This window comes from Photinus pyralis, unplaced genomic scaffold (genome assembly GCF_008802855.1).
Source record: "Photinus pyralis isolate 1611_PpyrPB1 unplaced genomic scaffold, Ppyr1.3 Ppyr1.4_LG5, whole genome shotgun sequence".
NCBI classification, from domain to species: Eukaryota; Metazoa; Arthropoda; class Insecta; order Coleoptera; family Lampyridae; genus Photinus; species Photinus pyralis.
The window spans coordinates 1,843,409-1,915,430 of NW_022170596.1; the positions used below are offsets into that span (position 1 = coordinate 1,843,409).

The 72,022-nt window shown below is 36.3% G+C and overlaps 5 protein-coding genes across 9 annotated transcripts; 4 read left to right on the forward strand and 1 right to left on the reverse strand.

The window, feature by feature from the left end:
- Positions 1-6,584: 6,584 nt before the first annotated feature.
- Positions 6,585-7,483, forward strand: LOC116171910 (mitochondrial coenzyme A transporter SLC25A42-like; the record flags this gene model as incomplete). Its single annotated transcript, XM_031488945.1, is given in 4 exon segments — positions 6,585-6,717; positions 6,763-6,895; positions 6,946-7,120; positions 7,170-7,483. Coding segments are annotated over 4 exon segments (598 nt in total), but the record flags the coding sequence as incomplete, so codon positions are not given.
- Positions 7,484-10,275: 2,792 nt separating this feature from the next.
- Positions 10,276-23,803, forward strand: LOC116170388 (signal transducer and activator of transcription 5B). Of its 4 annotated transcripts, XM_031486752.1 has the most exons (13): positions 10,277-10,476; positions 10,654-10,791; positions 10,837-11,010; positions 11,062-11,227; positions 14,950-15,031; positions 15,090-15,196; positions 15,313-15,491; positions 15,540-16,218; positions 20,081-20,334; positions 20,383-20,507; positions 20,556-20,711; positions 20,763-20,922; positions 22,115-23,803. In XM_031486752.1, the coding sequence occupies exons 2-13, from the start codon at positions 10,664-10,666 to the stop codon at positions 22,248-22,250; spliced, it is 2,346 nt and encodes a 781-aa protein (XP_031342612.1). In that variant the 5' UTR covers positions 10,277-10,476; positions 10,654-10,663; the 3' UTR covers positions 22,251-23,803. The 4 variants fall into 4 exon arrangements, with proteins under 4 accessions (XP_031342611.1, XP_031342614.1, XP_031342613.1 ...); XM_031486751.1 differs by having other exon boundaries at positions 10,276-10,476; positions 10,654-11,010; XM_031486754.1 differs by having other exon boundaries at positions 10,276-10,476; positions 10,654-11,010; positions 22,087-22,219.
- Positions 23,804-26,853: 3,050 nt separating this feature from the next.
- On the reverse strand, positions 26,854-28,636 carry LOC116172043 (solute carrier family 25 member 44). 2 transcript variants are annotated; one of them, XM_031489138.1, is made up of 6 exons: positions 28,437-28,636; positions 28,140-28,369; positions 28,000-28,092; positions 27,770-27,948; positions 27,543-27,723; positions 26,854-27,493 (listed from the first exon to the last, which is right to left on the reverse strand). In XM_031489138.1, exons 1-6 carry the CDS (start codon positions 28,448-28,450, stop codon positions 27,174-27,176), a joined length of 1,017 nt encoding a protein of 338 aa, XP_031344998.1. In that variant the 5' UTR covers positions 28,451-28,636; the 3' UTR covers positions 26,854-27,173. The 2 variants fall into 2 exon arrangements, with proteins under 2 accessions (XP_031344998.1, XP_031344999.1); XM_031489139.1 differs by having other exon boundaries at positions 28,140-28,636.
- A 5,204-nt stretch (positions 28,637-33,840) lies between these two features.
- LOC116171655 lies at positions 33,841-34,321 on the forward strand. The gene is made up of 2 exons (XM_031488619.1): positions 33,841-34,015; positions 34,070-34,321. Exons 1-2 carry the CDS (start codon positions 33,888-33,890, stop codon positions 34,296-34,298), a joined length of 357 nt encoding a protein of 118 aa, XP_031344479.1. The 5' UTR covers positions 33,841-33,887; the 3' UTR covers positions 34,299-34,321.
- Positions 34,322-34,371: 50 nt separating this feature from the next.
- Positions 34,372-39,694, forward strand: LOC116172618 (cilia- and flagella-associated protein 20-like). The gene is made up of 4 exons (XM_031489856.1): positions 34,372-34,467; positions 38,592-38,790; positions 38,836-38,985; positions 39,027-39,694. Exons 1-4 carry the CDS (start codon positions 34,384-34,386, stop codon positions 39,692-39,694), a joined length of 1,101 nt encoding a protein of 366 aa, XP_031345716.1. The 5' UTR covers positions 34,372-34,383.
- Positions 39,695-72,022: the final 32,328 nt, after the last annotated feature.

Consider the following 72,022-nt stretch of genomic DNA (forward strand, 5'->3'; position numbering starts at 1 on the left):
AAAAGAGAGAATCAACAAGCCTGTCAGTAAATGGAACGAGGCAGGCAGACAGCAAAAAGTAAAAACTATCCTGAATTTCGATCCTAAACACTAAGGAAGAAGTCAAGAAGTTTTCTGGGTCTTGTACGTATATTGGGAAATTTTTCCTAGATCATTGGGTATATCCCATTCTTGGATTCATTGATTGAGACAAAAGTCATAAATCAAGACTCAAATCATAATTGGACACGACGCAATCAAAAAGCATATCGAACAAGTTAAAACGAATGCTGCTAAGACCACAACGCTGAACTAGAAGACGATCATAAACCCCTAGAAGTAATTTCAAACCGTCTTCAAAAGCCGCCCGCAGGATTGAAAGTGGGATGCTACGCTTCAAGCGTCAAGAATCAAAATCATGTTAATCTACTCGAAACAAAACATTGCAGACGTTGTCCAGCTGTGGCCCATCCTATTCCAAAGAAACCTTTCGAGGGTTGGGTAGCCGAAATACATAATACTATATACCGTCATAATAGCGGCAACAACCAAAAGCGTGATTACAGATATTTAACGAAAGCAAAGTAACGATTGAACTTTGGCGAGGAAATCGATATATACTAACACCTTAACACACAGATTTGAAATTGGCTCACGAGGCCACCCGGGAGAAACAGCTATGAAACACGATTAAGCCAAAAAGTGGGTGCACACAATTTATCGAGAAGCTGAGAAATGTGAAAACCTTGTTTGGATTGTCCCTCCAATGTCCACAATGACGAGACATAAGATTCCCGAAACGGGCCCGTGCAACATATTGCCTACCTGATTGATGAAAGGGCTGGTCCCTATAATCTGAAAAGAAGATACGGTCGTGATCGATATTTTTCGCACTACCAGAAGAGATTCAAATTTCTCAAGTCTCCGTACGGCAAGCCACCATTATCTGCTCAATCTACAGGAAAATGTTTTCTCGACTTGGAATAGCCGAATTCGATATCGAGCTGACAACGGGCCCCCAAGTTCGCAAGAAAGGAGTTTCACTTAGTTTTGGTGAGGATAGCAATATTGAGTTTATATCCACACAATACACCCTTTTGGCCGCAGGCCAATGGGAAGATGGAAAATCTAAACCGATCAATCTTAAAACTATTGAAAATAAGCCATTACTGGCAAGGAAAGACTACAAACGAACTGCAGGAAATTTACTCTGAATATGCATAATAATACGGGCATCGCATAGTACTACGACAGTAAAATAAATCCCCAGTCGGAGCTATTCTTCTACGGCATGAAATATTAGTAGACAAAATCCAACTATCTACGATTTATACAAGTGACTGACGGATGAAGAAAGACCTATGATCGAAACCCATGCTAAATAAACAAAAATGAAAGGACCTGGAAAGACCGACAAAGGGCGCCGCGAGAAATTGACATAAAAATGTTGAGATCCAGTCTTTAGTCAAGAAGTTTGTCGTTCCCATCAACTGATTCCGACTTTAGTAAAGGGACACTTAAAAAGTTCAACAACGGTTCCGGAAATGAGTTGGTTCTGAGGGAGCAGGGCGACGTTATTCGACGACACATCAGCCAAGGGGGGGGGGGCACGCTTAAGATAAAATTCTTAGATATACTTTTCACAGCCTGCCGCGGGCCCGGAGACATCCAACAATTCGAAAACGTTTACAGGATTTGGAGACGGTTTCGAATTAACAACAGAAGGTAAGTCAACGTCCCTACGAGCCCATCTGAAAATCCCGAAGGTAGTGAATACACTAGATTGGAAAGAAAGGGAGGAATGTGGGACCGCAGTGGATTCGGATTCGGAAACGAGAAAGAAAGAGTAGGCGTTTGTCATAGATAGAGAGACGTCATGGAACTGTCTAATGAGTTAAGATGTGTTGTTGAGTTGAAATAAAAAAGCGTAAATTTTTCAAATAGTGGTGTTTTACTGGGTATAGTTACACTGCTATAGTGTAAGATGGTGCAGGCACAGTCTAATTTGAGTTTAGATTAAACTTGTAAGATCGATAATTGAAAAAATTAAATTTAGATATGGGTTTCGGATGTGCCTTATAATTTACCGTAAGATAGCGCGACAGTATAAAACTTAATTATTGTACTTTGTATTTTGTATTAAACAAAATGAAGACGTATACCGTCAATTAAATATTAAATAAAATAAATTTATTTAACGACAGCAAAATTAACTCGTGAGATCGAAATTTTAAACTTCGCTAAATAAAATACTGACTCTGCCATTAACAAAAAAAATTGCGCTTAAAATCATAGCATATGCTGAATTACAAACTTGTTTAAATCGAAACATAGGGAAAATTACATTGCATGCCAAACTCCTATGTTCGCCATTAAAAAAAAAATTCACTGTATGTGGTAAATTTTTCACGTGTTTTTCATGCATATAAGTCCGGTCCGTAATAATAACAGAACTTTTGTGAGTAGTGTTTGGAATCTCACATGTGATTTCAACAGATACGAGAAACAGGGGTAAGGAACGCGATATCGGTACCGTTATTAATTACGCCAAAGACCGGAGTATTTTACAGTTCCTCCCCCCCCCCCCCCAACCTTCCTCTACCTCCCCCTCGCGTAGGTATACACGCGTTGCGGTTTGTGAAAGGGAATCCATTTTATATTGTTGTAGTAGTTGGTAGAAGTTCGCGTGGCAACGTTGCATCATCAAAATTCTCCCTTTTATTCAGATTGAGTATCAACATGTTAAATTTTTGCAATGATGCTTAGCCTCATAAGTCGGATTGTAACGATAAGGAGTAAGTACGTTTTTTATAACATGAGATTTGAAGTACCTAGTAGTTAACGATAACCTGATTTTTTACCACCCGCACGTTAGTAAGGGAGGTATTGGATTGGGGTAAAAAATGACCACCCACTTTTTTGATGGAAGTACACGACCAGGAATCCGAATCAAACAAAATCTCGATGTGGTCGATTGTTTTGCTGATCTATTTGTTTGTACTTCATTTCAGGCTAAACGGTTGAACTGATTGGAACAAAATTTGTTACACAGATTCTCAGGTGCGCGGGTGGTATCTGTAATTTTTTTAATAGATTGATAGTTTATAGAACATTAAGGAAGAGTCAAATGTCCAAATATCCCCTCTAAATTGGGCGCCTACCTTATATACATTTACCAAAATACGGAGAGGGGAAATCGCGCCCCACCGGCGTATTCGGTTAGTACTGTCCAAAAATTAAAACTTCATTAATTAATAATGCGGTCGGCTGTCGTCCTAAAAATCTGCAATTGGTCTTAAAATTCGAATTAATTAACAGCGCTTCTTTTGACACCCCTCACGACTTAATCGTGTGTTGTTTACTGCCACATATTTATTTAGCTACTGTTAATTGCATCTACTTAATTGGCCGGATTGAAATTTCTAAAGTAGGTAGTCCAATTTACGTCTACTGTTAATTCGAACGTTGGGATCGCGAATTTTCAGGGTACGAACATTCTGAGCATTCCAAGGGACAATGAGAACTTTCTTCTGGGAGTATCTTTGTAGGCGAATTTACTGTACCTAACCCAAGCCCTTAATAGAAGGGCACGTAAGTTTATGGCTCCCAGGGGCAATGGGAATATTTGGGCAAAATTATTATGGCGGCTTTCCACAGCGACCATTCCTACTACCTATACTGAAATGAAACCGCTCCGCCCATTAAAAATTAGTTTGATCCTTCATAGCTTTCTATCGAAAGGGTATAACCACAGCTTACTATCCAGCTCCGCAATTCTCGAGCGGCGCCCCTTTGATCTGGCGGTCCACAACCAAGCGAGATAGAATGGTGCGCACTTTCTCGCGTTTGGGGTAAAAGTCGGGGCCGGATTAAACGAATTTTCATCGCATGGTCGCTTCACAGTACCGTAGTAGGTGATTTTTGTGCTGTATTGTAATGTGAACGTTTAGAATTTGCTGTACAATATTACGTAATATTGCAATGAAAGTAGGGTTAGGTGTTTAATAAATTTTATTGCCTAATTGAAACCGAAAAAAGCGCCTGTTATGTCTACTTTTAGCAATTGTGAGTGCGAGTAAATCTGATTTTTTAACGTCAACATAAAAAGTGAGCGGTTGGAGGTGGCATAATAAGTAAAAAGCAATAAGCAATGTTAAAATCTCACCGCTACAATGAGACATAAAAGCTAGACATATTGTTCGGGAAAATGCACAACGTGGCAATACTGGGCTTGATTGCACGCCAAAACAGGCAATGCAGTCTTTTACCCCAAGAGGCGGGGCATAAGCGCTGCGCGCTTAGATCGGCGCAAAGCGCTCCCGCCAAGAGAGTTCTGCAGCTGGATAGTAAGTAAGCTGTGGTATAACGTTATTTTCAAACATATGGAAACACGAAAGTAAACAAAATCAAAAGCTTATGTACGTACATGCGAAGAACCAAAATCCTTACTTATTTAATTATGCTGACATGTTTACAATAGATCTTTTTAAAAAAGCACATAACTGCACATTCTGAAAGTACGCCGATATATGTGTATAGAACCAACTTATATTTGTGGTGTTAAATGTGCATAACAAATTTTGTTGTCCATTCAAGTTCTACTGTAGCTTCATTGATGATCAAACTTGCCAGGATATCCTTTACAGATATTCAATGCCAACTGTCAAAACTAATAAAAATAAGATACTATTCAAATAAAGTCAGGGCCTATTGGACCATTTTAAAAATTATACTTTGATTTAGCTAACTAACTAAAGTTTTTAAAGAAACCAGAAAATTAAATTCTTGTTTCACAATCAACCAGTGGCGCAACGAAAAAAAGTTCGGGTAGAAAATGGAACATATGACCACTGAAAAACAACACCCTGTAGATCTCACTACCATTGACCTCGAATTTGGCTGCCAACGTACTGATACCTGCGTCACGTCGACATCGTGTTAACATACATTTTAATAATAAACTGACGGTACCGCATCATCGAACAGATATGTTTCAAAGAAGCTTTAGTTATAATTCTGTGAAACTTTATAACTCTCTTCCCTCATACATCACGGAATATCGCGGAAATAATTTAAAAAAACATTTAAAGGCATATCTTCTCAATCATAATCATAATTTGGGAGAGTTCTTGCAGATATGTATAATGTTTATTTTGTTTTTTTTTTTAATTCTATGATCATTGTTATCTTGTGTTGTGCATATTTAATTTGTGTACTTATTTCCATGCTTTCTGGTTAAATAGAATAGCCTTGAGCTAGATTTCGCCAGAGAACATGTTCAATAAAGACGATTTATTATCATTATTATTATTATGGTCGGTGTATCTTGTGAGAACTCAGGTCTAGCCTGGTTAACTAATCGCACGGATTAAAATCAAGTAACGATTGTGTCTGTGTCTGGTGAAGTTATGTAGGGTCCTAAAAAAATGAAATAAATAAATAAATAAAATAAAAATTATTATTATTATTATTATTGACTTAACCAATGATGTAAGCTCATCAGCGTAACTTATATTTCAAATTTGAGCGAAATATTTCAAAAAATGCAGGAGGTATAAAGATTTAAAAACTCGTAAAAATTTAAAAAATTTTTAACACCCTGTAGACTGGTAATGAAGCGAATCCATGTTTATCTAAACTTTTAGTCATAAAATAAGCCAAAGAATCACCCCTTCTGTATTTACATCTTATTTAGGAACATTCTATATGGCAGCTGATGTGGTACCAAGAAAAAAATTAAAGAAGAGAGAGGGAAGTGCTACAATATATTTTCATGCACAGTAAAGAAATAGCGAAGGGAAGATAATGAAACGATTACAACTTTTTGGTGTTGAGTTAGGAAAATAGTCTCTGTATCTCAAAACAGGGTGGACATGTTAAAATACCTTCTGGTGCAATCAAGAACAATTTTAACATTGTTAAAATCGAAAGCAACAGCATAAGGAAATAAAATTTTTATTTATGTAGATTTGTTTACTTTGATTATCTAGCTAGGTAATAAAATCCGACTTAAAATACATAACCCTACACTGTGCACCTGTTTTAATATCTTTATTTATCAGTGGTATACAGTAATGGTGTATACAATAAAAATAAATAAACACTGAAATTTTATTTTATGAAAATTAGAGCTGGGGTTACACAAATTGTGTCATAAATATATGTAGTTTCAAACACACTACTATGCTTAATAACAAGGCAAAGGTAGTAATTTTTATTGATTATTCATGCAAGAAATAGTAATTGAAGGTTAATGAAGAGATATCTGGAATATATTTGCCGTTTGCATGATAATTTTTTGATTTTGTTCACAACTGTCTGCATGGGTGTGGGTTCTTGTTTTTTCGGGACTAACTCAATTTGCGCGTGTTGCCATCTGCAGGTGATACTTCTAAATTATACAGCGCGATGGCCGTGACTAGAAAATAGTGTCCTCTTTTTTTTATGCTTTATTGGAGTTTTTTTTAATGAGTTCGACAACATTGTTACGAACCGTACACCATCCTTATTCCAAGCTATGTTACACTATTATCTCTCAGCACCAAATGTGAAAAGTAGGATGCGTTACCCATTTGCAATAACCAACATTTAAATTTTTGTTCCAGCAAAACCAAAGGTAAACAATTTCTTGCTGGTTCATTAGCGGGAATCACGTCACAGACGATTACCTATCCCCTAGATTTAGCTCGTGCTCGTATGGCAGTTACCCACAAAAAGGCATATGCCACCCTACGACAGGTAAGCATTGTTCCCCATTTCGCTTTATTACATTTTTTATTATAGGTTTTTGTAAAGATTTACAAAGAGGAAGGGTTATTAACGTTTTATAGAGGGTATATTCCGACAATAATAGGCGTAATTCCTTATGCTGGCGTTTCATTTTTTACGTACGAAACCTTAAAAAGGTTATATAGAGGTACGTTTATGACTTAGTATTTATACAAGACTAACAGTAACAATTTAAAGAAAGGGTAGATAGTACGCCAAGACTTCATCCTATTGCCGCACTTGGATTTGGTGCTGTTGCAGGAATGTTGGGCCAGTCCAGTAGCTATCCTTTGGATATAGTGCGTAGAAGAATGCAGACTGACACATATAAACAATACAACAGTATTTTAGAAACTTTAAGAGTTATATATAAGTATGATCGGACCCCAACAGGTAGATGTCTAATTTGAAATTGCTTACAGGTATGAAGGAATCAAAGGTGGGTTTTTCAAAGGATTGTCAATGAATTGGATTAAGGGCCCAATTGCCGTAGGGATTAGTTTTGCAACTTACGATAGCACTAAGGATATTATTGAAAAGTTGGTTAGTGATTTAAAACAATTTAAGTGGAACTATTAGTCTGATTGGTCATTTTTATACATTTTTACTTAGTTAGATAGATCTGTATATATGTAAATTGTGGAAGTAATTGTGTTAATTTGATATTGTCATTACATTATACATATATTTATTGTAATTTACGGATTGTTGCACGAATAAAAATTTTATTATGTTATTGTGATAATTTATGTGAGAGATGTAAGTATTTAATGGATATATTTAAATATACATTCCATTCATGGGACGTGAGAAAATAATGTAATGAGTATGAAATGTGAAGTGAAAGAAATAAAACACTAATGTCACCAAAAATGTGTTTTAAAAGTGATGTAACATTATCAAAGTAAAAGTTGAAAAAGAATTCCCCGGGTTTAAAATTTCTTGGGAATCATTGAGAATTGTCAGACGTCCTCAAGAAGTCAAGAACCGTTAGAATTTCTATAGGTTTATATAACAACACTAAATTCATTTTAAATTCCATATTTGTTCATATGCAGATAGGTATATAAAATTAACATTTTATAGTTCGCCTGAAGGACGCAGCGACCCGCCGTCGACGGCTACGTCTCGACTGCTCATAGCCAGAGACAATACAGTTTAGTTCTCGCTGCTCATAGTGTTTTTGACGTTTGCATCCCAACCATCAATGGATACGTCTTCCAGACGAGCCACGCCAATGAAATCATTTTCATTAGCCAATGAGCAGGTTCGACATTTTTTAAATTTTAACCGAAATCGAGAGATTTTGTTATTAAAAAACGATCAGAAGAAGATTGGGTGCAAAATATTGATATTTATGTCCGCTGTAAGCACTTTAAAATCAAGGGTCGGCACGCAGCAAGAAAACGTACCTGTGCGCGAGACTACCCCGCGTGACGTCAGTAGCCAGAAACATTTGCCGCCGTGGTGGCAAGTATACGACTTCTGGACGTGTTTAGTACCTACAATAGTTTGTAAGTTTTTACTCGTTAAAATTTGTGAAATTAATAGTTAATTACTTAGTTGGTCCACTGAAGGAGTGGGATAGGCGTCCCAACCTCGTCTACTAAATAAAAAAAGCTACTGAACGAAGTTCGCTCTTTCAGATCTATCCCAACGAAGGCCGCAAAAACTACCCAAGTTATTATTTATATTTTGCATAAAACACCGACATTTAATTGATGATGGTCAAAAAACAAAATTAGTTGCGCATTCGTAAACACGACTTTTAAACCGGTTCATATTCAATAATGATCCTTGAACTCGTCGAAATCGATTCGCGAAGGTCTGACATCGCTCTGTCTCTTCGTTCTCGAGGTGGACGAGGTGCAGACGAGCGGGCAAAACCATCAATCATAGGTATAAGGGCAATTTCTCTCGGAATTATCCTAAAAAAGAGGCAGTGGAGCGAATTTTCTAGAACATTTTCGATAAATGATTAGTTACTGGCGGCGATAAGGAGTAAAAGCGTAAGTATATGACTCATTCTTTCTGTGAAATATGATGTGACTTCCAGATTTCCCTAGGTTTATTGTTGGCAATATAAGCAAATTGAACTGTCTCAGTTAAGTCTTAGTCTTAGCATCGCTGTCGCAGTGATAAATAATGAAATTCGAATTTGTGTGGTAAATGTGTTATAAAATTAAGAGTAAATAAACCCTTAAAGCGGATCTAAAAAAGCGGCAGAGCGCCTCGGTGTGAACCTATGGGGTAATTGGAGTTGACCCATTTTTATTAGACTTGTTGCATGTGGCATATAGGTCAACTGTGCAAAGTTTGCACCGAATAGGTTCAAGAGTTTGGTAGAGACGACAACGACGGAGAGGTGTGATCTCACTGGGTCATTGAATTTGACCCATTTTCAATAGGTTTATTACATGTAGCATAATATAGGACAACTGTGCGAAGTTTGAACCGAATCGGTCCAAGCGTTCGACATTTTATCATGTTTACGGACGGACAGACGGACACCATCGACTCCCCTATAAAGCTTTCATGCGTTGCTCATATGAAAAGATGAATCAATTATTTTAAGGACCCTTATAATAATTTGTTTATAGTTAATAGCGTACTACAACATTAATAATTAATTTTATATCTTAGGTACCTACATAAATCACGTAATGAAATTTACGTTAGAATAGTAGGTACCAAAATCAACAGCGTATGTATATAGTTGTAATATAAGAATTAAGGTTTCAATTAGAGAAGAAAATTATACATGTATCAGATAGGCTTTTATGTGCAAACCATGCCTATGTCATATCTTTGTTAATGGATAAACAAAGGTCATATATATGAATAATTGGGAACTTGCCCTTCTTTAATCATCACTAAATAAGAGAGAAAGTTTATAAAAATTAATGCACATTTCAGATACTTCTGCTTAAGGACCTTTTAGGTTACAATTGAAGTCCCCAAAAAAATTAGATTTTGTGGAGTTTACAAAAGCTCGACGGTGCAAAATATAAATTTGTAGGACGGTATTTTGGTAGGTAGGTATATGCATATTGTGAGCCGTCCTTTTTCCAGGACACTGAGCATGATAAATATCGAATGATAGGTACAATACCAGCAAATAATTGCGTTTGAAGGTCGGCGAATTTACCGAAAAATTTAGGACAAGCGCCATTGACTTAATTTGTGTCTGCATAATTAATTTAACTTAAGTATGTGGTATAAGAAGTATTTTTAAACTTTTTTCATGTAAGCTCTGCGAGAAGAATACCTAATCAATTTCTTGGAATGCACACGGCGGTATTTATACTTATTTAGGTAGTTACCTACCTATATTTTTCGATACACAAAAATTGAAAAGGTTTAAGTATTTTGAATTCTAATAACGAAAAAAACGTACCTATTTGAAAGTTGAGCGGTTCCTTGCTCGCAATGTTCGGTTATTTATTTAGGAAAATAAACGTAAATAAATAAGTTAAGGACGGTGTTATTTGACGGCGGTGGTAAGAGTGAGATAAGAAGTTATCTGTGATCACGTGACCAAATTTAGAAATGGCTACTTTGTAGAATAGTCAGGCTTCACGAAATGCGAATATTGGTTAATATTCAGTGCTATTGTAGCTTAAGAAGTTATTTTTTAAATAATTAATGATAATTAAACAATCATACAGGGTTCCATTGCAAGTTATTTGCGGAAAAAGAAACGTTTGTTAGGTTTTTATTGTGTGTTTGGTAAGTGCATTTGGTTAATTTTTGTTTAAACAAAAATGATTGTATCTTGGAACGCATGTCCCGCTCTTTCAACGACCTTGATTTCTATATTCTAATTTTGTATAAATATTCTAAACATACAGGCCTGTTCCCCATCTTTCTGTCTGTTTATTTACAACCTTTTTTTATTAATTGTAGGGAACACATCATGGCTCTTTGGGCAAAAGCGCAACAACTGCCTCCAGAGAGTTTACAACAAATTCGTGCAATTTATGGCGAGCATTTCCCAATAGAAGTAAGACACTACTTGGCACAGTGGATTGAAGATAAATTTTGGTACGCTACTAATCCCATTTCATCTGTAATGTTCATTATGTGCAGGTCTGACATCGAACCTGTCCCTGAGAATCCACAGCACGAGCAGTATGTCGCCGGTTTACTCAATTCGCTCGTGCAAGAAATTGAAAACAAAGCGGCCGTAGTGACCGACACAGAATTTTTTCTAACCAAACTAAAATTGGCCGAGGCCGCGAAGACGTTTCGGCAACGTTACAGGTACTCCAAAGGCGATAAATTTTTCTAGCAAATCTTACTTTGCAATTTTAGCGGTAACCCTATGCAGTTGTTCAACTACGTTAGACAATGCTTGGCTACGGAGATGCGTTTAGTGCAGGCTGCTAGCGGGGAAGTTACCGGTTTTCCAAGCTTGGTCACGAATGGGTCAAGTGCGGAAGTTATTCATAAATTGGAAATTATAAAGACGCGCACACGGGTATGTATTGCTGTGTTGCACCTATTTATTCTTTATTGTGTATATCTTATCTATCTTTATTTTACTGTATTCCCGTTTATTTATATAGTGATAAGTAGGTGATATCAGTTTAAATGTTCTTCAAGACCTGCTCATTTTCACCTGTGATTTTTTACATTTACAGTAGAAGCTCGCTTATCCGAACTAATTGCGATCTGAGGAAGTTCGGATTAGTGAATTGATTGGATTAACAAAAATAACAATAAAGCGATATTTTGAATTACTTATTTATTTATAAATCGTAACAAAAATGAACAACTATTCCAAATGCAAATAAGAGCGGACCCATCTGTGGTCACATTACGCACATGCTCATGTTTTCGTGGGAGAATTATGCAGCACACTTTTGTTCGGATTATCCTGAATTTGTTCACATTAGCCAGATAGAGGTATATTCAGTGTGTTCGGATTAACCAGGTTCTGTAGTACTTGGCGCCAAAATTGAATTGTCTAGTACTTGGTGTGTATTTTTCTGAGACCATGTAATGCATGGACTAATAATTGTGATATGGTGAATGACATCATATCTTACTACCCATGTAAGATAGAAAAAAGGTAAAAAGTGCCTATTATAGATCTTTTTACGTAGAGTTCAGTGGTGTAGTAAAAAAATGTTGGGATCACTGTTGCCGAGACCAAATGTTGGTATTTATTAAATGGAACACCCTGTATATCTTAACGTCAATTTTTCGCATTCTTTTTCCTGATTAGATTGATGTATCAGAATCTATATTTTTTTTATATGATTATTATTTTATCACGTTTCAAAATTTTGAAATGTCATGTTTATACGGCCAGCCGCCAGCCATTTTTATTGATTGTTGTCTTTAAAACAGTTGAGATACGCTGCAGTCTTAACCAAAATAGGATACACAGTATAAGAAGAATTTGAATCTATTAAAAAATGAAACATTAGGAAGATTTAAAACAGGATCACGATTTATGTTAGTAAGTTTTTTTGGGAGATGATTTTAGTTTACAGTTTCAGTTACAATCTTGAAACAGGATATAAATAAGTGTGCTGATGTTATTGATGATCATGGTTTTAATAAATAAATTTATCGCTTGTTGAAAGGTCATTTGTCTTTTTTAGAAATGAATCAAAAGCACTTTTAGGAGCTATCCAAGATTTGCTGCAGTGGTAGGTGGCTGCTTTTTTTGTCGATCCGGCTATGTTGGACCATATTACATATGTATATGTATATTTTTTTTAATTTTAACAATTCTTCTAGTAAAGGCAAACATCGCATATTTGAAACATCAGATTGTGCATTGCTAAGTTTCTTATTCACAAAAATATTTGTGCCATAACTTATTTCTCTCTGTACACAGAAATAGTCCGTTACAGGACCATTCGGGATGTACTGATCTATTCATGGAAAATGCGCTAAAGCGTATTTCTGTATTTAACAGAATACTGTTGGAATATAATTATAATCAAGTTTGATATTCATACAGCGCCAGCTTAGTATATAAGTAATTTTGAAAAATGTCAAAAATTTAATTTCAAGAAATGTGTCATTGTAAGTTTGTATTAAAACTGATTTTCGTGTTGACTGATTAAAAACTTTCATCGAACTCATTCTGCTAATATTCTCACAAATACCACTTCCACTAATCTATCATACTCCTACTTCCACTAATTTCAAATGCAATGCCAATACGTAATCAGCGCTAAACACACGAGCCTTTTGAAACTAATTAACGAATTGTCAGAAATAAACCAATGTTGTTCATACTCGTAAATTCGCTGTCTGAATGCGTCACTCAACTCTGAGAAATTAACGCCTTTACTACGAACTAGGCTAACTTACCGTTTTAACGCACAATTAAGGGAACTTGCCATTTGACACGAATTTGACTTTCATTGAATATTTCTTCACGAATATAATGTTGCCTGATGTTAAACTACTAATTTTTCACTACTAGTCAGATAACGTACAGTGGTCGCTCGAAAGACTCGCTTAGAATTACAGCTCTCCCACTTCTCTCGTATTTAAATCTCGCTCATTCGAACCTCTGATACGGTACCTAATTTCTGAACTCTCGTACTTTTTTAAGCGAATAGTAAACCCTCATTTCCATCACGTGCTTGGCTTTTCGCAAAACGAAATGAAACTTAGGCCCGAAAGGATCTTGGCAACCACGCTCGTTTTTCACAACGCGTTTCTTGAAATCGTCTGTTATCGTCAGACATACCCTTGTTAACGTTCGCTATGAAGCGGTACATTTTCATGTGATGAAAAAAATAAAAATTAAAAAAAAACCATTACAATCAAAAGTAGAGAATAAAATTGTGATCGTGACGAAATTTGATATTCGTGGATATTTGAAATTAATTAATCGTATCCTGGAATTTGCAATTTTTGACCAAACAACGAAAATATGGAAAGATTTTAAATTATTCTGACACAAAATAACATGTCCAACGTTATTAGGATATATTCTACTCTTCCTTATATTCCAAAAAATTCAGAATTTTCAAAATGTTTCAAAATTGTCTCACAAATGTACAAACCACCCTAAAATTTCCAAAAAGTTTCTTAATATGCTAACAAATCCTACTAGTTTTTGAAACATTTCAAACAGTAGGAAACATTTTAACAATTTTCTAAATATTTCGAAAATTTCCTAATATTTTCAAAATTTCTACAATATTGCAATTATTATGCAGAATATTGCTGAAATATTTTCAATTTTGTAAGATTTGTACAATTTCCTAAACATTTCCAAAATTGTCCTGATGTGTCCGAAATTATTTCTAAAACGATTCTACTAAAGATTGTAGAAACATTTCGACAATTTTCAAAATACTTCATTTTCAAAACTTTCTCTAAAATGTTCATAGTCTTTATATGAATGTATCGGACATTGGCGACCGATACATTGTTATTGGCCGATATTCCGATATTAATATCAGCATCGGTCGATCTCTAGTGATAGGAATTTTGGAAATTTTTTACAAATGATCATTTTTGACACGTAATTTTGTCAGCCATTTGTTTTACATACTTGACTGTTCCACCCCGTACATAATAAATAATTGCTTTTTTTTGGGCTTGATACATCACACAGCCAATCATTTACTGTTGAAACAAATTTATTTAACATAAAATAATCAGATTGAAAGAAAAACAGGCACTCGGGAGGGACCATACAAAACACATCACGTAACAATCCATTAAACAAATTCAAGTTTTAATTATCTTAAGTTCAAATCCGGTTAAAATTTTGCTTTTCAGCAAACAAACGTACGTACAACAAAAGACGTCGTTTAACAACCCGCTCGCTTATTTAAAACTTTTCCCTTTTTCTCTTGGAAAGATTCTTATCTTGAAATTTCATCAGCGGACGTAGCGATAACAGTTCTTATCACAGGCCGGAAATAAACTTTTACAATACTACGCAAATGTTCCAGATCTTCCTTATCTTACTAACACAAAATAATAAATCGACATTGTTCTCGAATGCAACCATTATGATCAAGATTGTGCTCAATCTCAAATTCCAACCAATATTTAACGTTAACAATAAATGAAATTCACATACAGGGTGTTCCATCGGTATAGCAGGTGCCAAAGCCAAAAAAATCGTCCGTCTGACACCACAATATTTAAATTTGCCTACCTTTAAGAAAACCCATCAGTCAATGGATTTATTGTATATTCTTACTTTTGCTATAGGACACTGCGGAAGATTTACGACGACTGGAGCAAGAACAAGAGGCCTTTGCAATACAGTATCACGAGTGCACAAAATTAAGTGGTATGTAAATATTACCATTTACATTTAATCTTTCATGTAAGCAAATCATTATTATTAGCACACATTCAACAATTGTCTGCGCAACAATCTTCTCCACAAACGACTGCAGCCATACAGAAAATTACACACCAAAAAGAACTACTAGAGCAAGTGTTACAACAGAAGGTAAGAACTTTATTACCGAATGTGATGAAAATATCATAGGTAATGAGCTGCATCTTAAATATAGCGAACTATGCTTAGTTGCAAGTCACGCCGTGTGTTTTGATTATTTAATTCAGGTTGCAGGGTTGGTACAACTGCGTTTAACCTTAGTGGACAAACTGAAGGAAACGTTTCAAATGATCAACACTTTACAAGGACACGTTTTAGATGAAGAGCTCATCCGCTGGAAGCGAGAGCAGCAATTGGCCGGTAATGGTGCTATATTTAATAGTAATTTGGACACTATACAAGAATGGTAATGTAAACAGTTGTAATTTTATTTTGTAACTTGAGGGGATTGCAGGTGCGAAAGTTTGGCCGAATTAATTTGGTCTAATCGACAACAAATAAAAGAAGTTGAATTGTTGAAGAAAAAATTGTCACTTGCAACGCCCGGCGTTCCCGACGTCCTACCGCAACTCCTAACAGAAATAACACAATTACTTAGTTCGCTTGTAACTTCGACGTTTATAATCGAGAAGCAACCGCCGCAGGTGATGAAAACGAACACTAGGTTTACGGCGACGGTACGGTTATTGGTGGGCGGAAAGTTGAACGTTCACATGACGCCGCCCCAAGTAAAGGTGACCATCATCTCAGAGTCGCAGGCGAACATTCTGCTTAAAAATGACAAACTGGGAAAGAGCGGAGAGGCGAGCGGCGAAATCTTAAACAACACCGGCACCATGGAATATCAGCAGGCGACCAGACAGCTGTCGGTCAGCTTTCGAAACATGCAGTTGAAGAAGATCAAGCGCGCCGAGAAGAAGGGGACCGAAAGTGTGATGGATGAGAAGTTCTCGCTTTTATTTCAGTCACAGTTTAGTGTCGGTGGGGGTGAACTTATGTTTCAAGTTTGGACGTTATCGTTACCCGTCGTCGTGATAGTGCACGGAAATCAGGAGCCGCACGCCTGGGCCACTGTTACGTGGGATAATGCCTTCTCGGAACCAGGTCGTGTACCTTTTGCTGTACCAGATAAGGTAAAGGATTGTACCTCTATGCAAACTTTCAATGACTAAGTAAAAATGAGATCTGTGAAATTCAAAGTCCAAATTTCAGGTTGTAAAATTAAGAACACTGAAATTTTCAGTACGAAAGATTTAAACGGGTCTTAAAGTTCTATTGAAGGTTATATATATTTCAATCATTTCATTGGTTTAATGCAGAGAGTACGGTTTCATTATAGTATTTCGCTGCTAGTCTGATATTCAATGGTAATTTGTGGTGTTTGATCATTTTTAGGTATTTCATAGTAATCTTCGTATTTCTCTTTTTTTTTAGTGTTTGGCATTACATGCATGATATGTTAAAAGCAGCGATTAATCCATTACGTTTGAATAATTAATGGAGAATCCGGTTTTTGATTTTTTTATATCAATAATTGATCATTCAATGAGTTACTTGATTATAAATCTCTTTGGACTGGATTGTTACACTGCCTATTGGATGAATCGACTATTTTATCAAATTGGTCATTTCATTTTTATCAAGGTACACAAGTCGGGTCTAAAGGCCCCCCTTCACGTGCAATTTTATGTCAGTTTTGGACTGACGCTCCTTCAGTTAAATCCAAACTTGCACGTGAAGGGGTTAAACATGCCAGGCGCGCTTCAGTTGCGGCGCGGAGCGAAGAAATCAAATCGGACTAAATTCCTGGCGCGAACTGACATGCAGCAACAGCAAGATGTGAGCATGTAGATGCGGCTCAGTTCTCACATCGGGATTGACACAATATGACAAAGGTGGAGGTAGTACACTTAAGGTGTGCAAAAGAGAGATAGCTTTAGTAGAATGTAATTGATGAAATTTAGAATGGGTAGTCCTATGTTTCCCGGGTTTCAGGGTTGTTCGATTTATCTCCTTTAACAAATCAATGTGTGTGGATTCATTTCTTCTCAAATACCACGGTTTCGACCAATACTTTTTTCTCTTACTTCTTACTTCCCTTTCGTCGTCCAACAGCAACAAAAAAGCAATTGCTTTCCTCTTCTTCAAACTCATTCTTTAACAGCACTGTTGCACTACCAGACCCGGAAACAGAATAAAACTGAAATAAATTAAAAATCAAGCGCGAACGTGTAGATGCAACGCATGTCACACATCGGGAGCGCGCGCCAGGAATTCAATCCGGGAGCGAAGATAAGAACTGTACGTGAAGGGGGGCCTTAAGGAAGGAAAATCAGATTTATTTGGGCTATATCGATTTTGCTACAAAAATTAATTTCATTATTTTTAAATGTTATATTTAATTTTTACTTTATGTCACGTGAGTGGCAACCAAATTCCATAATAGAAATATTTTGATTGATTACTACGTATATTGCGAGGTATATTGGGTATGAGTAAACGATAATTGATAGTCACAATAATTGGTTCATAATTGTTTAATTAAAATAGTCAATTATTTTTTATACCGGAGAATATCATTTTATCTTTTATATAAAACGTTGACTAGTTTTATCTAAAAATATTTTATTGGTTTACTGAATCGAGAAAAGCAACAAATCATGATGGTTTCGATTTGTGTTTTTCTGTTGCACATTCTTGTAAGAAAACATGAAACGCTCCATGTGATCTTAATTCTTACAGTTTAATTTTTAAATTGGAAACAGTGTAAGATGTCAATTTGAAATTTGGGAGGGAGGCTAAGTAAGGTAAAAATATTTTGAGTCACAATAAAATATCTCAATGTTGACTTTAAATTAATAATTTGCGAGACTTGGTACCCTCGATCAACTTCCGCAAATTCCAAGAACTAAACAAATTTTCATTCACATCTGACATAAATCTTGGGCACAAATCTGACATAAAAACTATCCGGGTCACACAATGGATTCGAATAAACACAATTAATTGATGGAGAATGACAAAGATTTATTCTGAACCACCTGAAAAAAAATTAAAACAAAATCCCTGAAAGAAAGAAAAACCTTAAAAGGTTTGTTTGAATATATTACTCCGCATGCAGGCGATCGACAAATAAAATAGTAAATCTTAAATTACTTAGGGCCAGTTTTTCCAACTCTCAATACCTAGATTTATTCTGCAAATAAGTACATTGACAACAATTGTATCAAAATGGTATCCATGAAATTTATTTGGAGAGTAAAGTTATTGAGCAGTGGAAAAAACAGGACTTTTTTTAAATAATCCAAATAATTGGGTCGTATAAAGTTTGCGATTTCCGCCTCACTAAAATTGACACAAAAACAATCACTGACAGCTTCAGGAAACTTCACTTGTTGATAATATTGAAATTGCTGACAGAATCTAGAAAACTTAACTTTTAATAGGAAAAGAACCTTAACAAACGGCCTTCCTGTACTGCACAGTTTCCTTTTTTAACTTTTAATAAAACTTTTTCCATAATCGGACGTGCGTTAAACTTCTCGCACAACGTTGGTGAACTGTCTTCTCCACAGATTTATTATAAAAAATGACGAACTGCGTCTTCAACAAAGCAAATAGGGGAAATAAACGACTCAATTTCTGTATGGTTCATCACCCCATTTAGATCATGGTCCAACCACGAGTTTTTTCTGAAAGCAAATAGGGCTGACTGCCTGAGATTAGCGTAAACAAATTTCCACGTACTTTAACCGTCGCGAAATGATGCAGCCGCGCTTACTCGTCTCCAGTATTTAAAGAAACACCATTTCGACCATAAAATAACCTCCTTTACAAAATTTTAAATAAATTGCAATCACAACGGAACACGTCAAACGTCCCCACTTTTCCAATATGAAATGCTTCACAGTCATAAAACACGCGCGTTAATTAATTTTCGCCCGATAAAATTCCTTATCGCAAACGACCAGATGTGTCTTACTTCTAACACAATTGAATAAATTACCAAAGCGATAAAATTTTAAGTATTACGGCTTTAATAAAATTTCTGAAAGGAAAAAGAATATTGATACAAATTCAAATAAAATGAATCCTCCAGATTTACTTAATAAATTGAAATATTTCTCATATACAGGATGCCCTGTCATTATTTTCGGTGTTTACATGACGTTATTTACACAACAATACTTACTTTTTGATATAAAATTGACAGTTTCAACTTCCAAGATCGCGTCTATGCGCCATTCGTTTTATCTACAATGTATCTCGAGTTACCAATCTCCACTAACCTCGGTTAAGAAGCAGAAGTTTTTGATAAATCTTGTTTATATTATTTTATTCATCGGGTTTGCGCATGATAAACTGTTTTTATTGATTTATTGTTTGGTAATTTTTGATTAATTACTCTCGAATTTACTTAATCATTGTGAAATATGTTTGGGTTTTTTTAAAATGTCGTAATATTTGAAAAAAGTGAAATAATGTTTCAAAACATACTCGTGGGTGTTGCTGCGTAACACAACTGTAAATGATGAGTAACGGGCAAATATAGACCATAGCAGCTATCAGTTAGCGAAAACCCGAGATCTCTAGGTGGCCCAGGGGCTGAGATCTCGATGGAACAGGCAGACGATGGAAAATTGAAAGGAAAGGACCAATATCTTGATCAGTTCTTTTTTAGTAGGTAAATCTCATTGTGACGATTGGTGCTTTAGGTCTACGCTAGTGTGGGTTTATTTTGAACATATGGTATATTACATTTATGTCTTCCGCTTTGCGGTGTAATATAATAGTAAAGGACTGGCGAACTTTTGTCGTGGCGTGATGAAGGTCTTGCTGGACCGTGCACCACTCACGCACCACGGACAGGACTGCATGTTAATTTTTTTCATATCTCTCCTTCTTTGCTTCTTTGTTAACTAATTGAAGGATCTCACTCTCCCCATATTTGGATTTATTTAAATGGGACTATAAATTGTGTGTTTGTAATTGCAGGTACCATGGTCCAATGTGGCTGAAACTCTATCACTTAAATTTAGAGCAGCTACCGGCCGACCTTTAACCGAGGAGAATATTAGATTTTTAGCCGAAAAAGCATTTAGAGGTAATTATAGTGAACCAAATCAAATGTTAAGTTGGGCGCAGTTCTGCAAGGAGCCGCTTAGTGAACGCAATTTTACATTCTGGGAATGGTTTTATGCTGTGATGAAATTGACTCGTGAGCATTTGCGAGGACCTTGGGTGGATGGGTACGTTGCAGTTGACTCGAAAAATTTATTTTAATCGATATTTTACAGTGCAATATTAGGATTTATACGTAAAAAACAAACCGAGGAGATGTTACAGAGTCGCCCAAGTGGCACGTTTTTGTTAAGATTTTCCGACAGCGAATTAGGCGGAGTGACAATCGCATGGGTTTCAGGTATGAAAGTGAAATTTCGATCTGGTAGTGTTAACAGTTTTATTGCAGACAGTTCTGAAGTATTTATGCTACAACCGTTTACATCAAAAGATTTTGCAATACGATCTTTAGCGGACCGGATAGCTGATCTCAGCCATTTGTTAAACTTATATCCGGATATTCCCAAGGATATTGCGTTCAATAAATATTACACACCTTTCCAAGGTACTCACTTGTACATATCCAAGAGGCGGGGCTACGTTATTTTTTTTGTAGACAATCAACCCACGGCAAATAATGGATACGTGAAGCCATTGCTTGTCACTCACGTGCCTGGTTGGAGTGGTCCCGGTGTTGTTAGCTACCCGAATACTCCGCAACATCCATTTTTACAATCGCCTGATCCTAGCAGAGACACACCTTCTGTTGCAAGCAGGTTAGTAACGGATAAATAGAAACTGGACTTTTTCAAGAGCTTTTATAAACTGCGAAAGCTCTACTCATTATAGTATTATTTGTATGATATTGTTTGTGTTTTTACTTTTTTGCTGTTAAAATGTTGGGGCTGAGAGGTATATCACTTATAAATAAATAAGTTGACCACATTTCCTCAATTTCCAAATTTACCTTATACATTTCCTAAACATTTCTGCCAATGCGCATCACATTTCCAACGTGATGTACCACTCGGTTATGGCAAGCATGTGATCTATGTATTATGTTTTAACATGTGATGTATTTATAAATGTTACAAGATAAATGTAAATAACAGAAATGTACAAAGAATTGTACAAATTAGTAGTTAGTTTTCATTAATTGAAATACACGGAAATAAAAAGTCCAGTTGCTAGTGCCAGTAGTATATGTTTGAGCTTCTTTCAGAATATAAATTGTAATTCATACTTTTTCATCATACAGTGTGTTCATTGGAATTTTATACGCTTTCACATTAAATTTTTCGTCTACCAAATGTGACTTTTCCTTTCAGTAATAAAATTTAAATGAACCCACTGTGTTATTCTGAACTATTTTGACTGTTTCTGTTGTCTTTGCACCATGACCTTGTCGCATCAAGCTATGATTTAAAATTTAACATTGTATCTGCTGTCTTCTGTGACGTTGATTTGTTGTTCCTCAAAACGGTTACAATTTATATTCCGATTAAATGCTTTTAATCTTAGTTTTCAGAGCATGCTCGATCTATGAGAAACTTTTGGACCATATTGAACATTGCATTTTTAACATTTACTTATTATTTTATATTAATGTTGATTTATACCTTACATATGCTTCTTAATTGATAACGTTTCATAGTTTATATACACTTTTATATGAAATACAATTTATTGTTTAGACTCGACATTATTTTCTCTCGTTTTTAATCATTTGTTTTTTTTTTGCGCATGTGATCAAAAAATTCGTTTTCTGATCGTATGCCTTTCCTAGAAGGATAGTGTTTTTGCTATTTGCTAACCCTTTACTTGCGTGAATGAAAATCATGCTGCAAAACAGACAAAACCAGACATCTTGCAACATTCTCTATTCAATGTAGCTTAGTAGCTTTGTTTTCGTATTATGTTATGGTTGGTCTGTGTTGCAGTATGTGATGTCTGGTTATGTCTGTGCAGCTATGCTGGTTCAGTGGCGACTACAATGACTGGTGCCGGGCAAGGAATGGATTATCTCGATCAGTTGGACGATTGTAATATCGATCTCAATGGTTTGGTTAATTTGAGCGAACTCATGCAAGGTTATAGACAGTAAGGTAAGCGCTTAGACATTTTTAAAATGTGTTAAGTTGGAATATGGTTGTGAAAAATAATGAATGTTAAAAAAATGCAATTTTTTGTTCTTGAAGTACAACATTAGTTTTTAATGTAAATTTAAGGAGTAGTTGGGAACTGATCAACTATTGAATAGTTTTAGTCGTTGTCAAAGTTTGTCCATATTTTATTGTTTGTGCCATTTTGTTTGGTATTTTGATGTTGACGTGATTGATCGATATTTTGATAACGCATTAGTTTATGCCTTTAATTGTATTTGAAATTTTATTCTAACTTTTGCGGTGTTATCTAACTCTCTTTGAACATTTGTTTTTAAAGGTGTAATTAATTTTACCTGAATTTTATAAATTCACCCACTGCTAACGTAAGTACAATTGTAAGTACTTATCGTTACAGTTGCTATTTTGAAAGGATTTTCTTCGAAATTTATAGGAATTCATAAATAAATATAGTATATTTTGTAGCCACATTTACATACAGTTTGTACAATTTTTCCCATTGCACATTTTTATTCGTTTTAAATTCGGTACCTAAGAGATATTTTGAAATTTTTGCAGCAGTCTGCTCATTATAGTATTCTCTATTTGATGACAACACTATGTGCATTGTTGTGATGTCATTTGTTATGTGTAACAAAGGTGTGCAATGGGCATTAATTGTAGATATTTTCATAGCATAACATATACATGCTTTGTAACAAACAATCTTTAGATTTTTAAACTATAAAAAATGTCTTCTCATTGCTTCCTGCAATGACACGTCCTCAGAGTTATGAGTCATGACATACAGAGATTAACTAAGGAAATTAATATTTGGGAAGACGTCTTCACGTATGACTCTGAGGTATAATTTGGTCTCTTTATTAAAACAGCACCATTAACAAATATAGGGATTAGTATAGAAAACTCGATAAAAAAAATTCGATTTTCACAAAACCAATTATTGTGCCTGTCTCACCTCTTAATAGATGTGCAGTACCCTTAGTAAAACACTTGTGATAACCAAATTCTTAGGCGTGATGCATATTTGCTGAGAAAAAGATTTGAATGACGAATATATATATACGTAGTGTGTTGTGTCAAAAATTGTTTATTTCCAAAATAAAAAGTATCATGTTATACACGATTTTCGAGCTTATTTTAACACATTTAATTTAGGTAGCTAATTAATGCTAAAATCAGTAAGGTATATCTGAATATGTTACGTCCTACTTTACAATGGGTTTGGAGCTACATACATTAGACGAAATTGCCATAGTTACCAGTTCTAAGAATGCCTTATTGTCGATCTGCATCACATTTTCTACCTTGTTAAGTTTGACCAAGCTTTTATCATTTTAGGCTTAGAATATTATTGCTATAAGAGACTCGTTTTTTAATAGATTTGTTGATAATATAGGTAGTACAAGGTTAATGTTTGCTGTTTTATTATCACATACCTGTTGTAGGGAGGTACAACGCTCAATTTTACCTAACGATCAAGGTTTTTTTAATAGGTTTGTAGTTTTGTAATTTTGTGTAAGGTAGAATGCAATAATTGTGAAGTGTAATAACTTTTTTTTTCTTTTACTAACACTAATTAGTTTCATCAAACTTGCAATAAGGGTCAATTATATTCACTTCTCTTTGGTTACTATTGTTACCCACTTTGTCATTATTGAGAAAATTAGAAAATAAAATATTGTAAATTAGTCTTTTTGATTTCAGTTTATCCAATCTCCTATCTATGTTGACAACCTGATTTATCCAATCATTGATTCACATACCCATTCATTTTTATCTGGTCCACAACTCGCATTTCATGCACTTTTTTAGGTCCATTCAATTCCAAGGTGGACCTGATATAACATACTTTGATTCCATTGCAAAAATGTATAAAGGCAAAGAGTAACTAATAATGTATTCTTTGGTAGAGGTTAGGAATTCCAAATCAAATTTGGTAAGTTAAACTCAACATTTCATGAGAACTTTATTTTTATTAATTTATTGTACTCAAAATCTCCATGTAAACTATGGAGTTCAAACCTAGAGGAGTGGATGCAAGAACTTTGAAATGCAAAATGTGAAACTTGTACTATTAATTGTTAATTGCGGAAAATGAATTTACGTTTTTTATCTTCAGTGATTACTTTCGGCTTTGAATACTGTGTTACTTCGTCTCGTTCCTTTCAGTTGCAGATGGCAACTCGGTTTTAATTTCCCTTCATTCTTTACCATTTATTAACGATCCTCGAGATTATTTATAAATTTGTATTGCTCTCTGTTCGTGTGCACGGTAATGTTGTTTAGAAACGTCCGATTGATTCCACCATTCATAATTAAGGTAGTAAGAAAGAGAAAAAAAAGAAGCTTTCTAATGACGTTTCACATGAACTAAGTTGTCATTAAAAAAAATTCAAGATGGCGGTCGCCCTCAAACACCCTGTATAAAAAACATTCTTTTTAACCCTTGGTTCATGTTAATGTGTATGATCTAAGTTTTAACCTATACGAAATAATTTTAAGTGGAAGCGTTTTAATTTTCATGTCTATATCAAACGGTTTGAGAGTGAGAGCTTCTGTTCCATCTTTAATAGCCACCCTGTATATCGGTCAGAAAAAAAACAATATAGACATTACATAATATAATAATTGTTTATTAAGTAAAGACATTTTTTATTTTAAACAATTTTTTTTACATATTTTTTTATTAAACAACCTCTGCACATTTTGTTCGGTACTGTATAACATGTGGCGTGATGACTGAAAATTTAAAATCGGCGCGGCGGTAGGCTGCGTGCCCATTTTTGCCTATGGCCAAGGTCACATATATCGGTCTGCGACCAATATATGCGACATTCGTCTGTATGGCAAATTAGCAAATCGCGATCACTGAACTAAAAATAACAATTTCTGTGGTCCCGATATATCCGCCAGGCGCCAGATTCATTTTAAATGTTGTGATTAATTATCTTTGTAGACCGGTAGACATGGTAGCTGATATATCCGTCAGTCGTCCATGTGGCAAATTTTCTTTTGTCAAATATGCAGAAACAAAGTGGGCCTGGGACAGATCTCTGTGGCACCCCACATGTAATCTCTGTGATCTGGAACCTTTTGTTATTTTACACCACCAATTGTTTTCGTTTCGACAGGTATATAAGATTCAATGAGTGCGTAACCTGCGCAAGATTCAATTGGGGGCAATTATTCGTAACAACACTGTCTTTCTATTTACTATACTATACACAACCATTGAATTATTCAATGATACAACTCTGCGACTGTAACACACCAATTGATAAGAGTCAATTGTGCGACAGTTGGGTTTAGTGATGATTTACGAAATGACGGAATTAAATGGGAAAATCCATAAAGCATCATGCGGCTCGTTTGCGTAATAGTTCTCAGAAGGCTTCAACCAATCAGCGATATCAAGATTATGTAGCTACATCCTGGGACGTACTGAGGGAAGGGAGGGGTGTTGTGCTATTCAAGATAATCATAATACAAGGAGTGGGTTTTGAACTCGGTTTTGAATTTCCGGAAATTTTTGAGCTGTAGACATGAGTGCTAGTTGGGATCAAAAATGATCACGACTACGGTATACAATGGTATAGGCATTGAATTAAATAACACAACAATCACTTTAGTACTCGTTTATGTTCATGGTGCCTAATCAAATACGTTCCGCGAAGTCGTAATTTGCTTATTATTGAAAGAGAGTATTGATCATCTATTTGTTATTTAGATCAGTGGAGACAAGCTCTCTCCGCTATCCCCAACGTTGGTTACGTTTGGCATCTTGTTTTTAATAACGGTCACGAAAGCGTTGTTCCGTAAATGTTTGTTGTTTTTTTTTGTGTTATTTCTTTATAATGTATTTGTGTTTTGTATGCAGCATTTTATATCTTGGATTTTGAAGTTGACTTGACTTAACCTCAGTGCAGAATCATGTGTTTGATACCGTTAAACTATTGTTTGGAATCGTGTTTATTTTTGGTGTGATGTTAGCTAAATTTTTGTTTATGTTTCGATGACATGGTCTTGACTCCAACTTACAATGTACCTTTATTTTTGATCTTACTTTTAAACTTGTAGAAATTATCGAATTGTTTGATGTGTGTATGCGTACTGACTTGTTGTTTCGCCTTGAAGAGACGGTCACGGGGGTGGGAAAAACTGAAACCTAATAAGTTACGACACTCAATACCGGACCTGATCTCAACAGTCAACTGTAGGTTCGAAAACTCCGAACGAGGGGCGAATTACATATCTCGTGGCCGAGATTACGTTAATAAAAACTCTTCGATTTAGACTCTATGAGTGACCTAGCGGGATATCTTAAAACATAGTTTAATGATCTAACTAGGCAAGCAAAAGCAAAGAAAATTGAGAAAAAGATTTCACAAAACTAGTAAAGTTAACAAAACCGAGTAGCATCAAATTCCAAAATTTTTAACGCCACGAAATAAACAATCAGGATTTTTTGAGGACCTTGAGGTTAAAATTTTTCAGTGATGGACTGGTGGTTCAGATATCAGAGCACTTAATTTTGTTCAAAATAAGCACTTCTTACAAAACGTGGCAACTAAAAAAACCGAGTAAAAAACATTGTTCATTATTTTATTAACAATTTCATTTTAACATTTTGTGAAGCTGTCACTTTTACAACACTTTGAGTGTTTAAATAATGTTTCTGTTTTAAAATAATTGTTCTTTTTACTATCCAGTTATATTGTCCTGTATAAAATTAGCAATTTTTAACAGTATAAACTTGAATTATCACAATCTTATGTTTTTCAAACAAAATCTGAAGTCCATCAACTGGATGGCACAAAAAACTTAACTAAACACATAAATAATAGACCAAGTAATAAATTACCAAGATATATGTAAAGTTCGTAAAACAAAAATGCCTAGAATCACCAACGTATAAATTGTTTATATTCTTCATTAACTGAAATTCGTTTAATGGTTTCATATCCTAATATAATACTAAAGCTAAAAGTTGCAGATTGAACTAAACGAGCACTTAATCCCTTCGAAAACATTTTCAAACCTTCTTCGTGCCATAAATCCTTAAATGCGCCACTAATTGATTCGAGTCTTTGAACTTGTAACCGCGCCCTAACTACATCTAGAGGGTTTGTTATTATAGTTGTGGAGAAACCTCCTAACGTCCCAGACACGGTCTGTATTAGAAGATGTGAGATCCAAGAAGGAAGAATAACGTGCAATTGATCTACAAATGGTATCATTCAGACATGGAATAAAAATTGCAAATATCAAACCTTGATAAAAATGGTAAAATGCCCACCATAGTGCCGAATTGGGCACATATGCACATAAACTTGCAGTGTAACCTCTGTAAAATCCGGCAATACCGTCGCAACGAAAAATTTGTCTAACTATTTCTGATGTTACGGCAAATTTGCCTTTCCTCATAATGTCTTCCTTTATATAAAATGCCTCCTAAAACAAACGCCTGTACCACATGTACCTACCACATATTTATTACCTTGGAATCCAAAGCACCCAACATCATTAAGTGCTGGCTGACTACATCAAATGGTACAATAATCGTCTGACTAACAGCAGAAGCCACACCACCGGCCATTAGAGACCTAAATCTTGAATCTATGTTTTTTTGAGCCAACGAATACCGAACTCCTTCGTACGTCGAGATATAGAAGACCCCTGCAAGTGTATAAATCAGTTCCGTGCACTTAGTCTCGATAAACCACTTACCACTAACTATCTGTACGGATGACACCCAAAAGCCTTTATAAAGCCCCGAGAAACCCTCCTTTCGAAAAATTTTGATGTACGCATCAATCATTCCTAAAATAATCTTCATGACTTCATTCCTAACTAATTAAAGAATATACCTCGATATAAGACATTCTGCTTTTGAATCTGTAACCGAGTTTTGATCAAGGTAAGTGGATATAAAGCACATCGTATACTAAACGAACTAAGCATTGATAACGGAAAAAATTTGGTTTTGTCCATCATATCCCATTCTATCGTCTTGATGAAATCGGGCGGTGGTGTTTCGACCATCGCCATCATCTTCTCTTCACTTTCAGGTGTAGTATTTTTGTAATGTATATAGTGTCTTTATATACATGGAAAATTGAATAAGATTAGTATCTGAAATTGCATCACTCATGTTTTATAGTCACGTTTTAAAAATCATTTTTTTGGTGTTTTAATGTACGTCTTGTCTTGAATTAATGTTCGAGTTGGTTTGCAGAAGACATTATCAGTTTCCTAATTCTTTGACGTTCCAAGTTTCATTATTTTTGTGATTTTTAATACTCATAATTTCGTTTTTAAAAATGTAAAAATTGACATGTTTGGTTACGTCATTTCAAGGTTGTGTTACGTCATGAGTTGAGTGTGCGTTCAATAAATTTGATTATTATCGGTCGCATTCACTTTAGCACGCGAACATAATTTCATATACCGAGTGACAAGGAAATTATGATCTGTATATTCCACCGACGGTTAGTACTTTGGGTAAAATCCAGGGGGTGTTTTAGGTAATGTGTCTCTATAAATAATTCTTTATTGACAATAGACAACGTAATAGTTATACTACAGTCTGGATACATTCATAAAATGAAACTCACGCTTTCTTTTCACTTTTCAGGTGTTCGTTTTCAAACCAAATTAAAATATTATGTATTCCTGCATTTTAGGAACCAATTGCTACTATTTTATGCGTGATCTTGTATAAATCATCTTTATGTGGCCTGACCTCAATGCTATAATCGTAAGTTCTTTCAGGGCAAATTTTTTATATCGTTTGAAGGGCGACTTAGAGAACTCATGCCAGTGCGCCTTTGACTTCGGTGGAGCCCTTTGAAAGTGACACCTTCAGGTAGTTGCATCGGCTCGAGCAGTAAAAATCCTATATTTTTAGGCATCTATTCTATTCTATTCACAGGGGAGCCCGACCAGGTAGCACTTAGGCACACCAAAGGCCCGTTTAGCCTTTCGAGCCTCTGCCTCCACAGTTGAGTGTAAAGGCTCTAGTCACAGAAGTGTTCAGGGCTCCTGTGACTCCCAGGCAGGGGAGCCTCTGGACCTTCCCTAGCTGCTTACTGTAGGTTTTCCTGCGCATGGCAGGCCATCATACAAGTGCACCATACAGTATTATTGGCCTTATCACTACAGCGTAAAACCAATATACCAGTCGAGGGTTCAAGCCCCATATACAACCAAAAGCCCATCTACATGCCCATAGACATGCAGTGACCTTTTTGCTTATTCGCTCAATGTGCCGTTTCCAGGTCAGGCGGGAGTCTATAATGACTTCCACATATTTCACCGACTTGGTCAGTCGACGTTCTCGAAGAGTGAGCCTATCAAGGCCGCTCTCCTTCTATTCGTAAATGAAACAACCTCGTTATTTTCCAGGTTAACGGAAAGACCATGGCTACTGCACCACCAAACGGTCTTAAGATCTTCTCCGTCCGCACGAAGCTTAGTTCGCATGATCCTGCGAAGTTCCTTACGAGCCTTTTTTAAGATCTGAGTTCCACCAAGGTGTTCTCTTCTTTCCTCGAAAGGTACGCAGTTTACAGCTGTTATGGTGTCGCTTACTAATGCACCCACCTCTTCCACCTGCCCTGCTTACCAACAGAGCAATGGTGGTCCATCCCAACGCTCTGACAGTTTTGCCACATAGCAGTCCCAGTCAGTGGATCGGAGATTCCGAAACCTGCAGTGGGATGCCATTAGTTGGAAAAGAATTTGCCTGTGGTCCGAAAGGGACGAAGGTAGGGGCTGCTCCCTGAATTAAAACTTTGGCACGTAAACCAAATGGTTTTACTGTCAAATAATATATACAATATATACAAGCGGCTCGGATCTTAGGCGAAGCGTGGTTTCAGCGGGTCTGAGCTGGCGGATCGATCGGGGAGTAATGGTCAGCTGGAGCCGAGGTCGCGTTCGGCTGTAGGCGGCTGGAGCTGTTGAAGATCTCGAAGCGCGGATGCCACTGTTCTCTGCTCGCAGGAACGCCGCTTATAAAGGATTCCGACTCGCGTCGTGTGCTGTCATTGGCCGGTACGTTTCGCCAATGCGATGGGCGCTAGGGCTCACTACGGAACAAGCCGGCACACGCTCGCCACAAAAACATTTAAATCAGTTGTTTGCAAGTACTCCAGGAGGTGGTCGGCTCTCGAGTTCGGGTCCGATGAAAAGCAAAAAAATCCAAGTTTCATAGTGTAATGTTTCTAGAGGTCTATCAAGCCGACACTAAAAACGTTGACTTATCCTATACTTACCGTTCGCAACTCTGGCAAAAGAAATCTACAAGCAGAGCCACCTACCTTTCAAGTTGAAACGATGGACGTTTCGCGGCACTTTTGAATTTGGATGGCAGTCGGCTCGATATGGGTGGAGCAAATGAACTTCTACGTTATGTAATCGGTTCTTTTATGTGTTGGGACTCGAGACATAATCGGGAAGGGAATTAAATAAAAGACGGAACCTTTATGTGTGTGTGGAAATGTTAGTGAGAGGACCCCTACTCGCATTGCTAAGATGCTAAGAACTGCAATACGCACGAGTAGGAAACAGATACAGTGATCCATCGAACTGTATTAGGTACCTATTCCACGGAGACAAGTTGAATCACTCGCACACACACAAACATCGAAACATCAAATAAGAAAGCCCCCCCTTCGTATAGCTAACGCACAAGAACTGCAGCGCGCCACGATTAAGAAAGTATCAGAAACAACGAACAATCAAACTGTATTAGGTACTTCCCTCACGGAATAGTTACGGATCAATCGGACAGAGCAACATCGCATTGGAAATCAACTCCTCGTGAATACAGAAATAAATACTTAATTAAACAAAATAATGGCATAATCATCTGTACAGTATAACAAACACGATTCATCTAACGGTACCCAAAACAAAGGCATGGAGTACGCCATGATTTAGATATCGTAGTTTATGCAAAATCAGCAAAATGTAAATAATATCAAATTGTGGCAAGAAATTCAATGATTAAATAGCTAGTACAAGAAAGGATAAAATGGTTACTATCTGTAAATACACCTCCAAAACACCACCACCAAAATAATCAAGAATAAAAAAAAACCGGGAACGCGTGATGCCTTCCGTCGACGCCGTCGCTATCTTCTTCATTCTCCCCTAGCTACGTTACGAAAATCCCTAGTATTCGGCATCTGCGCAAAACGGTCCATTGGTTATATACAGAGCATATCATATTTTTGTTTCAGATGTAAAGATGTGTTGCCTAGGGTGGATTATCACAAGTGCATTTTCTATTTATTGGGTAGGGAGAACTGGGATTCTCATTTCGTACGCGTATACCTTTGATAAATCGAACTAAATGAAACTGTTTGTAATTAATTACTCCCTTTCCCCGATATCGGAAAGCAAACAAGTAAATTTAAATCAGAAACTACAATTTCTTAGTAACGAAGTGCCCAACTTTACACTCTTCTAGATACCGGGTGTTCAGCAAACCTGTCGATTCCACAAATATACGGTGTGGTCATAACTTCGGGTATGAAGAGCGGAAAGCGGGTGCTTCGTTAGACTATATTGACTCTCCATTCTATTCCACTTGTAGAGTAACAAAGTTAATGTAACTACGAGTTCCATTAACCGGCGGCCCGCTTCCTTTACAAATTAAAAGAATCTCTATTCCAATTGCTTTAGTCGTATAAGCGAATTCTGTAGTCACAACCTATAACCATTATTGTAATTTATGGGCATAGAAACCGTAAACGCCGATGGTGTTTTCTGAGAAAATCTGGTTTCTATTTAAATGCGGAATTCATATTACTATATAATAAAGGGCCTCTAAAAATAAATTCGATTCACCTCAGTACCTTGATACCATGGCGTTATTCAGTAATTTCTACTTCGAAAATCCTTCTTCTTAAACAATTCTAGACGACTACGAGTGAGTGTAATTTCTACCCTACCGGCGCTGAAAACCGCCTTCACTGCCGTCTCCCCACCCACTTTACAAAGTAACGCCTTTCAACTTAATATAATCTCATGATAAAGATAACGTTAAAAATACAATGTGGTCTTTTGTATGTACAAATTTATTTTACTTACCATACGGAGAGTGAAAGATAATTAATTTAAAATTGAATAACAACCCCCGGTACAAGGCCATTTATGAATTGTATTTACTCATTGCCGCGTTTTCTTACCTTTATCGTAAAACTTTCACACAAAAATACGTACGTTAGAACTATTAAAAGGTGAACCTATTCATATGGATATTTTCATTGAAACTAAAGCAAAACAAACTTTACCTGTTAAAGAAATAATTACATAATGTATAACAGTTTAATTAGCCGATTGACTGATCCTCTTAAGGATATCAAATTACATACTTTGAAAAATTATTTATCTCACTCGAACATTTCTTACGTAAATTTTCTCCATCCTTTATTTTATATAATGAAAAATGAGATTACCTCCTCTAGAATATCCTTTGGAGGTAATGGCTTTTTCGTACAATACGGACTCGTCTTTATTCTTCTTGGCAAGATGGTGCTTTCGGAAATTCGCTAATTGGATGTGGAAAAAAACAGCCCCCTTCAATGATTTAAAGGTTTTCTTTACAGTGGAAAGTGGAAAGTTCTGTGAAAAAATGCGGGTATTAAACGTTCGTTATTTATTATCTTCGTCAGACGATGTTTTCACTACTACTGCAATTTGTTTCTCAACTTTTTCTCTACTACTACAACTGCGACTCTTTTAGAATTGAATTTCTGGTAGGGGGATGTAGGCGCATTCTGTTTATCACAAGTTCTAAGTAAGATGAGCGTCTACCCGTTAAGAAAAATCCATTGTTAGCCCATTTGTGAGCCATTGTCCTTGGTCGATAAAACTATCTTCGGTTATCTCCGACTAAACGGGCAAGTTGAGCTTAAAACTCTTTGCTTTTGTACTGTCACAAATAATTTCCCTAGGCGTAAGTTCAAATAATACGTTGCTATGATCAACAAATAGAAACCTCTTGCGCTTTAATTTTTTTTAAGTGGCGTTTCGTCGGCGCAAAAATCAAAATTTTGTCGTAGCGGTCCTCATAATGAACTCTCTCGTAGTCGAAGACCGAATCTTCTTCCAAAACTATCCCCGGATTAATCCCTCCCCAATTTTACTGATTAATTAACGGCTCAAACTAAAAATTACATCAATACTGTGTGATGTGCGGTGCAAAAGGTAAGTTTGGCCAGGGGAGGATTAAAAAAATTGAAAAATTGAATGAAAAATAGAGAGCTTTTAGGGAACAATTCACTCCATTATTGATGACATTTGGGATTTTTAAATGTTATATTCAACATTTATTAGATATTATCAAAAGATCACCATTCAACATGTGAATACAATTTGGGAAAACTTCGTAATTGGTTGCCGCTAAGGAAGCAATTTATAAACGCAGTTATATTACATACTTGAGTTTCATAAGAGGTAGTATTTTCAGGTCTTTAATGTCTAATAAATCGAGTAGCAAACGCTATTGATGTATCGACTAAAACTAAATCGTGTTTCTTAGCAACCGAAATACTTATGGGGATAACGTTATTTTCCACCCGCGCTAATAGAAATCCTTAGTGAAAATGGGCATCGACGATAAAAGTATGGCTCCTGCTGTTTCGGAATACTACAAATCTTTAGTAGCAAGAAACGAATTAACACGCTCCGATGTGAGCATCTTTCCCAGCTATACGCGTTTGAAAATTGAATAGTAAGTACAATGTGCCCTTAATTACCATCCCTCGCCTACCCTGATATTTTGCAGCTTTGTCGTTTGCAGACAAAGATATTACAAAGAAGGAGTGAAACAGCGTCGACAATTTATTAAGGAAATTAAAGTACACGAAAGTTTACAATCGAGAGCGTTGGACGGCGTACGAGTCCATAGGGAATTTTGCAATCCAGTGCTGGTACCACCTGCCGCGTCCGAAATTATTAAGTTAACTCCAAAGGAGATAATGCGTTTGGAGAAAATTTTAGTGACAAAGTATTAAATTTCATTACCGTCGCCGTTTATCCCAGGTGACAAATCTTTCGAAACAAAATGTCTAAACTTCACTATTTAGACATCTATCAAAAATGTTTGCCAATGCCTTTCAAAGTGGTTTCATTTCCGTATTTTATAGTGTTGGTTCGAATCCACTGTCTCTTTGGGATAAATCGGTATGTACCTAATCTTTTTTATTTCATTGTACTTGGGCCAGCGCTGTTATCAAATTGTGTGAAAAATGCCGGCCAGCTTTCATTTAATCCGCTAGTAAGGAAAATATACCTTTTCGTGTTATACAATGCTTAGAAAAATAAAATGAAAACTCTAGTTCAAGTAAATTGGAAGCGATAACAGAAACAAAAGCACGGAGGGAAACCTCCGCGCTTATCCGTCTCCCTGTAAATAATTTCTTGACATCTATTTGGGAGAGGTAAAGAACTTATTCTTAATTACATCACTGCGGAAAATGTTTAGTTGGGCCTATTAAATTTATTATTTAAGGGGATAAAAGTACGGGCGTTATTTGCACCGTTTATATTTTCCCTCATCTCTTCGCATATGCTCTCCTAAAATATGCACATTTGCTCAAGACTAGAAATTGAAACCCATTTATCGGAGCTGAGATATAGTACCTACTCTATTACAGTGCTTATACAGAAGGCACAATAAGCTATCGGTTAAGGGCCAAGAGGATGAATGGGTATGATGAAAGTTTAGAACGGGAGGGTGCATTAGATTCAAACCTTTATTTTTCATTGTTCTGATAGTAATACTCATTAAGTAATTTGAAGTTTGACACAAAACTACCTTTGGGTTCCATGTGTGACGTGTGCGGAATCCTGATCAGGAATTTTGTTGATTATTGAAGTATCTAAATTAGAAATTTTGCAAAGCGAAATAGATTTGGTTTGTCCAATGAGGGAAAGCACGTCGATGGCTCTACTTTTACGACTTATTTTCATATCTATAGCAAATATACAAAAAAATGTAATAAAAGTTGGTTGAGCCGTTTGGAAGGAGTGCGACCACAAAAGTTTCTGTATATGGGACATACGCTTACTTTAGGCGGCTGCGCACGGCTCGCACGCCCAGCTAACTTAGAACTTTGGATGCTCTTTTCATTAAACTCATGTCTTCAATTTTTTGGCCATATCAGGGATATAGGTTTTCAGAGTTTCTGCAATGTATGGTCCCTTTCCGAGTTATTTCGACAAAACTATTTAAAGGACTTTTGGGGTGTTCGATGGCTTTCTAGGTGCAGCCCAGCCCACGGAAACCGGCAAATTTCCAAAAACATCGTTGACAGGCAGATCTCTTAGACTCACAAACTTTTATGCATTTAATTTTTTTGAGAGAATTAACCATTTCTGTCGGAATGTCGAAAAAAGCCATCAAGCGGTGATATGTGAAACTAACAAAACTTCAAATAGTATAAATTATAATATTTGTAACTGAAGAATAGCTCTTTTGAACCAACCCGAGTTTGTTTAAATCGGCTCAGCCGTTTCGAAGATACAGGGTGTGCTTTACGGAAACCTTTGAATACCCCCCACACCTCCATTTTTAGAGATACAGGAAAAATTATCAAACAAAAATTGTTCAGATTATCGTCGACTTCAAGGACCGGACATTTTTTTGTTAGGTTAATATAGCGGAATTCACAGAAACATCACTATTTTAGATTCCAGATTGCAGTTACGCCCCCTAGCGCTCATTTCAGAAACTTAAACATATTTTCCAGGTTTTGCTCGTGGCCGTTTTAGTAATAAATTTTTTTACCGCAAGCCTCTACGATAGATAGATGATCAGATACAGTACCTCGCATTCTTAGTTGGCCACCCTGTACATACAGTGTATCTTTTACGCTTTCGTAGAAAACCTAGGCACTCTTTATCTTTCGCTTTAAAAAATTGGCATCATTTAAAAATGTGCGGGCCTTTATTTGATACCACTTAAACTCGTTTGCATGAAGACCTCCCTTTAGGTAAAGATATTATATACATACAGGGAATTTTCCTTGTATACACATGGGCTATGTATACTAAAAAAATGTTAATACATAGAATAAATGGCTGTAGGCAACCAACACTACAGGCGACAAACTAGATTTGTTTTTACAGTTAGATACCACTCGGATACCATGTTAATATTTCAACCCTCACTGTTCATCGTTGTGTAAAAATCACATTTTGATTCTAACAATATAAATTAAGACTATAGTCCATCCGTTATTACTATTCCGATATGTAATTAACCCCCTAAATGCAGCGTTAACTTTTTTTTACTTCACGTCGTCGATTTAATATAAATAATTCACTCAAACAAACTGCAACGCGTTATTGTTCACGTGCAGAATAAGAATGAACAAAGTAAGGTACCGCAACGGGTAAGCGATTCTAGCTCGTGTCGCTTACGTTAAAGAATGTTTATTGAAGTGAATTTCGCTTGCATGGCATCAAGTAGGCGTAAAAAACATTGCTGTAAACAAAAACTGGATGCAAGCGAAATTCAGTTCAATTAGTATTATTTGACGTAAGCAATACGATCTAGAATCGATTAACCGTTTCGGAACCGTACAGTGTTCATTCTTATTCTGCACGCCAACAATAGTGCGTTGCAGTTTGTTTGAGAGAATTATTTATATTAAATCGATGACGTGAAGTAAAAAAAAGTTAATGCTGCATTTAGGCAAAATCAAAATTTGAACATTTTCGCTCATTTAAGAGATACGAGGGAAAATCAGAAATTGCCAATTTCAAAATATCCAGAAATAAAAGATAGATACAGAAAACTGTTTTATACAAAAGTTTCTTTATTTATGGTTGTTGAATAAACAATCGGCCGTTTTTAGAATAAGTATAAGGGGCAATGTAAAAAGTTATCGGGTTTGATAATTGTTAATCTAAAAAGATAGCATATTCAGTTAAAAAAAAATATATGTAACAGACCATATTAGAAAAGAATCAGGTGATTCAAATCAAATCGAAAGGGATTTAAAAAAATTTAAAAAAATTGAGATTCAAAAAAATTGAAAATTTTTAAATTATTATAATAATTTTTTGAATTTATTAGACATTTTTGAACAAAACATCATGTTTTGTCCAACATTTTGATCTAATAGAATTTGGTTGCTAATGCAACCAACATGAATTTAGGATGTTTTCGAAATTTAACCACGTAACTTTTTTATGTTGATTCCAGTATTTAATGAAACACCATTTCCACCATAAGATAGTTTCCTTCTTTCACAACATTTTCAAAAACACCACCAATTAGACTTGAAAACGACAGCTTCGAAGGACCATATGCATCTTATAACAACGATCAGAACACGCGCGTTTATTAAATTTCTTCCGAAAAACCTCCTTATCGCAAACGACCAGATGTGTCTACATTTTAACAAGCATTTTCACGTTTTACAATTAAATACACAAATCTAAATAAAAAATTTACAAAATTAATAACATTTAAATAAGAAAATCATATGCAATTACAAATAAACATATAGTTGAGGAATGTACAACTTCTAAGTTTAATCCCGGTTTTGAAGCACTTCATCGCATTTCTCCAGAAGCACTAGACTGGATACAACAGCTTAAAGCCTTATAAAATTAAATTTGTCCTGGTAAGAAATTAAGAATTAGAAGTGTAAATATTCATACGATTATATGTATATATATATAACAATTATAAAAGGAAAAATAGACACTGAGGCAACAAATTCAAATAAAACCAAATTTGTGTTTATTCGTAAGTAATCCACCAGATTTAAGTTGTTTTGGATATGTGTACTTCTCAATAAATATCACTGTATATTGAAAAAGATATAAGGAAGTTTGCTATGTGCGAACGTTAAACAATTTGGGGTTTGGAAGATCACTTGTGTTGTCACTTACTGAGCATAGGTACACGTTGAAATCTCGACATAAGTTCTGAAGAGAAACAATACATTCTCCAATGGTAAAGAAACGTAACATAACTTTTAATACACACCATTTATACCTACTATAGTATATACCTTCCATTAAACTTTCCATTCGAAGGAAGCAACTGAAAATTATTTTCGCAGATGATACTTCGGGTTAAACAACGTTATTCTATTTAATAATAATATTATAACAGGAAATGGACAACCCTTATAAGAAATATATTTGCAACGACAGAAAGTTCCGCGCTAGAATAAATATTCTCCCAATTTTGCTGAAGAGACTGAATCTCAGGAGACATGTCTCCGTACTAATATTCAAGCTACCTCACGGCCGTTACTCTTGAAACTTAAATTACTGTTCGCGTTTAGGTAAAGAATGGTCACATAAGGCGAGTAGTCGACGATGAAGTGAAATCATTAGTACTGGAACTCTCTGGAACTAACGTAGCAACAACATACATTACGTGCCCCATAAAGGCGAGAGCATCACTCGCAATCAAACTGCCCTTTCTGGTTATGATTGTGAAGAATATGAAGAAGTATTTTACTTTCGAAATTCAGGTTGCAGGTAAGTTTACCGTTCATTATTAACAAAGTGTAATTACTGATTTAGATGACAAGGAAATGCGGCGAAGGTTTCGTGTTTCCAACTTCCAATCGACTACAAAAGTTCGTCCCTTCTGCACTACGATGCCGATCGGTCTAAGTCCCGGCTGGAATCAGATACAGTTTAATTTGGCGGACTTTACTAAGCGTGCTTATGGTAAGTGTGGCGTATGACTTTCTCTTCTGACTAAGGTTTAGGAACGACTTACTTGGAAACCGTTCGCGTGCAAATTCACGCAAATGTGCGGATACGAAGAATTTACTTTTCGGATAGATTGTATGGTGACGACGAGATGCCTCAAGAATTCAAGCTGTTTTTACCAGTTCCGGGGACTCGGAGTCGTCAGGATCAGAAGAAAGGCTCTAAGGAGATAGAGAAGAGACCTAGTAAAGAAGCTGAAGCTAAAGTGCCAGTCGTCGAAGAGGAGATACCGTCAGTTGCACCGCCGGCTACTCCCGCCGAATCTCCCAAGCTAGACGAACCGGTGATATCTCAGATTTCGGAGGAGATACCCACTCCAATTGAAGAGGAACCAGCACCCGTCGAGGAGCCTTCGCCGGAAGTCGTCGAGGAAGTTCCCCCTGAACAGGCCGTTGAGGAGACTGCGCCTCCAGAAGAAATTCCGCCAGTAGTCGGAGAAGCAGAAGCCCCTGCTGCTACAGAAAGCGAACCTCAAGATGTTCCGGTCGAAGAAACGCCTGTCCAAGAAGCTTCCGGAGAAGAAGCTCCGGTAGAACAAGCTGCTGCTCCAGAAGCTCCAGAAGAGCCACCTTCTACCCAAGAAGCTCCGGGAGAAGCAGCTCCGAGTGAAGATGCTGTTACCGAATCGGAAGCGTCAGCTACCGCTGAATCGCCCGAAGAGTAATTGTAATATACTTTTTAGTGAAAGAAATAATTTTAATTAACAATGGTTGAATAAAATAAAAAATGTAGATTTGTTATTTCGCGCTTTCTAGCCTATGCAATTTGGTCCCATTACAAAAATGTATCCCCAAGGCTTAGTGGCTTTATCAAAGCCTTAAAATGTAGCGCTATGTGCAATGGCAAACTGCCACTAAACCACCCACAAACACAAACATCTGTCCAGCTAGCTCAATTAAGCACAGGTGCTAACAAAATCATTTATCCGAAATGATTATAATTTTTTCAGGACAGGTGCATTATCCGCCACATCTAAAAATCTCGATCAGTCTTTAATTTTATTAATTTGAGAAAACTCGGAAGCTTTGATCAACTCCACAATTCCAAAGAATTATATCCATGAACCCTGACATATCCCTGGGAACCAACAGAAAAATGTAGTATGATATCATTGATATCCTAAGTCGAAGTTTGGGCTCGATTAAACACACAATAGGAATAGATCTTTCACAGAGGCACTCAGGGCTAAAGTACACATACCAGGCAATCTTAATGACCTTAAATCATTAATAATCAAAATGCTTTAACTGATGCACAAACAATAAACACGAAACGAGGATGATTCACAACTTTATTTCTTTGATTGCGCTTAAATCTCTATTTCGACGACATTGACTTTGTTTGAATTACCGATGTAAAATTACCTCTTCAATGGTGGAAAAACTCCCTTTAACGGGTACCGAGGAAGGCGATAACTACTCGATAAATACTCCGACTAACTCCTTGTAAACTTCACCTCTTTCAGCCAGATTTAAAGGTTCAATTTTATCACGACGACTTAAATCTCCTTAAACACTCTCCAACTTTTGTCTACAAAACTTTACAACTGGCAAGACGGACTGTCTTGCAATAATACGTTCACATATGGCAACAACTGCTATTTTCCAAAACAATAAGCGGGTAGCAAAAAGCAACGATTAACGACCACCACCAAACAATCTACGATTCACGTCCTCCTCTGGTATTTAAAACATTCTTCTCTCTCTCAGTTTCCGCTTCTCATTTACTTGAATTTGCGTCTTCGAAATTAAACACCAGCGAGACCTGCTTCTTCAATCTAATTAGCTTACGCAGCGATAACAAATGTCTACTCGCAACGACCGGATTTAAATGAGATACACTTTAACACAACATTTAACGCAATTAATACCAGCCGATTAAACCTAATCTTTTAAACGCGTGATTTAAATTTGAATGTCGATTTAGAGTCTGGCGGCTAAGCGATAAAATTGGGTCACTTGCACTTTGTGAATACAAGGTTTCCCACAGCGCGAAATGACTCACCCCCAGTACACATTTTTTAAGCGACTGTAACGGGAGCTTATAAGTATTAGGAAGTATACACGACCTTTCTATTAAAGAGCTGTTTTTTCTAATTTTTTTTATTACCTATTGGGCTATCGGATGAGATGTCCTTCTCCTTTTTCGATGTTAATTTAGCTGTTCAACTTAAGTAGAGTGATCTTATTTGCGTCATGAATGTCCAAGTCTGCTATTTTAAGTGCATTTTTAAGAATTAAAACAATGTGCTGTTTGCATTTTGTACGTCCGTCCGTCCGGACCCCCATTACTTCTGTCATGTTTCAACTACCTTGGGAGGAGTACAAAGTATAATTTTTCCGCGCGACTCCTTTTCGAGTTCAGTTGGTGGCCGTGGAGGGGGGGGGGGATAATTTTATCTTTCATGGTATTCTACTTAAAGGCCTCAACAAAAAGAACTGTTTTTATCAACTACCCCCCTTCTTTCTGACTCCTTATCAAAAGAGGAGTTGGGATGGGAGGGGGGAAGGGGGGGAAGACTTCCGTCATGGTTCTCTAATGAAAGGAATTAATTTCTACCAACCATAGTCCTCCTCCTCGACCCCTTATCGTGATCGGATATAATTCCTCAAGAACAGATTGTCGGAAACGGGCACTCACAAAGGGCGATTGGGACGTCTGGAAGAAATATATCCATTGGTGATGACCAAGGCAAGGAATAATATGCACTTCAACATGCAGAAATATGCGTATATATATGCACAAAAATAGTGATAATTATGCACCAAATATGCATCATGTTCTTTTAAAATGCACAATTTTTCCACAAATTTTGGTATTTAAAACAACAGGTTGCAACAACTTCAAAGTATAATTTAAAAAAAAAATGCACAAAATATAACTAAAAACTAATTAATTTCAACTTACACTACCCTTTGATAACAACGAGAAGGAAAATGCTACTAATTACGGCAGCCACTACAAATGCAGACGTAAAATCTGCAAGCTTTTTATGCAATCGTCGAAATTTATGATTCAGTAAGATAGACAAAACCCGTGGCGTCGACTTATGAACAGGAAAGCACAAAAGTTTCTTGCTTTGCGATTTTATAATAGGCCAGAGACAAAAATTTTTTAGAAATAACTATACAGGGATCAAAAAAGCTTGAATATGCTCTTGATAATATTTTATACACAAGGGCACTGAAATATGCAAAATATGCAAAAATTGATTGGGTTATTTGAACTCTATTCAAGTTGATCAGCCCAGATCCAAAAGCACACACATGGCATATTATTAATTTAAAACATGCATTTGCATAAAATCACTGCCTTGGTGATGACAAAACATTAAGAGCGAATATCTCGTAAACGGTTTGTCGGAGGGAAGTACTCTCAACTGCAAAATGAATCGTCTGAGGGAGACATATTTGATGAAGTCGGGGCCAATATCTTGAAAACGAAATGTCGGAAGAGGTACTCTCAAAGGGCGGAAAAATCGCCTAGACGAGACACATGTACTGACGATCTAAAAACTTTATTGTGAATATCTCGAAAGTGTTGGAGGATGATGTTTCAGGTTCATTTCATTGTTTAAATTTATACTGAAAGGTCATTTTAGGTCTCTACCTTGACCACGGACTTCGGTGTAACTGTTTTTCCGGGATGGCTCTACTTAGAGTTCACAAAACCCTTGTTTTAAACCTGGGCTACTGTTCGTAAAGGTTTTGAATTTTAACCACATTTGTTGTGGTTTTCTTTCACTACTCGAAAAAAAAAGAAGGAATAGCTTATTACGACCACAAGAATACCCGCTTCTTGTACCGGAAACCCTACAATTCCAGCAATCACAACAAGGAAATCATCGTTAAAAGACAACTTTTAATTTGCCCGTTTTTGTGAAAACAAATCGAAAACCTTATTTTATTTCAGACAATGCTCACTTCTAAAATAGCACCACTTCCGTAGAGGTTGAGATTTCCACATCTAAAATCGTGAGGGTTTGAACGCGTTAATAAACGTAATGAGTTGCTTTTGTTTTCACGCGGAGCAGAGAAACTCCATTCATTGTCGAAATAAATGGAAATTCTAAATGAAAGAGATTGCGATTTGAATAATTGATCGATATTTTGTCATACGTTCAACAAAGCAAATTTGTTTTTGGCAGCTATTGATAAAAATGTATGGTTTGCTATTATTTATGCCATTTTAGAGGATTATTTTCGATTAGAATCGATGCCTGCATATGCCATTCCGACGAACGACTGTCTTTTTAGATTACATTTTTTGTTATTCAGACTTACATCAATCGAATTTTTTTACTGAAATGTAATAGCATTATGATTTGGGTAAGCACTACCTCTACATTTGGACATTGGAGGTATTGCATTGGGGTAAAAGATGACCCCCCACTTTTTTGACAGACGTACACGTTTTGAAGCACCAGGAATCCGAATCAAACAAAATCTCGATGAGTTCGGTCTGTCTGAACAGATTGGAACTAAATTTATATCCCAAACATTGCCGTCTATCCAATTCCTTTATTTCTAATCTCAAATCTCAAATTTGGGCAATGGCCATGGTGCCATAGTATATCCAACAAAAGGCCTCCGTTCGCTGGTTCCTCTAACCCTCATTGTTTCATATCTCCGACTTCTGCTAACTGAAATTTTGGTAAAAGATTTCTTAATGGAGATCCAAAAAAGATCCATTTCTTACAGTAAGGAGTGTGCGATCAAATATCTTGTGCATACATTTATGTTTATGGCTTCAACTTTTGTCTGTAAAGTGAAATTGAAATGAAATGTTGGAAAAAAGCTAAGAAAAATGGACGATGTTAAAACTTTCAGATTGCAGATATGTCTATACAACGTATTTATAATTAAAACATTTTCCCATTTGCAAGAGAAAGATTCTTGCGGGAAATATTCACTATGATGCTTTTACGCCTTGTATTATTCGGAATCTTAACATTAATCAACGCCCGGAGTTGACAACTTTTGGAATTCCCAGATGTAAATGAGGCGTATGTACATTCTCGGAAGTTAGGAAGTGCTACAAACTACAGTAGGTACCTGAAAATAAGTTTGATTTTTGTGTGACGTTAAATAATGTGCTAACATTGAATGTCTCATGTTGTGGTAGTAAAATTCATTTCGAACTTCGAACCTGGTGCGTGTAGGTAAGTAAATTTAGATCTATCTGTTCTTTTGTTTGTCATAACTGCTGGTTACATAATTTTGAATTAATTATTTTAAAATTTATGAAATCATGAGTTACATCGACTAGCTGTAACCGGCTGGTTACTTTTCAACCCTTCCTACCGTTTCTTTCTCAAACTATTTTATTTAGGGGCGGTTCTTCTTACATAAAATGATGGCTGTTGGGCGCCGGCTAGCTTCAGTCGATGATCCTCTTCTGGCCTCGAGGAAATGGAAAGGATAAATGAATAAAAATCAAGTCTTTATTAAAACCTATTACGTTCTTTTTCTCTTAGAAAGTTGCTCTTTTGCTGTAAATAATACACGTCAAAAGAAATGGGGGTTGAGGCGGTACGACGTACGTTCCTGTAAAAGTAGGGTTAACTCATTCATTTACAAAAATTCGCTGCATAGAAAGGAAAATTTGTCTTTATTACGTTAGTAAAAAATCAAAATATTTACTCTAAGACCGCCGAGTACAGAAAGAAACTTAATTCTTGTTTCATAAATTAGTATATAATTAGATCGAAAATCAAAACAATCTGCTGTAAATGTGTATAGTAATGTTTCCGGCTCGAATCGTTAAAATGAAAGCAAACAGTGCTCACAAGCACTTATTTGAATGCAACCCTAGTAGGTGATTAAATCGCCTTTACAATAGCACAAATTCAAACTACAATGCAATAGTCTACGACGGGGCGACCAACAAAGATGATAAACTACAACGCGATAATGTTTACTGGTTTATAAATACCTTGTCTATTGTTAATGTGCACTAGGATTCGGAGTGCAGTCTTGGCCTCGCTCCGATCGATGTTGAAATCAACTGAACCGCCCACTGCAAGCAGCCTTCTAAAAGTAAACTATTCCATACTTATCTGAAATTCAAAACATTCAAAATTGCCAAGCAAGCTACCGTTGCAGTACACAGACTCTGAAGGGCCACTCACATAGAAAAACAAGGACACCCACTCATGCCACATACATTAGATATCTTACTCGCTATATTTTTTTCTTTTTCGCCATTTCGCCGTTCGCCGATTTTGTTCAAACCTAGTCCAGTTGTCCATATTTTCCTGTGGTTGTACGATTATCGGTGGAGGACAGAGGGCAATGCGCAAAACGAATTTTTTGATTCGGAGTTTTACTTTTATTCGAGGTGCCTACATCCAAAATTTCCATTAAATATCGTAACAAATAATAAAATTGGGATTGCGCAAATATAACAGTTGTAATGCGCATGCGCAATATTTTTTTGCATCGCCATAGTTGCCTGAAGTTTAAGAAATATTTACTAACACGGAAAACCGGACATTCATATATTCTTCGTAACAAGAGTTATAAGAGAAACCCTTTTTGGAGGTTTGTGCAGTTTTTGGGCGGTAACTTTTTGGCCGGTTAGTCCACGTAGCCAAAAAACAATAGCGATCTTTCATATATCCCGAAGAACATGTGTATCAATTTGCAAAGCGATCGGACGTTTCTACACAAAGTTATCGTGCACACGGACAGACAGACGGACGGACAGACAGACAGACAGCAATACAAAATTATAAACGATCTCGAGTATCGTTAATAATAAATACGACTTATTTATTAGAAGTCATTTGTTGATGGAATCCTTCGAAGAATTTTAAATGTCTCCTGTGTGATTACGCAACCAATGTTGCTTATTTATTTATTTATTTATTTGTTATTCTTCGATAGTGACATCTAGCAAATGCCATTTTAGTTAATTTTAGAGAGACACGCTGCGAGTAGACTTACTTTGATTGTTGATAATTATTAATAATAATGGTAAATAATAATCCTTGACAATTAAGGAATTTTTTCAGGCTCAACTTCAAGAAGTTCTTCTTTATCATCCAAAAACCCTGCATTAGCTCCAAAAAACCTCATTATCGTTAACTGGCTTATGAAAATCCATGTAATTGATCTTGAGGAATAAAAACTATGTGATCAACAGTCGAAAATGAACAAGAATATTGTCGTTTTGGAGTGATTCTGTACGTATGTGAGGTTACGTTTGATGGTTTAGGAGCTTTAAAAGGTCGTTCTTCACCTTTTAGTTAACCTCCATTTTAAATGACGTTTACGTTACTGTAATGGTGCAGTGCATTAAATTACGGTTGTACTTTTAAACTCAGTTTAAGTTAATCTACGGTTTAAACCATGATTGAAAAACCGGACCTAAAAGGAACAAAAACCTAATTCTTAATTAAGCTCAGAAAATATACTTGCTGGGCAGATAATTAAGTCTGTCCCGTTACGTTCAAGTACTTCTGTTGGAAAGTATAATTTTGGAAAACCCTGCAAATGGTTCAATTTTTGCAACAATCAATACAATCCTTCATTCATGACAAAACGAAAGTTAAGGTAAAAAACAAGATCCTCCAAGTTGTGCAATACGCTGCATTTTACTTGGTGACCATTAACAAATGGAAAGTTTCAATATGGTGAAACTAAATTGTCAATATTTGTTCAACTAGTTATTATGAATTACTATTCGTGCGGTTTATTTTCGGTGAAACGCGACCTTGTTTCTGCGACGCATATGCCATTTTCGCTGGCCTTCCACCAGTAGCAGTTTAATATATCTTTTCATTTGCGAGTGCATGGTTTCTTTCGTAGCCCTATATGCATATGCATGTGCAGAAAGCGCCCATGTAAAGTTAAAACCATTACAAATGGTACAACAATTAACTCGATTCGAATTAGTTTTTTACAATAAAATTCAGTGCAACAATAAACCAGCTTGGATGCATTTTATCTACGTTATTTGGTCCAGTCTTATTGTTAGTAGAAACACAAACCAACATTTTATAATTTTCATTTCATCGTACAAATGGTATCTAATCGACATATTCTAAGGACTGAAAGGACAGTCAGGACCAAATACATAGAATACATTTCCACATGCCAAATTATTTCCATTTTTGTGTTTTCTGTTTCATTCTTTATTTATTGTCATCGCTACTTCCGGTGGTAGACGACGAGGCAGCCAAAAATATAATAAAAGAAAAAAAACACATAATTATTTGTTAATTAGCAAATATAGTTTCCTTTATCTCTAGCACCTGCCTCATACATTTCTGTTAATGTACGTTTTTTGTACCTACTCCCACAATGCAAGTGCAGTCTTTTGTAACTACATTCTGTCGAATACTGAATAAATTTGAAAAAGTTGAGCGCATTGCCAGAACCGATGCATTGAAATTATGTTTATAGGACCGCGAGCACGAGTCACGAGCTGAATGAAAGGATTTATCGATCCACCTCTTTTCTATATGGTCTAGGTACACATTTTAATACATAAAGTAATGAGGATATTTAAGTTAAATGCTAACATATTGACGATTGGCCCTTCAGAACTCACCACCATATATCAATTACAGATTTTGAGGAGGATGCAATTGTGGCTCAGATACAATTTATTTAATCTACACAGGCACACTTTAACATTGTTCTGTCCAACAAAAATAAGGGCTCTTTTACTCTTAATCCTCCTCTAAAGTGTTGGCCTATTTCGCTTATCAGTCAAATCGTTTATAACCATGTAATGCACCGCTGAATCCTATGTCAAATCTCCTGGGAATTAACATTTGACGTTTAAGCGTTTGTTTCTTCCTTTTTACGTGTAGTTTTAGGAAAATGAGCAGTAAGCATTGTAATGTAATGTAGTCAATTTAAAGTTACGCTGTATGTCAGACTAAATATTCCGTCGCTACCACTGCCGGATTGATCTTCAACTGCAAATTCATGCTGGCCAAAGGGAATGCACCCCACCGTCTGCTCGCCACCGTGAAGGTTAACAACTGATAAGGTTACTTTTAAATAAACATTGGGTAAGAAAATCTGATGCAACTAATTCATTTAAGGGTGTCTTTTTAGCGCATTTCCACAAAAATAAAAAAAATGCGCTATTGTGCCCACTTTGTCGGTCCGTCTGTCCGTTCGTCTGTTCGTCAGTCCGTCCATCCGGGCATTCGTTGGGACGCTACTAGTTCCTTATCTTAAGAGCTATTGTTCTACTTTTTCCGCTATTTGGTTCGTTATGGTGTCGAGGCTTGCACCAAGGAAGGAATTTTTTCTGCGTTCCTACCTGCCTTTACTGCAGCCATTTGGTCTCGAGTTATGTTCTGGAAACGATCGTTCGCTGTATTCTGGACATAGCGGCTTATGCAAATTGCTGCTTCAATGGGAGCGCATCCCCCATTTCGACAAATACCGAATAGATCAAAAGCGAGGCCTTGAATCCTAAAGTTAATCGAAAACTCAGAAAAACCTCGAGAATTAATTTACAAATGTTGCAAATTCGGTAATTTAAATTAGGATTAAAGACGGTCCTTTCAAAATTAATTGATTCTTCGTTTATACCTTGTCACCCTTCTGGTTTCAACGAATAGAATATTTTGCAGCTTGATGGTGCCTTCAATTAAAAGATTTATGTATTCCCTTGAGACTTAATTGTCTTAATTAAATTAGTGTAGCTGAAATTACCACAACAGGAAGGGTGGAGGGTAATTCCTTAACGAGCGTTTCAGTTCCCAAGAGTGCAACAGATAATTAACTCGGCCGTTACACATTGTATCATTTATAATCATAGTCAATCAAGCGAGTTTAGTTTTTTCGTACAATCAGGGGTGATTTTCCTTGTGAATACGTAAGTAAGTAAGATCATTCTTAATTTGTTGAATACGTTCTTTGACGCATTTGACTTAGAATGTGGAAACATCTATTCTATTTTTTAACATAAAGGAATTGACATGACAACATTAAATTATAACTTATAATTCGCTGCTATAATATGGGGAAAGGAAAAATATCTTCAGTACCAAGACAATGAAACAGTAACAGCTTTCAGGTATTCGGGGATTATATTCTAAACACAAGAACAAAAGCAAACAAGTAAGTGGGTACGTACTTCTACATAATACAATACATTCTTTACGTGACTTTTCTTCTTTATTTTATTTTGCGTTGTGGGGTATTATTTTGTTAAACACACAATACCATATAAGTTTATTTTGCGCATCCTTTTAGCATCATACTTATTTAATTACGGCATTCTTTAAATTACATACTACTAGCCGATCCGTTCCGGTCTATCGGCCGTACTATGATTACTCTGGAGCGACGTAAATAAATGAAACTACGTTTGGTCTTGCTATTTATAGATTCCTTAGGCTGCGCTGTTCGAATTCCGTGTTCTACCGTGGTTCATGGGATATCTATATAAATAAAAAACGAATGTTTGTATGTATGTATGTCTTTTATGCCTACCTAAACCATCCAATTGTGATGAAAGACAAAGCCCAAGGCTACAGCCTCGGGAAAATCACCTTGTGAAATTCCAAGGCCATGACCTTGTGACGTCACACGCTCTTGGGGCACAATATTGTAAATATCTGTGTAAGATTAAGAGGGAAATAAAATTCTCCGATGTTGTCTTAGGGGTTGAAAAACTATTATAATGTAAAATTGTAAAATGCAAATCGGAAAAGAAGTGAGAAAGCAAGTGAGTACGTATCCTAAAAGGGTTTGATAGCTCCTTTTTCCTTCCCTGTAAAAAAGTCCCTAGAGCTATTCTCCTGTGATTGAGGGAGCGCGATCCTGATTTGAATTTGGATTGTTTTTGTTTTAATTAAATTTCACCCTTCCCATTTCGTGCGTCTTATATCTTCCTTAAAGCGACATACACGCGCATCCGCGAGTAAGTCGTTTCACAACACAACGCAGGTCCTATCACTAGACGACCATGTGCCATGGGTTTCAATTGGTTTTGGCGGGAGTTTCGATTTTGGGTTTTGATTTGAGCAGTCGTATTTCGGCTGGACCTGGGTTATAACAGAATTTTGGTGCCGTGACTAGGACGAATGATTAATAAGTAGTATTTGTCTTTCCCCAATTTTATTGTGAAATCTTTTCTGTTGCTTACATATATCAGGCCATGAAAATTGTATGGCGGAAACACGTACAAGGTAAAAAAAGTCCTGGAACAGTCGATTATCTAATTTTTTAAATAATTACTTTTTCTTTACATGGAATTTAAAAGAAATAAACTTTTACAAAACCAAATGCAATTATTTCCAAAAGTATTAACACGTAATTCAACTTTACAATCACAAATCATAGTTATTTACATAATACCTCATGAAAGTGGTCGTTTACATGACGCGGAGGGACTTTATTTAATGGTTTCCATACAGATTTCAAAATAATTAAAACAATCAGTGACATTTTTAATGCAGTTTGCAGTTTATGCTTTGTACTTTTCAACTATACAGTCTTTATAACTATGTACTAAAGCAGGTATCAGTGATGAAGAGTACCTATGCGAGACGTTGTTATAATGTAGCCGAAGCTGCGGCCGCCGTAGTGCAATATTCGCTCCCCCCAAAGTCAAGAAGGAGGTACGAAAAGGCGTACAAACCTTTTAATGAGGGGCGCCAAACTAAAGGAATAATTACTTCCACACATATTCCATTAATTGTTAGTAATTAAAAAACCATTATCCTTTGTGTAGGTATATTATTTAAAAATATCCACATAGTCTGCATTATAATTATCGTTGATTGAATAACTTATTCAATGAACGATCTAATTGATATTTTGCATGTACTAGGACTGTAATGGGAGTCAGGCAAAAATATTTCAGTACTAGTCAGGTAAAGATCAACTTTCTAATGTCAAAATAGCCCTGAAATTTAGATTTTCTTGACGGTTTCAGGTAGAAATAAAAATAAAATGTGATTATTTAAGTAAAATTAAGCATCAATTAATTCGGCTACAAAATCACATTGACCTCGAATTCAAATGATATGATCGAGTTTGTGTTCAATCTAAAATTAGCGATTGAAATGAAATGCGGCCGTCTTTATTTGTTACTTCGTTCCAAAGATGACTAACATATACCACTTTGCATATTTCACGATACTGAAACGATCTCATGCTTATTCAGTGGTTTGGAGTAGATTAGGCCAATTCCCACTTTAGCTCTTCCTCTAATTAGTAATTACAACCACATCTAGTCTCCAGACATCCCGAAGCCATTATGAAAACAATGCTCTACAGAAATTAAAAGACGCAGAAGGACCAAATGCTTACAGATTTATTCTTGTTCCTGGGTATTCCACTAACCACATAATTTATTGGAAAATCGGGGTAATCTAAATTGGTGAAAAGAGAACACCGACCGTAGGAATTGTTGGAAACCGGAAGAAATGGACGCCAGAATTATATAGCAGTTGATGAAATGTCGATTGTATTAGGATTAGTCTCATAAAACAAGGTCACTTCCGGTTGACGAGTATTGACCAAAATTTAATCAGTTAGTCCCTTGACCATTGTCTACTTATTAACTGAAAACAGAATGGGAAAATTCGAAAACGTTAGCGAGACGAACGGACGGACAGAAAGTCTAAAATCATTAACGAGCTTTGCCACTCGTTAATAAGGAAAAATCCTAACGAAATTTTGCACAAGATCGTCTAAAATTACGTATTGCGATCTCGGTCTTCATAATGTGCACTGGTTTATTAATTGCAGGTCCGTAAAACTTGTGGTCCACTGGGTACAGCAAAAAAAACGCGCATTTTTATTTGCACTGATTGTTTAGTCAAATTTCGTACAAATCGCTGCTATAGAAAGCACACGCAACTACAGCACGCATATATAAATTATGAGGTGTCAAACTACCGAAGAAACTTTTGAATTTACTACCCCAAAACCTACACATAATAACGAAACACTTTAAATGAATAAATTATGCAATCATTACCCGTTAATAGTAAATGCGATAGCAATTACTCATACTGAATTGACACAAGTTACTCCCGGAATGTGTACCACATTGATCAAGCGCTTTTTTTGGCATATTTTCCTTTGCGATGCGTAATCGGTTGTAAATACAAGAATGTTGGAGTATCCTAAGTTATAGATACCTATAAATATCCATTTTTGGAATTGGTCCAGTTTTCATTAAGTTGGAGTGCATTTACCTTCGTATTTTTTGATGCGAATCAATTTGGAACTTAGTTTAAATTCGACGCTCCCGCGTCACAATTAGCCGCCGTAAATGCGAAGAATGACCGAACCGCTGGCGGCCCTCGTCTTTAATACCTTTAAATTCGCCGCTATTTGATAATTATCTAATAGTGCGGGTGGAATTTGCTTCCATTTTTAGTATCCGATCGTTGTTCGTTCCATACCGATGTCGATCGTGGAGCGTCCATGAGTTGCGCGTACCGCGAGAGTTGTAGCTTTGTTGGGTATGTAGCGAGGGTGTTAAGAAGAGCGGGTTTTCTGAAAGATGCTGCAAGAAACTATTTTACTGACCATTGGTCTATGAAGATCTCACGTACGGAGTGCTTCTTCCATTCGTACCGAATGACAGTGTGTGCGAGACTTTGATTTATGACTGATATGAACTCATTTATTCTTTCACCCTAAGGATTTTTAAGTGTGAGGATTAATATAAATAGTGCGTCTTCTAAGTAAAAAATTCAAAAAAAAATTTGTGTAAGTATCTAGTTACGAATGCACGTGTTTTGGCTAAAGATTTTTGGTTATCTGATATTTGTCAAAATCTATAGGTATAAGGGGCGCAACGCTGCATTCGCGTTTCTGTAGGATAATGGTATTGATTTTACGGCGGTGCTTGGGGCTAACATGACCGCGCGGGTCGTGCGTGCTTTGCCGTCTGGGCTCCCCTCACACCGGCCCGAAATAGTCGCACGCACATGCCGGCCAAATTTCATTGTTGACAACCCTCTTCTTATTTTGATATGGCAAAAATTAAATGCATTTGTTCGGTCTAAGCGCCTGCCAGTAGTTTTTAGTCTAAAATTCTTCCCTCCGTTACAGGGGTGTATTCCGGCGTGTTGTGAATGTGTGCGCTCTTCTCGTGCTTCTGTATCCGCTTAATTTAAACAGGAAGTGAACTAAAAAACCTTTAACGAAGTGCCCGTTTTGTTTAATACATCTAAAAAAAATGTCCTTAATTTGAAAAGGTATTGTGTTTATCTTCACGTAATCTAATTTCGTTATTAAATATGAATGAAAAAAACATTAAATGTGCTTCGTTCCTATGGCAATCGATAACAAGATTTTAATCTCTATAATAATTATACTTGCTTTAATTACGTTATTGATTGTTTTCAAGAAACTTGGTACTTTCTTTCCCATTTTCAACCCTTAAAATATCAGTAGCGTGTAACAGCATTCATCATGGCTGACAAAAATTGTGAATTGATAGCCGCAATAAAAAAGCGCACGTTACTAGTATAGTAGTAAAAAAACGGTTTTATTACAGTTGTTTAAACTTATAATCAAAATTTATGCGCCACTTCCTCATAGTCATTCAAAATAGTTTTTGCATTCCCGATGCTTTTTCATTGAATTCGTTTATTTTTTAAATAATACTCGTACTTTGATGCACCACCGGCATAAAGTGCTCAAAGCAGTGTTAGAGGAAGGAGAGTTTAACAAAAAATTCTGCTTCTGTTAGATTATAGCAGCATTATCGGTTAAAATGGGGGACAAATAAAATTGTAGGGTTTTCATGGATCCTGTTTCATCACTCCACTGTTCAAATTACGTTATTGAATTTTTCGCATATTTGTCGCAAATTTGAGAAAATTCTTTTAAAGAGAATGAAAATGCTTTTATCGACTTCGGAAGCGTATTTCTTTGTGATTAAAAAACAAAATTGAAATGAAAATGAGTGCATCTTGAATCAAAAGTGTTCATACTAACAAGATCTTAAACGCCGTACTCGTAAACATAATATAAGCCAAGTGAATGTTTAATGATAGAGGCGGCTCTACATGAATAAATCAATTTAAAGTATCATCTTCCTTCTCCATACCTAAGCTTTTATGTAAATTTCAATCGCTATTTAAAATAACAAAATACAGGGTGGCGCTAAATTCAGACAGTTATGAGAGAATTTTCGATTGGCTCCCAATTTTGGGTTTTAGGATATCACGTACGATCATTCTCATGGTGATGCAACTAAAAGTATGGGAATAGGACAAGTGGCGTGTTGTTGGAAAGATATTGTTTAACTGTTTAGTCTCCAATTACTCCCCATTTTGTTTATGCTGTTAGGAACATGTTTGGAGGATCATTTGTTTTCAAAACAAGATAGAATGTAGAAAAATAATGCGAAGGGATACATACGAGCATACATAATATATGGAAGAGCTTCAGAAATCCATGAGATTCTTCAGAGGTTCTTCTTAGATTATGTAATGAGCTTTACATACCAAAAAGGGGTTGAAGACACTTTTTTAGTTTTTTTCTATGTCAACTTGCTACTGCGGAGCTAAATTCCTAATTGAAATGATTCCCGGCTAACTTTAGATTAATTGATGTTGTTTAAGGATACACTCTTGGTGGAGAAACGGCCCTTTTCCCTTTTTTACTGAAAACTGAGCTGAAAACTAATGTTCCTCTGAATTTGGTTATCGCTTCCCTGGTTAATAACGATTCCAAGGTGATTTCATCTCATTCTCATCTTTTCATCTCATTCTCATTTAGTTACTCCTATGTGCATTTATTACTATTTCATCTTTTCCTTTTTATTATATTACTCAGTTATAAGCATTACTTGATTATGTTAATTCTAATTGTATTCAGGGAGTCGGTGGAAGATCAGAACCTGCCTGTGCAGCAACTGAACCGATAACCCCTGTGGTTTCCATTTCTTTAATTTGGTGGAAATAAACACATTATTATTATTATTATGTTGACACATATTGCTGTGTGCACGGGTCCGTAGGCCAGAAAGACCGTACACAAAACACCAAAACAAAAACCTAGCTAGCTCTTTACCTTTATTTATTATCACGGTACAAAACTTCTCCCCAGTACAGAGGAGAGATTCGACTCTGCTCTCAGTTAACCTGTTAACTTCTAACAGATAGTGGGTTAGAGTAAATACCTTAAACTACAAACTGAACTTCAAACTTTTGAATAATTAAAATGGACCTTAGGCAAGCATCCAATGAAAACAACAGGTAAATTAGAAAAGACGTCGTTATGAATGAAACACACATTAATGTAAAAATTACAAAAGTGCAATTTAATTCACACACACAATGAAAATGGTACAAAAACACAAACAATTATTATTCCTTATTTTTATTCTTTATTCTTTATTCTGTATTCTTTATTCTATATATTCCAGTTATCAGAGTATAAACTATTCGTCAAACATACTTTTTTTTATTACAAAAAGACTAAAATTAAATCTTAACTACTTACATCACTTGTCCGGGAATTGTAATCCAAATAAAAGGTATCCTTACACAGTACACAAAAACAATTACAATTATCAATGAAACGCACTACTAACGACCGGGTAATCGCATCATCTTCTCTTCTAATAGACAAGGACGTTCCCTCGGACGTTCCAATAAACAAAAACTCAACTTCAAACAGAGTCACGCTTTGAAAACACACTTATGGGGGCGCCGACAAAACACCTCTATTTGCAGCACCTTTGATGGCTTTACACAGGAAACCTTTCAATCTTCAAACTCACATTGAACGAAAACTTTCAGTGCTGGCTGTGGCTTCAAATGAGTACTAACTGGCCGTAAATCGACGATGCAATTCGCAAGAAGCGAAATAAATTTTCCAACGAAACGTAACTCGGTGCTTAACGTAGCAAAAAGCGGATTTAAACTTTTCCACGAGACGTAACTCTGCTCCGAGTGTGCTAAAAGCCGATTTTAAATTTCAATGGAACGTAGTTCTTCGTTGACTGTGGCAAAAGGCTGATTTAAAACTTCAATGGAACGTAGTTCCGCGCTTGAATGTGGCTAAAAAGCGACGCTTCTTGACGTCCTATTTAAGGCGAAAACCCGAAAATCAAAATTACAACAACCAATCATACACAGTTGACAACAAAGAGTCTCCCCTCAATGTACGTTAGTAGGCCAAGAAAAATTAAGGTAGATTAATTTTTATAAATCAATTTTTTATCAGACATTAAGAGATAAATCGAACCTTAAATTCTAGGAAAAAATAAAATTTTATTTCTCTCAACTAAACAGAAAAAACGATAAATCACATCCACCTGCCAATTAAATTAGGCATTTACAATTGATAACAGATAAAAACCAAACAAAATTCCCAGAAATTTCTATGTCAAATAAAATAAAAATGTAAACAAAAATAACCTTGACCGCTTTCTCATATGACACAAATAATCCCCATGCTGTTACATAGACCACCGACAAATTAATTTAATTACAATTGTTAATTACATAAGAAGGGGATCGCCCTTGTCCATCTTAATTAAGATGTCCGAAAATTTCATCCTGCCAGACAAAATAAACACAGCAACATACATTGATAAATAAAACCAACTTCAATCCACAATCCAAGTACTTTTTTTTATTATTTTTTCGATTAATTTTCTTTAACCCTAATTTTGTATCAATGTGGTTCCCACCTTTTCTCTCTCCTATTTACTCCTTGATTTTATGTAATAATAGGAAAAATATCCAAGGTCAAACTGAATGAAGTTGCCCTGAAAATTACTTGGAAAAAATTGTATCTTTGTTAATAGTAAGTAAATACGCGCACATAAATACGGAATACTTCCAATATTAAACCTTACCTTTTTTAAATAATGTATCCTGCAGTTGATTTTTGCGACAGATACAAAAATTGATTCGGTTGCTTCGGTACAATAGATACAGCTTAAATTACCCTGAATTGACTGGAAAGTGGATATGATTTCTTGACCGTGGGTTGTCTTAGAATCGCCTCGAAAATGGAAAGGGCATGTAATTTTTCCAGATAACGATTCTTAATCAACGCTAGTCAACGCTTAAAAAACGCTTGCGCTATGGGTTTTTTGACTTTTCAATAGCCTCCGACTCTCGGATCCACTTCCACACTTTTCTGTTGATGATAAATTGCTGGTACCCTACCTTGGGGGTGCTTACCTTGTTCCTTTCCTCCGAGCTTACCTCCTTTGCCTTGATTATTATCTCTTTTTGTATCGACCGTTGATTTTCGTTCATATCGTATTTGCAAGGATTTTAGTTTTTTTGGTTTGCCTATATCTTTGTTTAAAAAATTATTATTTATAGAAAATATTTAGGTAGTTTTAATATATCCATCTTGTATATAGTTTGAGTTAATTTTATGTAGTTAGTTAGCTTTTCTAATACATAACACTTCATACATTGTTTCTATCATATATCTATTTCTATCTTATAAATCGCACGTTAAGTTATTATTTAGTTGTTTGACTCACTTACGCACTGCCCTTCACCTTTCATTTTACTTATATGTATTAATTCCTATATATTTTTCTTTTGTTATAATGGCCAACCGTAAATAAACAAATAAATAATTTATCGTTTATGAACATTCTATGTACTTTAAAAGTATTTAATTTAGCCTAGTTCTTTATAAGATGTTTATTATGTCCGTTTGGCAGTTCTAATAAAAACGTCTTTCCACCCAATCTCTTGACCCTTGTTATTTCGACTTCTACGACCATCGTTCGTTTAATAATAATAATGTTTATTGACCGACAGATATAAATAAATCCAATTACAGGCCAATCTACTAACAAAGCTAAAAGGCAGGTGTATTATATATAAAAAAAGGTAAAAAAGATTATATTAGAATTATAGTAAATTATTAAAAAGAAAATGTTAAGTATATAACTTAAGAAATTAAAAATCAAGTAGGTACTTTATTCGCGCCTAAGCGTTAATAATATACTATCTAAAGATGGGAAATGTCGCACATGTTTGATAGTTTATTTTAATTTGCCACATAAAATGAATAGGAGAAGTAGCCAATATATTTGTGTTCGGTTTAGAGCGGTAAAATGTTTAATAAACTCTTTCGTGCCTTTCTTTAACTCTGTTTGGTTATTAAGCTCTTTTGGTAAACCCTGCACGACCACGCTGTTCCTCCTTTTTTCATTTTCCACACGTTCAACTTCTTTAGTGCTTGATTTTCTTTCTTGATTTTATGTTTTCTCGTTTCACAACTTGCATCGCTGTCAAGACATTTATTCTGCTCTTCTTGCAATTCTTTGATTTCTACTTCTATACATTGTTGCAACCCTTTTATCATTTCTATTATTCCCACTGACTTCGCATCGCTTTTTAGTGCACTTTCACTTAAAAAACTAAAAAGTGCACTTTTTCGCTCTTGATGTCTGTCTGTTTGTCTGAGCACTAAAGTGTTAATTATCGAGTAAATGCTATGCATGCCGCTCAGGTATCAAGTAAACGATCAAATCTAAAAAAATTACGAATTCTTACCCTGGGACGGAAGCGAGGACGGAAGACTATTTCAACGATTTGGTACTTGCTCTACTATACAACATTTTATGTTAGGGGCCGGTAGTATAGAGCTAAGGGATATAAGGATTACTGAAATGTTATCGTAAACACTGTCTCCTCAAATCCAAAAAATACGTCTTCAAGCGTTTTCCAAAATTTACTTTTGATCTAGAGGTTAACTACTAAAAAGCATTGTGCACCAGAGCTGCTATGTATTCGATTTAAAGGTCCTTTCTATTTCTGTGGAAAAAAATACTTCGATAAATTCCGCGCAAAGGAAACATGGTCCAGTAATTTTAGCCTACCATCCCAAAGGAAAATTCTTCTTCGCCTGAATACTCGCTTACTTTTTTATTTCTATCCAGGTCGGAATCAACTCTATTTTTAGTGTAGCCAATGCTTATGGTACTGTCCATATTTTCTGAATAACCGTCAAACACTATGATTACTTGTTGATCGTACCGTTTTTTAATGAAATTAATGTAAACGGTGTAAATGTCTGCAAATGTTCTTTGTTTCAAAAAACCTTTTTGCAAAGAAAAATAGAAAGAGCTATAGCTTTTGATCTACTCATCCGATTTTCATTATTTGGATTTTGCAGGTCACAATCTAAAAGAATCGCCGATATAGGTGCAGATCGGATCGGTAGATCAAAAGTTATGACTGTTTTGAAAATAAAAAAAGAAAGGGATATAAGGCTATAACAGTACGTATATTACATGTACATAATTTTTCCATTGCGTTTCCACTCTACTTTTTTACCAAGTGTGATCGATGGATCGAACTGTTTCAAGAAATGCGTATTTTGGGACAGAAGTTGGGTGAGTTTTTCGAGGCGAATTTTCTTCAAAAATAGAAAACTATGGACTTGATTATATAGCGGTTATTCTAAAGGCAAATTCCCTTAATAGCGACCGTTTAGAGCTATAACAGTGAACATAAATTTTCCTTGGAGTAAGTTGGGGGCGAGCCAGTATTGTTGGGGGGGGGGGGGCAAATTTTAATTTCGGGAAAAAATACACAACGAGTTATTGGAAAAAGATTGAATTTTTTTGTCTTGTAATAGGTACAAGGTTTTAGCACATTTCACGGTGTAGGGGCGGGCAGCAGAATAATTCTACCGCAGAGGACACTGCATCTCGTGAGATGCGACTGATCAAACACCCACTCCGTCGCAACTGCTTATCTGCTTCTCCCTGCTCTTCCTAAGGCCACCAATTCTTTTGCAGTTGCGATAAGACCCCCCAATTGCCAAATTGGCGTACTTTATTTTTCCGTTTACGTGTTTGCCTAAGCTACTCTGTGGTACGTACTTTTGTATAATATTTGTACTTTATCTGGGACACTATTTTTTGTCTGGGGTGAGTTTGGATGGTCCATGTTCTTGGTAGATGTCATCTCGAATGCGCGCAAAAAATCATCAAATATGGCGTGATTTGTGGTGCTTTTTTTCAATGTCCCGATTCTTTTGCGCAAGGGGATTTGCTTCTGGGTGGTAGGATGGAGTGAGCACTTGTCCAAACTCTAGGCAGTAAGATACCGCCTGCATGACTTCCCCAATGAATTATGAGTAATTGTCGCTGATCACTTGCCGTGGTGTTCCGAAGAGCAGAATTCACGAACGTCCTAGCGCACGTCTCGGTTGTCGGCGCCTGCAGCGGGTGTATTTGAAACCATCTATTGTTTCCAGCAACGGTCCAAACAGATCCACAGCTAGCACTTCGGCTAGCACTTCCAACCATTGAGTTTGTATCGGAAGTATTGGAAGAGGTCTGGTGGTTTATGATCACTTGGTTTAAAATGCATTCTATGCTGCGTATTAGATTTTTGCATTCCAGGCCAGTAGTACTGCCGACTGATTTTCTGTAGCGTTTTTTCGATCCCATAATGACCAGCGTGAAGTCAAGGATTTTGGGAACCTGCAAATTTAAAACGACTTCGTCTTCACTATCAGGAGAGTAACTGAACAAAATACAGAGGATGCTTGGCCGCACGTGCTGCATGTGGGGCAGTTGCCCCGAATATAGCCGGGGGTGCCACACCCATAACAGCTCAGTTTGTTAGCATTGTCGAGGAACACAAGTTAATCTCGTGGGAAATTCCGATTTCGATCCGTGCGAATTATCATCATTGCGAAATTTTAACAAACCCGAAAAAATCTAACGTGGGAATGTCACCAAATCTAGTTGTTCTGTAGGGAGGGGCTATTTTGGTCTTAAAATACGCATTCAAACACCCGCTTAAGTGGCCTTGATGTGCAAACAGTGCTCTTACGATGAACTAGATCATGGGATTACGCAACGCCATTCATTCGATAGGAATTATCTGAAAACAGAAAACGCTTCGTTCCTCTACGAGCTTGGGTTCAATTTCTTTTAGCCAACTTCCATTTCCCAGAATTATAATTAGAGAACAACCCAGAGTTTCCAAAGTTACACGACTACAGGGTAGTTTAGGCTTCTTACAAGTAGGATAGAAAACCAAATCAGTCCCATTTTACTGATCAAAATGTAGCAAGGTAAATCACTAAAACGAGCTAACCGTCGCGTCGCGTCGGTTAAATAACATTATGGAATATTACGTTTAATTACGATTAATGGATGGTAAAACCCTTATTGCAACCGTCAGTTGCAAAGGTGTCCTTAAGTTTTTCCAAAAACTTGTAAAAATACATACTCACTTATGACTAAGACCGCTTATATGGTTAATACAGTTCGTTAGGCGATGTTGCCACAGTTTCAAACATTTTTGGAATACTCTTACTCCGGAATACTCTTACTCCGGAATACTCTTACTCCGGAATACTCTTACTCCGGAATACTCTTACTCCGGAATACTCTTTAGCATTACGCCTATGTGTCTTTGAGTATTATGCACATAAAAAATCAGCGTGCTTTTATGTTTAGTAAGAGCCTAAGAGCAAAAAGTCACAAAGAGGCAAATACGACGATTAGGTATAGCGATTTGTTTGAAATACAAAGAGGGAGGAATGTTTATTGAATGACAGACCGATAGTATTGTTGGACCAATCTTATTCGTCAGTATCTAAACTCTTTATTCCGAAATATTCCAGATTCTACGTTTATTTATTTATGAACTGGTTCCCTCTACATTTTATTTAGAGTTGTACCACTGAATGTGAAAATCAACTGCGTCTTAAGCGACCGATTTTCCAACCTAATCCAAGAGGATAATTCACGAAACGAAGGTAGTAGATGGTTTGGTTTACGAGAAAAAAGTCCATCCTTATTAGTTATCGTTCACCGAAACATGGACCGCAAACGCAATACATACGTACAGATACGTGGTCCACCCTACAATTTTAACGACCGTTATGACAATTTCAAACATCCTTGTCATGGCATGCCATTTTGATGGCCCGTCCTAATTGCATCATCTCGTTCTAAACCTGCATTCAAATATAGTCATTACTTACACCCCTTCAGAGTTGAGTTCGTACATTAATCTCCTATAATGCACTAGAAGGTTGTGTTTTGTGCTATATCGTTATTTTATTTGTAGGGGGTCTCATATTTTAGTTTTATTGGCTTTAATTTAATTTTACAAGGGCTTCATTTTTTATTTTAATACAATGCAGATGCTCGTGCTTATTTAATTTTCACCTTTTTCGTTTAGTGCAACGCCGGCATTGTTGTATTTATTTGCCCTACTTTAATTTCCGCAAAACGGCTTAGGAGTTTGGTAAAGACCGAACCTCAACCGCTTCTTAGGGTTGTTTATTGTGACAATATTGCCAATCTGCGTGACCATTTCTCTGCACTTACACTTCATTCCGACTAAGGAATAATTTGCGCGCCAAACTTGGGAGGGTTTATTTTGTTGCCGTTGTCGACAGTCACATTTCCAATACTTACTGCGGCTTACCCAAATTCATACAGTACGTTCGCAATTAGGCCGAAAAAATTTATAGCTCTAATTGCAGTAATACCCACATTATCCCGTATTATGAATGTCTCTACAGTATTCTTGTGATTTAGGTCCTCATTGTTCCACTTCCCGATGAATTTTTTCATCATTGTTGGAACGATGTCGTAACTCATCCTACACGCCCACTCGTTATAGTTGAAATTTATAAGCCCAAAATTAATATTTTAAAACATTTTAAAGCTTTATTCGCCAGCGATTCCTAATTTAATTTATATAATAAATATTTACCCAATGTGTAATGGATAACGTCATTAGCGACTGTGAGTTTAATAGTTAATTGGACCGTTTAGTCCCTTTTTTTTGCTACATAGAGCCTACGCAATTTTTGTCGTTAGAGCTTCCCGTAAATCAATACCTACAATTTAAAGCACTGCAAAACAATTACGACGTGAAATTTGCCTTCGCTGCCGAAAAAATGGTATTTAATATTAAATTATTCATTTCCCCATACCGATCACACAGCTTATTCCCAACAGAATTTAATTCTGGTAACATACATTTAAAACCCCCTGAGCAAATGGCATGTTTTAACCAGTACGAAATAAATATTCTGTAATTGTTATTTAAATTATCGTAATGAAAAGTTTTTTTTTAAATATTGAGATCGTTAGCGAAACAGAAGCTTTTAAGCTCCATCCGAAATGAAGCCATTTATTTGATTAAATTACTCACTTAATTTCACTACAGCACATTAGGATAAAGCAAACTGCTTGGGTATGTTTTTATTATACAAGCAAATTTAGCTTAGGTCCATCCATAGCTTCTTTTTGTGCCCCTTATTGACGTTTGATGTACCTACTCGTAATTTCCCTACCCATATTTATTTGCTCGTAATTTTTTCGCCGAGTTTTTATTAATTATTTTGTACTTGTTCACATGAGAAGTAGACCATTGTTCAGATGGGGGGCGAATGAAAAAATCCAATTAGAAGGGGATTGTGGAGGATGATAACGTTCCTGATCATATTAGTGATGTTACAATTAAATTGCCTGTGATATTGAACTACGCAAATTGATATTTTCTCATAACAGTGTGTAACAATTAAGCCAAAAAGATTGTGAGGACTCTCCTCCGACATTCCATTCTGGAGATATTCGCACTTAAAGTTTAGATATGTCTCGTCCAAACGTCACTTTTTTGCCTTTGTGTGTACGCTAGTCCGACACTCTGTTCTCTAGATATGAGGAATTATAATCTTGATAAAAAGATGTTGGAGATGAGGGCAGTAGGAATTCATTCCTGCTGTTGAGACTTTTGATTAGAATACCACGAAAGATAATATCAGTTTTTAGTCCCTCCTCCCCCTTCTCCAATTACAAAAAGGTAAGAAATTATCCCAATAATAGGTCGTGGAGGAAAGTGACAGTTTGTAGACGTCAATTCCTTTCGTTGAGACCTTTCATTAGAGTACCATGAAGAGTAAAGCTAGTATCTCTTGTAGTTGGTGGGTTTATCCCCCTCCCCCCCTTCCCCTTCCTCTCCAGCCCATTTTCAACACTTTTACATAAAACCACTAGAGGCATGCGTGTGGTTGTTCCATGTAAAAGTCATGCGCGTTTTATTTTCATAAGACAGCATCTCGGGAAATAATTAATATGGGTGCCCCCCCCCCTCCCTTAAGACAATAAAATTTCAGAAGTGGGTCTGGACGGACGGATAGACTGACGAATGGACGGACGGACAATATGCAAAAAAAAAACGTTTAATAGCACTTTTTTATTTAAAAAAAAGGCGCTAAACTGTTTATTACTCCGCTTAGTTAAACGTAATATTTTCTTTCCGATGAGCCCCTTAATTTGGATTCCTTTCTTGGAATTAAGAACTAACGTGTCAACAGTTTTTATTAACAACTTAAGACCTTCTGCAGAGGCACCTCTAAAAAGCATTATGCGGGTCCACTCTGTAATTGGGCGCAAGCCTGTTGAGGATCAAGAACAAGAGAGGGATAATAAATACATAAATAAAATAAATAAATTAACAAGGATTGCAACTAGAACATTTTGGTAGAAATAAACGGCGGAATAATGAACGAATGGGTAAGCGTCGAGGATCATGTAAGCTGATCTGGCAGATACACTCTCCCTCGTACGACACTGGAACAGTGGGCCACTGCACCGGCTTCCAGGGGATTTTCTTTACGGATACTTTTTAGAGTTATTGGTAACGGTGGCAGTGGAGAACGTTTAAGAAAGTTCTTCAGCATGTTCCTTTGATGTTTCTTCTCCTTCTTCAGAGTTGTAGGTGAATGAGGCCGTTAGGTTTCCACGCTATAGGAGCGGTGGTGGTCCGACGCTATGACGCCGCGATAGCACCCAGAGAAGATCTTCTTCGCTATAGAAGCGCAAGAAAACTGAATCTTTACGCCGATGCACACTATTTTATACCTTGTTTCTATATGATGGAGCATTGTTACGTTCACTTTGGCCGACCGACCGAGCGACCGAACAGCCAAAGTCAATATACAGGGTGCGGCAGATTGGATTCCCACATTTCATTAGCTTAGTGTGTCGCTGGTGGGAGACTGAGAGTGGTGGGAGGTATCGTTTTCGCTCGGGCGGACGCTGAGGTTCGTTAGTCAGTGAAGCGTTCTTTAAAAATAGTGAATCTGTGACTGCGGCACAAAGAGCTTTTCGTACCCGTGTTCGTTTACGATTATAAAATAGGTATCCTCGTGGGTGTCTAACTTAAGGCAACAGGATCAGCATTGGCTGGCTATAAGCAGGGAGGTTTATCCGACGGTTTGAATTGCGACAGATAAATATGTCAGTTTGATGCGCCACTGACTGACAATCCTGGCCTGATTAAATCTAGCGCATGCTTACTCACTAACTTACAAACAGTGAACTGCGCCATTCCAAAACGGGCGGATCAACCTCTCTGTGTATGGCCAGCAATTGCCGAAAAAACCACCAGGCCGATCTAGGAGCAGCAGGATACTAGAAATTATCGCTGCCGTCAGAGCTTCCGTTGAGCAGTCTCCAAGCCGTTCCGCAAGGACGTTAGTAGCGGCTGTCATACAGAGGATATAATTTTTGAAACTTATGCACATAAAACCTTAAAACTCCATCTTGTCAAAAATAAAAAAACTGTTCTATCTTTTACTGTACTTACTATCAAAATGTGGGAGCCCATTCTGCCGCACTCCGTATAAGCGCTACTTTTTTCAAAAATTCTTAAAAACTTAAAAAAAAACTTTTGGGTATTATTACGTTCACTTTGGGCCGACCGACTGAACAGTCAAAGTGAATATATCAGCGCTACTTTTTTCAAAAACGCGGTAAAAACTAATTTGCAAAATATCGTCTCTGAACGGGTCAAGTACAGCTTGCAGACAAGACAAAATTTAAGAAGGGATAGAAGGAATTACAGAAAGATACACAACGTGACCTCTAGCGACAAAAAAATGAAGTAAGATCAATGAAATCTATTACAGGGATTTTATAGACGCAGTGGCGACAATAGGTGCCCAGCCAACATTTTGCATGGAAAATTCAAATTAGAAGCCGCCGATCTCAACCACCAATAAAAAATTAGACACTATTGTCGCCCTGTCTCTATAAAGTCACTGCACAACCTATTAAAGTCCCTAGATTACTAAAGCAACGCGAATAGCAGCCATTTGGACTCAGTTTGGGAACCGCGAAATTTGAAATTGAACAACAGTTGGAAAGTATGTATTTTGTAGTCGCTTTTGGATAGAGCAAGCTTTGTGAGCGTATCGTAATATGGTTTAATAGCCTTTAACATCACAAGAAAAATATAGTTGCATCGCTTTTTCAATCGTTTCACCACTCCACATAAAACCCTTGTGTGTACCCAATTCTAAATATTTTAATTGATCTTCATTAAAAGTTTTCGAAAAATAGTCTTCACGTCTTAGTAATTTCTTTTTTCGGTTTCTGTTTTCTTGCAAAAGTGTCTAGATGCGCTTCTCTAATGAATTAATGGTTACATCAGTACTCTCCTGAATGTACAGATAACTATTAAATACAACACAACAAATGTCAAACCTTGCACTAGCTGTCAAACCATTTTGGCTCAATTAGCAGTTTGTTTTTGTCTAATACACTGGCCTAATGAATCGCGTTACTTTAGTAATCTAGGGACTTTACAACCTATTAAAGTCACTAGATATAGAAAGTACCGCAATCATCCGCCATTTTTGGGCAAATTTGCTGCCAACTTAAAAAAATTGACAAATAAAATCTGAATAGCTGTAATTCTTTATAACCTAACTTCATAGTACTGTCATGTTTTATAAAAATATATACAGATATCTCCAAACAGGTGGAACAATCCCTAACATTAAAGTTACTAGAATCTGGTAACTTCCGTCATTTTTGGGCAGAAATCATGCGTTCTCTCTCTAACACACGAGCCCAATGGATTGCGGTACTTTCTATATTTAGTGACTTTACAACCTATAACACTCGGATGGCCTCTAGCGGCAAACTAAAGAACTAAAGTAAATGAAACCTCAACTAACTACACCGAGTTGGCACGCCGTTTTTTTGGTGGGGGTGTGGGGGGTATGTCACTGTCAGCTGATGATTCGTCAAATAAGGCAAAATTAAAAGGAATTTTGAAGCATGATTCTGTCAAAAGATATCAACTGATATCGCTCTAATTGTTGTGCGCAGAACCGATCAATGGTGAATCGAAAAATGAAAGTTGTTTGTCTACAATTTTTAAATACAGGCCAATTTCGTTGAGTAGTGCGGTAAAACGCATGTGGAAATGATGTTTCATCTAGTTTTAGTTCAACAAACGTATAAAACTCGTTTGTACATCTCTCTGCCTGTCGGTCTGGCGTTCAACAATCTAACTCTAAAGCGGAGTATCGATAGGAAGCCGAGAATGTGAGAGGTTAAAGCTCAAATGGGCCGGTACAGTTTGCCAAATAGGCAAATAAACATTGTGCTCAAGGTTTTGGTTCGGTCTGTATTTTTATGCTCGTAGATTATTAAGCGGCAGAGCAAAGCGATGCATGATGCATAGGAGAGTCGAGCGTATTGAAAATGGGTCAAATCCAATGACCCCTTGGGGCCACGCCTGTGAAGTTTCCTGTTTCCCCACTTAGTGTCCCTCTCAGCCTCGCTCTCAGCAGTTGGTGTCATTGAGTTAGAAAACTAAGTTGGGGTACTACGGAAATAAACAGATGAATCTATTTTGACTTTACATGCCACATGCGTCAGGTTTTTCAATAAAATTCTACTATTATATTCTCACTATTTACTTTTGGGGATGTGGCATAGGAAACAGTTCTGATCCTTGGAAAGCGTGGTCCTCGGCGTGGTCGTCGTTCCACCCACTTTTTTTTTAGAAAAATTACGTACTTAACTGGTATTTATGACAGAGTGGACATACGTTCTACATGATTTTACAGTGTGGAGAATATCAGTAATTGAGTTATCGAATCAATTACAGTTGATATTACCTCAAAAGCAATATTTTCGTATATATTTTTATTGCTGGTGAACTTAACGAGCAGAAAGCATTGCTTTCTAATTTCCCCTTTATTCCCGTTTCTACCGGCTCAAAGGTCTACGACATCCTTTTAAGTCGAAATATTTCGAGTGATTCATTTAATTTCGGGCTCTTTTTACTTAATTCCGGTTTACAAATTGTAACATTCCGGAAAATCAAGCTTAATTAATGCAAGACGCCAATTGTAAAATTTGCTTGAAAGAAGAAATTCAACTTGTGTGGTGACATTTTCACGTCATACTATGGCATTAGTAACGGAGAATCTACCTTCCAAGCACTCATCTTAATTGAAACCATCCCAAGAAGCGATAGCAATTATTATTAATTTTCTGATTCACCGCACGGTATGCCTGTTATATATTATGGAGTCTAGACGTCTAGCGGAACGTTATTAAATTATTAGGTGTATTTTGAACGATAACTGCTGTCGAAGAATAGCTTAATACTTGGAGAATAAATTGTAATTAATGTTATTAGCAAGATTACCAGCCTTGAAAGGAAAGGAAAATATTTGCTGGGGCTCGTTTCACTAGAAAGCGTTTTGCTTTAACATCAAAGCTTATAAAATTATGATTTTCGAAATAGACATTTTCCTTGTTTGGGGTATCTTTAATATGCAATTTTGTACCAAGTTCCACATTCCGTAAAATTTATAACCAAGAATTTATTCGCTAACATCAAGTAAGTATAGGAGCGCACCTACAGTGGAATTGAAAATTGTATGTACTAAAAGTATTCAAAGGATGCATGTATTTATTACCTGGTCCCTTCACGTATCACTGAAATTACCCAGTGCATGCTCATTTGAGGAATAGCAACTACCTCCTGTTTGCCTGAGAATAGCTGGAGGATCATCTCTGAATTGCAGAACAGTTCAATTATATCATGATGTGCTTCGGATTACCATTGTACCATTTGCACGTATACCCTCAAAAATCACTATCATATGAATTTTATTTCATTTTTCTTTACTATCTATTATCAGAACCCCGATGAGAACTGAACAGAAATCGGTGCTTAATCTTTTATCAGGACGCACCTGCTTTTCTGCACGAACATGCAGAAAAGCATTCTTTTTGACAAGCGGATGAAATTAAGTTCAGCAACTCGTCAGGAGCGGGCCCTTTAGTATCTATAGCTTCGTTTATTTACTTGAAATAATCGCAGCCCAAGAAGTAAGGAACTAACTTGGCATCCCATTTTACTCAATTTTTACTTCCGTGTTTCTCCATAGTCTGGTAATAGTCTGAAAAAGCGAGTTCGAGATAAGGTCGGAATCGTGTTCTACGTCTCCTAAAACGTAAAGTTGTTTTCGCCATGACGTTTATACCTGCGTGTCGTTACGCGTTACGTTATCTCATTAAAGCACGAACTGATTTGGACGAAATGTTGGTCGAATATCATACTTGTTTAGGACGCAAGGCGTATTTATTTTGGTTGCGGATGAATTAGTAGTTCTTGAATAAGTGGAAGAGGATCCTAACCGGTCAAGTTATCGAAAAATATGCTTATTAACCAAATGAGGCATAGAGTTTATTATCAATGGCATTTTTCGATATTTCGTGTGGTTTTTGATTCGGTTTTTGGGAAAAAATATTATTTTAAGATCAATATAACGGTGTTCCAGTAATAGTTGATAATGTGATGGGTGGTTTCGACAAAATTTTTGGAAAAGTTCAGTTCAGTGTCTTATAAGGTCATAAAAAATTGTCACAAGATAATCTTTCAAAAACTCAAATTTTCGGATGATGCTTTTGAATTAATAATATTCTTTATCTGCGCCTGTAGGATAACTCTCACTTATCCCGGTCATTTTAAGTGGGATAAGAACTTAATTACCACACTCAGTGGGATAAGAACTTCATTACCACACTCAGTGGGATAATCCCTTGTCAAAACAATGTATGATCAAAAATCAACTATCAAGATTATTTATTGTAAACATTAACGTCTGATGGAATAGTTCCAGACTCACTCATGACATACGCAAAAAAATCAGAAGCAAAATTTTTGACGTACAAATTTTCTTGACGTTAGGATTTTCTTGTTTCTATGGCGTCGAAAACTGCTAACTATGCTACTTCGATTGAAATTTAAAAAAAATGCATCAAATTTATTTTTCGTTTTTAGCAGTAGAAGAACAGTCGCAGATAAAAAGTTGTATTTAATACTTGGGCTAACGGCCATTAACATACTCATGCTCTTACAATAGCTCGGGCTAACGCCCTCGTATGCGCAATTGTCGCATTCGTAAGTTAATGAGGCCGTTATCCCACTGATTAAATAAATAACTATTATTTAAGCAAAATTAAATTTTACTGCACGCAGTGTTATGACACTGAGGGTGCCAATTTCGTACTATCTCTCACAAGTGATTTTATCTACAATATTTAATTATTGCCCATCGAGAACCTGCGTTTTTCTGATACTCAACAAAATTAGTATAGATCTTAATACACAATCATTTTCAAAACGGTATCAAGAGCTCAAATTTTAGAAAAAACCGAGAAGGAAAACGAGCCAGACACTGATGGGATGGGATTGAACAGGGTACTAATTAAGTAATAAATTACAAGAACAATATTGATTAAATTAATTGTATATGGCTGTGTGCAATGGTATGCGGTCATTACACCACCCACAAAAAACCTGTCCAACTACCTCAAAAAAATCAAAATTGAAACTTAGAATTTTATGAATTTACACATCCGGCATCTGCAAAAATGACTTAATATTTCTCAATTTGTGAGACTCGGTGGCCTCGATCAACTTCCGAAAATTCCAATAAAATTATACTGAAACACCTGAAATAAATCTTGGCGCGAATAGAAAAAAGTCTGAGATGAATCTGGGTTGCACAATACACAATTGTTTGATTGACATTGACCATAATTGATTCCGAAGCACAATGAAAGAAAAAATAAAAACAAAATCTCTGCAAAGAAGAAAAGCTCACAAATCGCATGCAAGCAATCGACAAAAATCCTAAAATTATTTTTCTTCTCTTAATAATCTAAATAAATAATCTGATCGTACAAGATTTGCGATATAAGGTGCACTAAACTCACACAAACATTGACAGCTTCCACTTTTCAAAACTTTTTCCGAATTCGTACAATACGCTTTAAACTTCTCATACAACTTCACAGATTTATTATAAAAAATGACGAATCGCGTCTCCAACAAAATAAATCAGACTGACTGCCCGTAATTTAACTTAAAAAATTTACACCCAGCCGCAGCAAGCTCGATCACTAGTTGTTTTCAGTATTTAAGAAATCCTCACTTCCACCATTAAAAAAACTCCAAACGTCTTCACCTCTCCAATATGAAACGCGCAATTCCTCAAAACACCTTATCACTTCTATATCACTACCAAAACAGGTACTTTAATTAATTTTCGCCTGATAAGACTCCTTATCGCGAACAACCAGATGTGTCTTGCGTCTATAGTGGGTTAGAGAAAAATTGACATTTTGACATTGGCATTTACTTTTCTTAATAGATATTTTTTCGTTGTAATAAAGTTACGAGTAAAGTTAATAATTTGGTGATATTTAACAGCCTCGAATTTTAACACTTCTAATACGTTATCTAAATTGAATACATTATAAAAGCAATACAATTTTAACAAAAATTACGCGTTTACTAAATTTCTAAAAGGAAAAACAACACTGAACAATATGACACGAAACTAACTATGTGCTTATTTGCTAAATAATCTCCCAGATTTACTTAATAAATTAAAATATTCTCATATACAGGGGTTATTTTTGGTGTTTAGAACAAAATAACGTCTAAGTGACATGATTTTTACTCATTTGGGCTGTAAGGTTGCCAGTCTTCAATTTGGCAGAAGTGACGGTCTGTCGCCTTACATTCTGCCTTAAATCTATCGATCTCATATCGAGAGGAATCTCGAGAATGACTTCGAAATTGGCACCGCCTGCCTCAAAATGATATTTGTTGGCTATATGAAAAATAAGAGTTTTGAAACTGTCTCATGTCGAAAAATGTTTTATGATCCCGATTTTCGGGGATAATTTTGTGGAA

Coding starts and splice junctions, on each gene's coding strand:
- LOC116170388 (XM_031486751.1), top strand. CDS start 10,664: ATGGCTCTTTGGGCAAAAGCGCAACAACTGCCTCCAGAGAGTTTACAA. Junction 16,219..20,080: donor CTTTTGCTGTACCAGATAAG/GTAAAGGATTGT, acceptor TTGTAATTGCAG/GTACCATGGTCCAATGTGGC. Junction 20,923..22,114: donor ACACCTTCTGTTGCAAGCAG/GTTAGTAACGGA, acceptor ATGTCTGTGCAG/CTATGCTGGTTCAGTGGCGA.
- LOC116172043 (XM_031489138.1), bottom strand. Junction 28,093..28,139: donor GCAGAATGTCTTATATCGAG/GTATATTCTTTA, acceptor AGATTATTTTAG/GAATGATTGATGCGTACATC. Junction 27,724..27,769: donor TGGGTGCTTTGGATTCCAAG/GTAATAAATATG, acceptor CGTTTGTTTTAG/GAGGCATTTTATATAAAGGA.
- LOC116171655 (XM_031488619.1), top strand. CDS start 33,888: ATGGGCATCGACGATAAAAGTATGGCTCCTGCTGTTTCGGAATACTAC. Junction 34,016..34,069: donor ACGCGTTTGAAAATTGAATA/GTAAGTACAATG, acceptor GATATTTTGCAG/CTTTGTCGTTTGCAGACAAA.
- LOC116172618 (XM_031489856.1), top strand. CDS start 34,384: ATGTTTGCCAATGCCTTTCAAAGTGGTTTCATTTCCGTATTTTATAGT. Junction 38,791..38,835: donor TTTCGAAATTCAGGTTGCAG/GTAAGTTTACCG, acceptor TTACTGATTTAG/ATGACAAGGAAATGCGGCGA. Junction 38,986..39,026: donor CTTTACTAAGCGTGCTTATG/GTAAGTGTGGCG, acceptor ACTAAGGTTTAG/GAACGACTTACTTGGAAACC.